Below are 72,089 nucleotides of genomic sequence, written 5' to 3' on the forward strand. Positions count from 1 at the left end.
TGATATCTGAACCTTATACTTCCTGGCTTGTATCTTATCCACTCTCTTACATAACAAGCTTTGGCTACAGCTCATAGTTAGCTTAACCTCGAGCCCAGGTCTAGATGACCTGCAAAGCAGCATGTTGCAGAAATAATAATAAAAAAAGACTTGCAGAGGAGCAAAGTACTGGAGGCAGTATATGTTTGAATACCAGTTGCTGTGCATCACAACTGGGGAAAGTGCTATTGTGATCATGTCCTGTTTTGAGGCTTCCCAAAGGCATCTGACTAACCACTGTGAGAACAGGATGCTGGACTAGATAGGCTTTTGATCTGACCCAGCAGGGCTCTTCCTTTGTTCTTGAGAACATAAGAGCCTGTTGGATCAGGCCAATGGCCCATCTAGTCCAGCATCCTATTCTCACAGTGGCCAATCCAGTGGCCTATGGGACGCCCACAAGCAGGACCTGAGTGCAACAGTATTGTGTGAATATAATTTAGGTGTTATCTTAGATGCTATGCAAAATTAATTTAGGGCTACTGGGACAAAAAAAACAAGAATGTTTGTTTCCCCATTTACAAAAGCCTGCTGTAACATTCTTGGATGTTTGAGCATGTAGTGGACAAATGCCTATGATCTGTAAGAAGAAATCAGAAATAGTTATTGGAAACTGCACACCATTTTTCTTTTCGCTGCTCTAGGAAAATGAGCTACATATACTATAAAATGCAAGCTATGTCTTTCCTGATATTTCTACATTCATTACTGAACCCACAAACAATTCGTTATTGGTAATTAATATTAATTCCATCCATTTAATAGCTGGTATTATCAAGGGTAGGGAGATCGGTTTCCCAGTGTTAAATAATTTTTGCCAATTTGTCTTGCTCGGCTTGCTGCTTCCCTGATTTCCCAGTTGCTTCATATCTTCTCTATCTGCAGTCAATGAGCTTAGGGAATCAGAGCTTCTCCAAATCAATAGATCAGCAGCCAGCACAAGTAGAGAGATGCAGATTTGCTGGATGGTAATGTGAGATGGAGATACAGAAATATGCAAAGCGGAAATAAACTTGACTGGGATTGCTAAGGCCAAACGGCAGGCATCTTGTGCTTCTTTTCTTTCACTTGCCTGTTCAACTTATAGTAAGCCAAGAGTTTCAGATCGCAAGGACCATAGGCCAGTGATAGACCACATGCAAATAGTTCCAGGCTCAGTCCCTGGCATTTCCAGGCAGACTGGTAAATGCCGCTCTCTGAGATGCTGGAGAACCACTGGCAGAGGAAGGGCTGCAACTCAGTGGTGCCACATCCACTTAGCATGTGGAAAGTCCCATGTTCCATTCCTGGCATCTCCAAGTGGGGCTGGGAATGCCCCTTGCCTGAAATCTATCACTTTCAAAAGTGCCACATGACGTTTCTTCCTCTCTTCTGAGAAATCAGACTTTTTAGTATGGCAGCAGCTACTCTCCAGAACCTCACAGCCTATTTATATTAGGCAGGTGCCTTCATTGTACTGTTTTAGATGCCTGCTAAATGTGTTTCTGTTTAGGTAAGCCTTCCCGGACACATAATCCTGCTGTGTATTTTTGTTTTTAGAAGTGTGGACTTCAATATCTATCTTTTGATATTTTCCCCATGTCTACCTTTTTAAAAATATATATATATCTGTTTTTATTGATCTTTTGAATTAATATATTGTTCCATTTTATGTAAGCAGCTTCAAAAAAGAAGTGGTAGATACATTTTGCAAAAATAAAATAAAAATCAATCACTCAGAACTTAATAAAAGAGCCAACTCCACTGGTAGTCCAACTACAGCAGGCATTGATAAATGAGGATATGTTCTGTATCTTCTGAGACATCTCCAGTTTCTTACTGTCACAGAACTGATAGTGCGAGAGACAGTCTACTGTACTGTCATGTTTAACACAGCAGCTCCTTGGCAATTTGTACATCTGTGAGTGGTTCAGTTCTACACCATCATCTCCTTTTTTTTAGTATCATCAAAGACATGAATTAATATTGTCAATTTGGGGCACTCTTAATTTCAAATGCAGCTTTCGGCGGGGGGGGGGGGATCTTGTCATCTTCTGCTTTGGTTACTGTGTTTGCTGTGAGAAGAAGGGATTGTAATTTTAATGCCCAGCATAGACTATAAAGGACTATAAACATTTAATGGACCCATAAACATAGATTTTAACCTTTTAAGTATTCTACATTTTGATTGGCTATGTGGCTGTCTTCTTCCCTACAGGTTATCAAGACTAATAAACAGGAAAGTTGAAAGTGCTGAACAAATCAAAAGGCCAAAAGAGAGAGGGATATATATATATATATATATATATATATATATATATATATATATATATATAATCCTGAAAAGGTCAAAGTAGTACAGCTCACTGTAATCTTCCTCAGAATATATGAAGCATTGCGATTTTAAGGCCCTTACTCCTCAGCTTATAATAATGGCAGAAAAAAGACCTGGCCTTAGTGCAATCCATTTTTCAAGAAGCTGCTGTAAGGATGATGGGAATGATTTATTATTTTATTTCTCTATAGCCCACCTTTCCGCAGTTTGTGATCAAGGCAATTTATGAAGCAAAATTTAAAAACAGATAATCACCATTTCAGAAAGAACATTCCAAGAAGCAAGATGCCAAAAATCATTTAAGCAAAGGTCCCAGGAAAATAAAATGGTCTTTACCTAGTACCTAACTGATGGTGGCATTAGTAGCCAAGAAGAAATTTCTGCAGTGGGTGTTCCAGGGATGTAGGGGGCACCACAAAAATGGCCCTGTTCACCTATAGCTGCCTGCCTACCCCCTGAGGGTGAGGATCCTTCCAAGAGTTCTTAATGACATTCTTGATAGACAAGTAGGTGGGAAGAAGCCTCAAGAGAAACAATTAGGAGGCATTTAATTCTTCTTCATCATCATCATCTTATTTATTTATTTAAACATTATAAATAGAACTAAGAAACGAAATCACTATTCCCCCCACTTTATATATAGGAGAGGAAGGGGGGCAATAAATAAATAAACCTGCTAGATCTAAAATAGCAGAACTTGCAAAGTAGATAAATATTATTTGTACTCCTGAGTGCAGGAGTTCAGCCCCTACATCATTAAGAAAACAAGCTGAAGACAGACTAATGCACTGACTTTGTGTCCTACGCTACTAATGATTATTTTGGAGAACAAGTATTTATTTCTTATACCTTTAAAGAACCCTAAAGCAATGGGGGTAATTATTGAGATTCAACATCCAGCAATTACGGGGGAGTGAAGATGGGAAGTAATAGAGATTGCACGTTACTTTTTTTTTTCATGGCAATCAACTATTTCTGTGCAATTTTCAACCTTCCATCTTTTATAACATTTGATGAGGGATCATACCAAGCCAGGAATGAGTTTAGAAATAAAGAATAGAGCCAAAAGGGTAATTAGAATTTACCAGGAACACCAGCTTATATTTCTGACAGGTCCTAAATACTGAGAAATGTTCCTTCCTTGACTCATCAAGGCAATGGTGACTGGTGCCCTTTGGAATTGGTGTGGCAGAAGACAGAATAAATCAAGGGTAGGTGGAGCCAGAACCAATGACAAGCAGACCCAACTATTGCATGTTCTGTCCCCATCCTCCTCCCTGCCAAGATCTAAAAGGGTGAGACAAAGGATGAGGAAGTCAGCTGTGGCCATGTCCTAGGCTGGTTGCTAGTAAGAAGGCAAGTAGGTTGGGGCTGGTTGAGGGCAGACTGAGGTTGGCAGCCTCCAGTTCATCAAGGATGTTTATCAATTGGCCTGGATCCAGAGAGGGACACCTTCTCTGATACACCATAACTTGAGATCTGATGATGAGGCACAGGTTTCTTCAGGGCAATGGTTTAAAAACTTTTACCCTTCAGAGGTCGCTGAGCTACAGTTCCCATCATTCCTAGTCATTGGCCATGCTTCTTAGGATGGATGGGTGTTGTAGTGCAGCAACATCTTTAGGGCCACAGGTTCCCCATACCTGATACAGGGGATGAAGGGTACTTGATGGGTGCTTACTATGGAATTAGTGCCTCCCTTGGCAACTCATATTCCCACCCCTGTCCCTTTATGGCTGGAACAGGTCAGTCTGCAGAGCCTGAAACTCTTAAGGTCAAGCCCCAAGTTTACACTAAAAGACTTTTGTGGTCCCTTCCAACTCTACAATTCTATGTGTCTATTATTCTGAAGATTATATAGGGGATGTTTAATCTGGAGTACTATGATATCACTTTAAACAGTCATGGCTTCCCCCAAAAGAATTCTGGGAGCTGTTGTTCTTAAGGGTTCTGAGAGTTGCTAGGAGACTCCCGTTGACTTGACAGAGCTACAGTTATAGAGTTCCCCCCTGAACAGGAACTGATTGTTAAACCACCCTGGGAACTGTAGCTCTGCAATTCACAGGGTGGTTTAACAATCAGTCTCTCATCCCAGAAGACTGATAACTGCAGCTTTGTGAGAGGAACAGAGGCCTCCTAACAAGTTTCAGCACCCTTAACTAATGACAGCTCCTAGGATTCTTTGGGGAAGTCATACCTGTGTAAAATGGTCTATTTCTGCTTTAAATGTACAGTGTGGATGTGCCCCACAACTGTTAAAGCAGTTTAAGTCAATGGCATGAAAATGCCCTTTTTCTTTCCTTTTATTTTTATCCTTCCTCCAAAGAGCACAGCATGGCATTACATCAGAGTTGGGGACCTGTGTTTCTCCGGATGTTGCTAGACATCAACTTCCATCAGTCCCAGCCAGCGTGGCCAATGACCAGGGATGATGGGAGTTGTAGTCAGTAGCCTCAAGAGGGACATAGGTTCCCCTCTTGGATGGGCTCCTTGCATTTTCATCCTTGCAACACCCATCAGGGATAGCTTAGGTAGGCTGGGAGAAGGGCTAGCTAACTCAAAACTGCCCAGTGAGCTTTATTGCATGTGCAGAGATTCATTCTCAGATTTCCCAAGTAAATACTACACCACACTTCCTCTCTAATTAGTGCATATTAGCAGCATCCATCCTGGTTTCAGTTTGGTACTTGCCTGCATTCTATTTGTTCTTTGTATCACGCGGGTCTCTGACATTAAGCAATGCATCTCTTCAAGCTGCAGTTCTCCACTCTCAAGACCTTGAGCCAGAAGAAGGAGGTAGTCATTAATTTCCCCCTCTAGAGACGTTGCTTAGGAAACAAATGCCAGAATGGTTGCTCTCATCAATACACAGGTCTATCCTAAAATCTAAGGAGATTTTCAGCAGGGCCGTAGCTAGGGGGTGATGAGGTGGGCCCAGCCAGGGGTGCAGGCGGGGGGGCACAAAATCAGCTTTAAAATATGTCTATAAATAAAAATATTGATTATTGCCTCATAAGAAAAGGTTTTTAATAGAGGGTGAATTGAATGGGTGGAGGGGGGGTTGGAGGAGAGGTGGAAAGAAGAGCTAATTTGTCCATGGCTAGGGGGTGCAATCTGGATGGTTCTGCCAAGGGTGCAAGATCACCTAGCTACAGTTCTGGTTCTCAGCTAAGTGCTTCTTCTAGCATAAAGATCTCTGCAATGGAATAACCCCCCTCCCCCATACTCTTCCTTTGTGCTCCCACACCCTACCCAAATCTGCTCTGGAGGGGTGGGGGAAAACCTGTTGGGTACAAACTACCTTGCCTTCCTTCAGTTAGCAGAGGGTGGAGTTGAGAGTAACAGTCAGTCAGGGAAAACTATACTTTGTGGTTTCTTGCCAAACTCATATGTTCCACTCCTTCCTCTTCCCTGCTCTCCTTTTCTTCTCTCTCCCTTGTATGAGGCAGCCATGAGAACTAGCTCCCACCATGCAAGCTTAGAATCTGAAGCCATCCTTGGAAATAGGAAGAAACCCTTTACCAATAGGACCTCTGCATTTACTTGTTTAAGCAATGCTAGTGTTGTGGGGATCAGACAGAATGGGTGGTGGGACTTGGGTGGCTTCAGCTTCAAAGCATTTCAACTCTGATATATATTACTATTTTTTTTAAAAAAAACAACAACCAGGGGTGGAGGGAGAGGAGAGAGAAAGGGGGGGGGGTTGTTGCACAACCTATCCTTTGGCTAGTAGAAGCAGTTCTCTGGATACCACCCATAGTACTTTAAAGGAGGGATGGGGAAACCTGCAGCTCTCCAGATGATCCTGGACAACAATTCCCACCATCCCTGAATATTGGCCATATTGGCAAGGACTGGTGGGAATTGTAGTCCAGCAACATCTGGGGTGAGGAAAGGTTTGCCATCACTGCTTAAAAGAGAAGACTGAAGACTCAGAAGAATGTCAGTGAAGTGCAGCAGAGGGTCTCGTTCCATTCGCACCATAAAGCACCCATCAAAATCCAACCCACTTGTCATTTTTGGATCAAGTCCTATTTTTAGGCTGAAATCTGTTCTGAGATGTTAACAATGTGCATTAATTCCCTTCTTTTCCATTCATAAGTAGAGCCATGTTGCTTAAGACATGGCTTTATACAGACAGGATTTCGCAACTTGTTTTACATATAATTACTTTTGATATTTAAAAATAAATAAAATTAAAAACAGCTGAGCGACTGTGGTTCTCTCTCTGTGTGTGGTTTTTAAAAATTGGCTGCTGAACGTTCTATATATATATATATATATATATATATATATATATATATATATATATAATTATCCTACAATCACTCATAAGGATCTGCTGTGGCTATCATATGTCCTAAAAGTGCAATTACTGTAGAGACTTTTGGTCTATTGGCTGCAGAATGCTTGTGTAATGACTGTGGAATGGGTGGGTGGGTGAAGGCCCCAGTCCTGCAAAGATTCTAAAGGTTCAATAACATTGCAAGTGCTCTTGGGAGAATAGGTTTAGGCTGCAGCATCCTACACTTCCACACTCAGGTCCAATGCTCAGAAAGAAATGAGAGTATTTTATCAATTTATTTACAGGTAGGTAGCCGTGTTGGTCTGGCGTAGTCGAAACAAAAAAAAAAAATTCCCTCTTCCAGTAGCACCTTAGAGACCAACTAAGTTTGTCATTGGTATGAACTTTCGTGTGCATGCACACTTCTTCAGATGCCACACAGAAGTGTGCATGCACACGAAAGCTCATACCAATGACAAACTTAGTTGGTCTCTAAGGTGCTACTGGAAGAAAAAAAATTTTTAATCAATTTATTATTGTTGTAATCACAGACCCTTCAAGTGTCCCTATTTTCCAGGGACATCCTGAATTTACAGAAGCCAGCCCAGTTTTATATTTCATCCCAGAAGTTCCCACTTTTCCTTGGGACGTCCCTATTTTTATTGGAGAAATGTTGGAGGGTATGGTAGGACATCTCTATTTTCATTGGAGAAATGTTGGAGCGTATGGAGTTATGTGACCCCTGAGCCTTCCACCCTTTGGAAACTTGCACTTGTTCAAATTTTTCAATGAAGTTCTCCTGCCAAATATTGTGTATCAAAAAGAATTACATTTGGGAACATGGCTTTGCAAAAATGTGCGTATTAGGCAAATTGCAAACAAAATGTGTAAATGAGAAGAAATCCGACATTTGTCCGAAGAAAATAGGGACGTCCTATTCCATAATAATGATAATAATAATAATAATAATAATAATAATAATAATAATAATACGCTGGGTGGCTTCCAACACATATAAAAACAGAATAAACCTATATAGGACTGCCTTCAGATGTCTTCTAAAGAATTTCCACATCACTTTCTGAATCTTGTTTAAAGTCGTTATGAACATTCATCAACATTTTAATACAGATTTCTTTAAGGCAAGCTTCCAAAGGGTGTGGTAGTGTTTTGGTTCATGTAGTATTTTGTAATGCATTCAGTTGGTAGGTTTGCTTTTAGATACTAACTGAATTGAATTTGTCCCCCATCTCTGATCTGTTTGCAGCCTGACAGTTTTTTCTGCATTCTGATAGGGCTGCATTGATCACACAGAGCAAGAGAGTAATGGAACTACTTGAAGGGTATTGCACATAACCATTGCTAGGTTCATGCATTTTCTATTTGTTATCCAAAGTCAAAACATTTCCAGGACGAATCCTTGCATGCTACATGAAATGTACTACAGTGGTATAGAATCATAGAGTTGGAAGAGACCACAAGGGCCATCCAGTCCAACCCCCTGCCAAGCAGGAAACACCATCAAAGCATTCCTGACAGATGGCTGTCAAGCCTCTGCTTAAAGACCTCCAAAGACCTCCACCACACTCCTTGGCAGCAAATTCCACTGTCGAACAGCTCTTACTGTCAGGAAGTTCTTGCTAATGTTTAGGTGGAATCTTCTTTCTTGTAGCTTAAATCCATTGCTCCATGTCCGCTTCTCTGGAGCAGCAGAAAACAACCTTTCACCCTCTTCTATATGACATCCTTTGATATATTTGAACATGGCTATCATATCACCCCTTAACCTTCTCTTCTCCAGGCTAAACATACCCAGCTCCTTAAGTCGTTCCTCATAAGGCATTGTTTCCAGGCCTTTGACCATTTTGGTTGCCCTCCTCTGGACACGTTCCAGCTTGTCAGTATCCTTCTTGAACTGTGGTGCCCAGAACTGGACACAGTATTCCAGGTGAGGTCTGACCAGAGCTGAATACAGTGGAACTATTACTTCCCTTGATCTAGATGCTATACTCCTATTGATGCAGCCCAGAATTGCATTGGCTTTTTTTAGATGCTGCATCACACTGTTGACTCATGTCAAGTTTGTGGTCTACCAAGATTCCTAGATCCTTTTCGCATGTACTGCTCTCAAGCCAGGTGTGACCCATCCTGTATTTGTGCCTTTCATTTTCTTTGCCCAAGTGTAGTACTTTACATTTCTCCTTGTTAAAATTCATCTTGTTTGCTTTGGCCCGGTTCTCTAATCTGTTAAGGTCATTTTGAAGTGTGATCCTGTCCTCTGGGGTATTAGCCACCCCTCCCAATTTGTTACCTCAGGTTACATACGCTTCAGGTTACAGACTCCACTAACCCAGAAATACTACCTCGGGTTAAGAACTTTGTTTCAGGATAAGAACAGAACTTGTGCTGCGGCGGTGCGGCGGCAGCGGGAGGCCCCATTAGCTAAAGTGGTGTCTCAGGTTAAGAACAGTTTCGGGTTAAGAACGGACCTCTGGAACAAATTAAGTTCTTAACCCAAGGTACCACTGTATTCCATATAACATGCCTGTTTCATAAAATAGCAGCTGTGGAGGGTGCTAGGGACCCAGGTGGCGCTGTGGTTAAACCACTGAGCCTAGGGCTTGCTGATCAGAAGGTCGGCGGTTCGAATCCCTGTGACGGGGTGAGCTCCCGTTGCTTGGTCCCAGCTCCTGCCAACCTAGCAGTTCGAAAGCATGTCAAAATGCAAGTAGATAAATAGGAACCGCTACAACGGGAAGGTAAACGGTGTTTCCATGTGCTGCTCTGGTTTGCCAGAAGCGGCTTTGTCATGCTGACCACATGACCTGGAAGCTATACGCCGGCTCCCTCGGCCAATAATGCGAGATGAGCGCGCAATCCCAGAGTCGGTCACGACTGGACCTAATGGTCAGGGGTCCCTTTACCTTTACCTTAGGGTGGGTAATCAGGGCCATGGCCATAGCCTGTGGAGTAGGGGTTGACCATTCCACCAAATAGAAATCATTTTGCTCAAGCAGCTTCTTGCTGCTATCGTAGTTCTCCTCTTAAGCTAATATTTCATTTATTACACTTCTTTAGGCAATTCATAAACCACTTAATGGAAAAACTTTCAAAGCAGCATACAAATAACAATGCGGATCAGGCACAGCTAGAAATTAAATTAAAAAGCAAATATACACAAAACCTTAATTCATTAAAACACATATAGAAACAGTAACACTTTAAACAAGTATATGCAATTCAGTTGCAGAGCTGGGTAGTAGTGCTGTCACACTAAAGGATCGACTTTTTGTAAATGTGGAAGAAACATTATGTAGCACTTGTAAAAGTAGAAGCCGAAAAATACAGACAAGATGCTAAATGAGCATTACAAACTATATCAGCTGAAAAAAATTTTTTTAAAAAAGTTTACAAAAAAACCAAATCTGTGAGCCAAGGCCAATGAAATATGCAATTATTAACAGTGGTGTGTGGCTTCACAACAATAAGATGCAAAAATTGTGTGCAATTGCACTACAATGTATTCTAAAATATCTGACTGTGCATACTAAATTTAACTACTCTGCAGCAATGAAATAAAAAGATATTTCCAAAACAAAGGTGTCCTGCTCAGTGATAATTGTGCCAAGCAGATGTTCTCTGGGGGTGGGAAACAAAGTTCCATGGATTGAAAACTGCAAGTTCTGAGAATTGAAAACTGCAAGTTCCATGGATCAAAACAGTTAGATAACCATGTGTGGGACCTGGCAATCTCATCAGTAAAGTGGTCCCAAGCCTATAGAAGCATGGAGAATGCAGTTTGGGAGATTTCTATCAGGACAACAGCACGGGGTGTGTGGTGTGTTTAGCCACCATCACACCCTGCTCCATGGCCCTAACCCTTCTATTTTAATTGCTATTTGTAAAAAGGATAAACGAAACCATACACAAGGAAAAGAGGAAGCATCTGGTGTAAATGAAGAAATAATAATAATAATAAAATATTTATTTATTTATTTATTTATTTATCTATCTATCTATCTATCTATCTATCTATCTATCTATCTATCTATCTATCTATTTATACCTGCAGCCACTCTGGGCGACTTCCAACAAAATATTAAAATACAATGGTCTGTTAAACATTAAAAGGTTCCCTAAACAGGGCTGCCTTCAGATGTCTTCTAATAGTCTGGTAGCTGTTTTTCTCTTTGACATCTGGTGGGAGGGCGTTCCACAGGGTGGGTGCCACTACCAAGAAGGCCCTCTGCCTGGTTCCCTGTAACTTGGCTTCTCGCAGTGAGGAAACCGCCAGAAGGCCCTCGGCGCTGGACCTCAGTGTCCAGGCAGAACGATGGGGGTGGAGACGCTCCTTAGGTGTAGATGATTGTCTCAAATATGTAGAAGGGCATGGGTAGCCCTTGCAGGATACAGAGTCACCCTGTGTCTTGGGCCCTGCAGTTAGGTAATCTCTGGACTGGGTTGTATTATCCCCCCCCACCTTTAAATTGCAATGTGTATTATTTCAGTTTCTTTACAATATGGTTTGCCCTCTCCCACATTCATTCTGCCAAGTGGGACTCTGGACATCTGCCATAAAGCCCAGCCTTGATATTACCACCACTTAAGCCAACCCTATATGCTCCTTTGTACATATTTATTTGCAGAGCCCTCTCAATCAGAAATCTTTCTAAGTGTTGTACATAATAAAATCATCATTAAAACACAGCTGAAATCTAGAAAACTGTTGAAAACCCAAGTATACGTAAAGTAAAGGTAAAGGGACCCCTGACCATTAGGTCCAGTCATGACTGACTCTGGGATTGCGTGCTCATCTCGCATTATTGGCCGAGGGAACCGGCGTATAGCTTCCAGGTCACAAAGCCGCTTCTGGCAAACCAGAGCAGCACATGGAAACACCGTTTACCTTCCCGCTATAGCGGTTCCTATTTATCTACTTGCATTTGTATGTGCTTTCGAACTGCTAGGTTGGCAGGAGCTGGGACCAAGCAACGGGAGCTCACCCCGTCACAGGGATTCAAACTGCCGACCTTCTGATCAGCAAGCCCTAGGCTCAGTGGTTTAGCCCCACAGCGCCACCTGGGTCCCCAATACATAAAGTAGTGGTCTATAAAATACAGATGAAATCAGCAACACTTGTAAATAACACATAACTGAAACATTTAATTGTAATTCTCCTCTCTCTCTTCATCTCACTTGTTCACTATAGGTCTTTATGATGTCCTCACCACTCCAGCTTAAATGGAGTTGTTTGTGGGAATCATGAGAGAAAGTCAGTCAGAGAGAGTCCATCTGCAGCCTGAAAATACATCAGACCACTTATGGATTGCTTGCCTGTGGATCGGCAAAAGAATGAAAAAAGAAAATACTCTTGTTTTGGAAACTGGGCATTGCTTCCCTAATGATGCATGTAAGATAGGCATGTTTTCAAATCAGGCTCTAGTTGAGTCTATGTTGGTAGCTACATTGATATCTATCCTAGTCCTCTGTTGTTATCAAAGTTTTGGGTTGAAACTCCACCTTTCATTGATTCAGAATTTCTTCCTGGTATCCATGAAACATCCTCTTTTTATCAAACATGAATCTGCCCTGTGTGATATAACCCTTGCTGAAAGCATTTTACTGTGAGGTAAACTACTATGTATCATTTATTGAGTCTCTCCCCCCTCCCCCCGCATGTTCTCTTGAGCACAGGGAGTTTTTAATCAAGTTTTGTAGTCCCACACTGCTGTTTTAAAATCAATTGCTTTATGTTCCAAAATGGATTTACTCCTAGATGGAAAGGTCCTTGGAGACTCCCCGAGAGCTCTGAGTTTTTAAAGCTTCTGTTTCTGATCCTCAAGCGAGGGAGCATCAGGCTGAGTTCCAACATAACATCTTCCATTGGCTCATTCCCACATACCTAAACTCTGTTCCTGCAGGAACGTCCCCAAATAAATCAAAGACAATATAACAATGGGCTTCCTGGAACCTGTTGGATGTAGTGTACGGACATGAAAGTGAAGTCTAGACATGGAAGATGGAGCTGAAGTCCCAACTGAGCCCACAAGGCAAATTAGTGGCTCTGATCCAGCTGTTACAGACAAAGGCAACTACTCATGCACAACAGTCAATGGCTCCTATGTGCATAACATCCTATTTGCTTGAAAGAATGCATTTAGAGGGGGGTGAGGTGTCATACATTAAAGAGGACACCCCTCTCTTTGAATGCCTTTCTGGTCAAAGTCTAGTTTAAAAATAAAGAACCATAAAAGGGGAAGAGCAAACAAGGGCCTTGAAAATGCCCATCAGCAGTGAGCAGCTGGACAGCAAACTGAGCAGGCGCACACAGGATTACTGTTTTACTGTTATATTAATAATAATAATAATAATCTGTAGATCTCAGGGTGATTCACAACATAAAAATGACATCTGGCCACTGTCTTTCCTACTATGGTGGGGTGCAATGTATTTCTATTTAAAAAATAGTAATTATTTCTAAATTTACATTTATGCATGTAAATCAGTACATGCAGATTCAATGCTTTGTATGTCTCCTTCTGCCCTCTCGTTTGGTGATACAGTTCCTCTTTCTGGCTTATGCATAAGAGGCCACCCTACTGGTAGACACAGCCAGACAGTTCAACTGTAATGTGTCTTGACATAGGTAATGTACTTTAGAGGCTAGTTACATACATCTCTCTCGCTGGGTCAAATCATTATGATCAAATCAGTGCAAATTATTCTTTTGGTACTCAGTACCAGCACCCTTTCTCCCCCACACTCTTTCAAATCTTGCAATCTATTGGGATGGTGGTCAAGTTTTGTTGGGGAGTAGCAATGCTGGTTTGGGGGCAGTTAGAGAGCCAGGAGGGTGTGGAAAGGAAGAGAGGGAGGGGATTGGAGTCTCAGTTATAAAGCATGGACTCCTTGAAGAAAAAGGTGGGATATAAATGCAATAAATAAACTATTTTGCTTACCTGCTTAAGAAAGCTGGAGGGGCCAGCCAAATGGAGATGTCAGTCGACAAACTTGATAGCCTGGTAACCAGAGATCTCCATGGTCACAATTTCGGGTTGCCATACACCCTCTTTTTCCCAGACATGCCCTCTTTTTCAGACTCAATATTTCTCTCCGGGTGGATTTTCAATATATAGCAAAATGTCTGGGTTTATGCAAATACACATACCACAAAGCTTCCAAAATATAAAGAGATGCTGCTCTGCATCTTTCCTCTTCTACTCTACTCCAGCTCCTTTCACGTGACTGGAGCTGGCCAATAGTTGGTTGTCACATGATTTGGGCAACCTGTTGTTCTTCTCTCCTGTCAAGTGATCTGTAGAGCCTGCGGTTGGGAGCCATAGAGGAATATGACCAGAAGCCATGGTAACTGGGAGTGGGGGGTGCCTGGGGCTTTGCCACCCTCACCCTAGCGAGTGGAGGGAAGCAGGGTTGATTGAAGGCCCCTTTTTCAGACCTCAAGAGCAGCAGTGGCGGCTGGGAGAACCGTTCTGTTTGTTCACTGACTGGTGGCAGGGCCGGTGCTAGGGTTTTTTGTGCCCTAGGCGAGATCACCTTCTAGTGCCCCCCCCCAGCCAATCATATTTCAAACACAGATGTATTTCACATCCAACCTGTTCCTTGTAACCGTGATCTCTGCTACATGTTCCAAAGCAGTGGCAGTCCTGCTACCACAGAATAATAGTGCAGGGTGGGGAGGGAGGGGGAACAGACAGAGAAGGAAGGAAGGAAGGAAGGAAGGAAGGAAGGAAGGAAGGAAGGGAGGGAGGGAGGGAGGGAGGGAGGGAGGGAGGGATGGAAGAGAAAGGGGGTGGGGGGAAGAGACAGAGAAGGGAGGGAGGGAGGGGAAATAGCGAGGGAGGGGGGAGGGAGAGAAGAGAGAGGAAAGGGAGGGAGGGAGGGGTGGGTAAGAGAGAGAGAGAAGGGAGAGAGAGAAAGAAAGGGGGGGAGAAGCCTGCTCTTGCGAGAGGCGGCAGCAGGATGAGTGCCCCGAAAGGATCCTGTTGCCACCTCTTGCAGGGGTGGCCGCGTCTCCCTTCTCCCTGGCCCACTTCAAAGCCGGCTACTTCAAAACCTTGAAGGAAGGCTTCAAAAGAAGCCGCGAGGGAGGGAAACGGAACCCTTCCTCGCAGTTCGCCCCAAAGCAGTGGGGCTGAGCAGGTGGAGGCAGCACAGCCCGGCGGAGCGCGAGTTCGGCGTTCCTGCCCACCACGTCGCGCCCTCCAGCTTCCCGTCACGCTTGGCCTTGTCAGAGGGTGCGATGGGGAGCTGGAGGGAGGGCGCGGCGCGGCGTGGCAGGAGGAACGCCTAGCTCACACTCCATCGGGCTGTGCCGCCTCCGCCTGCTCAGCCGAAGCTAGGCTAGGACAGGACGGCCCTGGGCAGGCTGGCATGCGCCCCCTCCATTTTGGCACCCTAGGCAACTACCTAGTTCACCTAAATGGACGCGCCGGCCCTGACTTGTGGGTAGTTACTTTTGGCTAAAGCAGCCCAGTCAGAGCGGCTTACTCTGCACTTTATGTGGCTTTCATAACAGTAGCAAATACATGAAGCAGGAATGGAAAACATGCACCTTTATATGCTCAGGTCTGCATACATGTATATAACACCAATGCACTCATAGTGAATGTAATTACTGTTACAAGTGTGGAGCTGCTTTCAGTATCTGATGCAATTTGAAAGCAACCAAACACTGTGAATTGGCTGAATATTTATAATATTTGCCTGTTCTGATCCTTATTATTTCTTGGTTTGTGGATTTTATGTGTGGCTTTATTATTATTATTATTATTATCATTAACTGTTATCATAATCTCTTCAAAGTATGGCAACTCTATCACAACTGGACCCCTGCCAGTCTCAATATGTGCCTGGCACCTGGGGAACTATGGTTATAGGAGCAGGGGAGGCTTGGGGTGGGACATGACTTGAGATGTACTTGTTTAGAAAACAGCTGAAACACAGTAAGGAGGGATACGAGGAAGTCAACAATGTTAGGATATATAATAATAATAATAATAATAATAATAATAATAATAATAATAATTTATTATTTATACCCCGCCCATCTGGCCGGGTTCCCCCAGCCACTCTGGGCGGCTTCCAAAAAAAACAGAAATTCTAAAATACAGAAATCCATCAAACATTAAAAGCTTCCCTAAACAGGGCTGCCTTGAGATGCCTTCTAAAGGTCTGGTAATTGTTCTCTTTGACCTCTAGTGGGAGGGCATTCCACAGGGTGGGTGCCACTACCGAGAATGATAAATATGGTTCTTTTTCTCTCTTTTTTTCTTTTTGTATTTTGTCTCGTATTTTCTAGTTTTGTGTTCTATGTGTTTTTTGTATATTTGAGTATTTTTGTGTCTTATGTGTTTTGCATGCTTATAAAATCTATCTATCTATAAAATAGAAAACAGCTGAAACCAAGAGTATAAATAGTTTACACATTGTCCTAAGTGGTCATTTTATGCATACTTTACCCTGGTATATGAATTTTTGTACACATTATTTGGCTTGAGGAGTGCCTTGCAAAATTCAGAGAAGTGCAAATTGCAGAGGTTTTCAAAGCCTGCCTGTATTTCAGTTAAGGTATTGTTTCAGAAAGTGAGATATGATGGATTAATCTTTGAATGCAAACTAAATTGAATTTCTCTCCATCTGTACTAGGAGGAGTGGCTGGGTTTGGGGGCGGGCGGGAATATGCCCTTAGAAACCTCCACCTATTTGCCTCACTTTGTCTTATTGCAAAGGGTGGGCCTGTGTGCCACCATGCTAATCACCTTTAAAAGAATATGAAAGCCTGGACATTGGGCATTTTTGCACCAGACAGTCAAAACATCTAGCTGAGAACGAACATTACTCCACTAGACAGAAAAAAGGTCAGGCATAAAGCTTACTTCACATCTGGGCCACTTCACCATTACGGCCAAGAGCCGTTCAGTCCAGTTAAGGGACATACGGTAGTATCAGAGGCGTCTTACCCATAGAGGCTAGTGGCGTGGGGCGCCAGGGCACCAAGTTCTGGAGGGCGCCAGGGAAGAGATGGAGGCTGGACGTGGTGCCTCCCAGCATCAGCTCGCCACTCTTGCCCGCCTCCGCCATGCCACACCATCTGCTGTAGGGTCTCCATCTGCTGTAGCCACCACGGCATGGAGCAGCCAGCTGAGCCAGGAGGTGCCGCATCCAGTCTCTGTCTCTTCCCTGCCGGAGGAGCCGCCCTCCAGCAGCCACTGTCCGCCTCCTCCAGCCCCACCGGCAGCGCTGTCCTCCCTAAAAAAAAGGTCAACAACTCTGGGGAACGGGGGGGGGGGGCTGCCAGAGGGAGCTTTGCGCCATGGCACTGGATATGCTTAAGATGACCCTGCATAGCCCTGCATAGTAGGTCTTTGGCAGGTGTTCTTAGCCATTCAGAACGGGATTCAGAGGACTGGCACTTATTTGAAAGCAGTCAATCTATATTACATGCCATCGCGGAATTCAGGCTTCCATGAACTTGGAAACTTCATTTGCCTTTTTCCAGATCCATCCCTGATTATATGCATATTGGAGTTTAACTGACTCACTGATTACATTTGCAATTGATTTGCAAAAACAAAATTTCAGAGGGCAATAAGATACTATAGTAATTGTTGTTAATATTACCCTCCCTTCACCAGCAGGTTTGGGTTTTCTTTGTTTTCAGATGCTGCACACCTAGGTGGCAAGAAAGCTGCCTTCTACTGAGTCAAACTATTGTTCCATCCAGCTCAGTATTGTCCAAACAGAACCCTACCTGGAGGGATTGAACCTGGGACAATTTGCATGCAAATCAGGTGTTCTACCGCTGAGCTGTGGTAGGAGCCATAACAGAAGAGGTATTCTTCCTGTGTATGAGGGAAAACAGAACACTTCCTTTAAGGAGCAGTTTCCAAACTGCAGGTTCTTTTTTAAGAATCTAGTTTTAAAGTAATTAAAAACAAATAAAGTATTCCCTAATTAATTGAGGGGGGCACTTCTGTAGCCAGTACTGTATAGCATTTACCCAATTAATCAATATTATTAATAAATTAAATATTGCAGTGTGTGCGTTTGCGTGTGTGCGTGCGTGTGTGCATATGTGTGTAAAAAATATGTTCATTTGATGTATACGGTATGTATAGATGACATAATCTAGTAGAGGGATGGGAGGCATGCAACCCTCCTGATAATGTTGGACCCCAGGTCCCATCAGTCCCAGCTAGCATAACCAGTGGCCAGGATTTATGGAAACCAGAGCCCAGCAGCACCAGGAGGGCCACAAATTCTGCCATTCCTAACATAATTAGGGTTGCCATATTTCAAAAAGTGAGAATCCAGACACAAAGGTTGTTGAGATATCCCATAGCTGCCAAGTCCGGATCGTAAAGATCCGGGATCGGCAGCGCGCGCATAACCGGAAGTTGTGTGACGCAACTTCCGGTGGTGCTTCGCCCTTCTATGGGCACCAGAAAATGGCGGCCCCAGCACCGGAAGTCGCTTCTGCGCATGACCGGAAACACGTAAAAGCGACTTCCGACGCCGGCGCCGCCATTTTCTGATGCCTATAGAAGGGCAAACCGCAATCGGAAGTCGCGTCACGCAACTTTCGGTCATGCGCGGAAGCGACTTCCGATGCCAGCGCCGCCATTTTCTGGTGCCCATAGAAGGGCAAAGCGGCACCAGAAAACTGGCCGCCGGGAAGAAGCAAATTAAAGGGACAATGCCGGGATTTTCTGCCAAACGGGAGACCGCCGGGAAACGGTAAGAAAAAAGGGGTTTTCCCGGCGGATACGGGATACTTGGCAGCTATGGCTATCCAGACCTTTTGGCCATTCACCACCACTCAGGCAAACTTAGTTTGTAGGGTTGCTTTTCGGGATTAATTGAGGAGTTGGAGGGCCATATATGCCACATTGAGCTCCTTGGAGGAAAAAGGTGGGATATAAATGCAGCAAATAAATAAGATAAATCCTGGTTCACAGTTACATGCGGACCAGTTGTTGACATGGTTCTTCAACATTTGATTGTTTCTAAATGAAGATGTGAACCACTTCCATTTTGAAATTAGATATAGTTCACATCAGGTGATATGGATTTTTTTTAACCTGTGCTAATTCATCCATGATCTCATTTACAAATACAAATTATTGATTGGCACTATTACAATCAGTGTGCCATGAACATGTTTGCATACACAAACAGCTGGCCCAGAGAGAGTTACAATAATCTGTACTTAACATTAGGTGGCAGGAAAGATTTTTCTTTTGCTCAGAGATACACTGGCACAAAATAACTTTTATTTCTTGAAATTGATTTCCTTGTAGCTTCATTCTTCTAAAAAAAGTTCTTTGTTTACATCTGCCTTTTATTGTATACATTTTTTCTTTCAGCAATTGAGAGTGGGGGATGAAAACAGAAGAAATCCTTCAGTTGCACAGCAACAAAAGTGACAGAATATCAAATTTACACTAAAAGGAATTGTTATTTGAAAACGACTTGGCTTTCAGAAACAAAGAAAGACAAATAAACATCTATATTTCAATCCTTTGTATGGGTATTTGATAATAAAACCATAGATATAAAACAAATGCCCTTAAATGACACCATCTAGATGGTTTTAATATCACCTCCCATGTGTTCAGTTACAATATTTTAATTACCCTGATAGATTTTTGTGCTATTTAAACTCTCTCTCTCTCTCTCTCTCTCTCTCTCTCTCTCTCTCTCTCTCTCTCTCTCTCTCTCTCTCTCTCTCTCTTAAAGAAGGAATGTGAGGTTGGGGATTGAATTTTTCCCCTCTTTTGGGAAGGAATAGTATTCTCCCCCCCCTTTTAAGCACTAATTCTGCAATATAGAATTTTGTTGTGTGAATCGTGCCAGAAAAACTACCGTACATGTATGAGGTTTGGGTAACTTATAAGCTAAGTACTTTGCAGAGAGAGAATCCTATAAAATTGGACCCTCCTTACTATCTCTCTCTCTCTCTCTCTCTCTCTCTCTCTCTCTCTCTCTCTCTCTCTCTCTCTCACACACACACACACACACACACAGAGAGAGAGAGAGAGAGAGAGAGAGAGAGAGAGAGAGAGAGAGAGAGAGAGAGAGAATCACAACCAGATGATGATGATTTGTATAGTGCCTTTCATCCAAAGATCACAAGGCGGTTCACAACATAAAAATACAAAATGAGAACACAAAACAAAAACAAAGCAATAACCCCCTCCCCCCTCCATATTTAATATCTATTCAGGGGACTTTAAAAAAATCCTGCAGATAATTACACGAGGATGTTTCTTTATTGAAATATATGAGAATAATGCCAGCTTTATAAATGCCAAATTCTAATATTTTGCCAAGTATGAAAAATCAAACACTATCAACAGAGCACTGCCAGAAATCATAAGGGCAGGATAATCATCAGCAAAAGCTCAATTACTTTGTAATATGTAATACTTCAAATTACCTGCATACACCACCCACCTCCATACATAATACCTGTGCGTAGTAGGTCAGGTCTGCACCATGTGAGACTCACCAGTCCAAATACAGTCATGTATGGTACCCCATCAGCACCCCCCCCCAAATCTGTTTTTACTGCCTATTTGGAACTGCTAAAAAATATTCGGGGGGGGGGGGTAAGCATGACTACACTGCCAAACTGCATTCAACTGGGTGGACCAAAAGTTATGCATACCTACATTAGGATCAAGTCCTATTGGAGGATTTAACAATATGTGTTCAGCAAAAAACTCTAAAATTAGACCTGCAGTGAAATCCCAAACTACGAATCTGTGAATACTTAGTCATGACCAGTGCTACTTTCCTAGAAAAAGAGGTGCCAGAACTCACCATGAACACCTTCCTCCTTCTCTTAGAAGTCAATGCACCCACCTGAGAGTTTCAGTGAGTCCAGCCCTGATCATGATGTATTTGAATAAAGTGGGCGGGAAATAGAGTGCATATAATTGGTGAGTGGGGGACCTGTGACTTGTGAGCTAGGGATAGAGCCCAGGAGACAACCTTGCAGATGCTAGTCCATCAGAGTAACTGGGACACTGCCCCAGCAACCTCAATCTGCCTCCGCCCAGCCCTCTCCTGCCTGCCTTCTTATCTTACTTATAACCAATCAAGGGGTGGCTCTGCCTGTCATTGGCTCTAGTGCCAACATCTACTGCTGGTCTCCTGGTCTCCCTGCTTTCCTCCCAACCAGTCCCAATAAGCACTAAACACCACTGGGTGTAGAGGTACTTAGCCTGTACTTTGGCATGAATCACATGTTTACCACCTTGGGTTCCCTCGTGGAAGAAAGGTGAGATGCAAATGTAAGGAGATAAAATAATATGTATATGGTTATGTGCATGCAGAATTGCACCCCTGCCTTGTTCCAGATTAAACAGTTAACCCAGGGCAGTATTGTCTACTTTGACTGGCAGTGGCTCCCCAGAGTCTCAAGGTCTTTTCCATCACCTGCTGCTGGAGATCTTTTAATGGCAGATAACCTGGGACCTTCCACATGCACATTCTTTGTACTTCTAGCACTGGAAACTCTTCTTCATTCACCCCATATACAACTGTGTTCCTTCATGGAACTCATTTGTAAAGACTACAGGTCTGCCTATTGTCCATTGACTGGAGAGATTACAAACAGGTAGAATAACAGTTATGGCAGGGGAGGGGAATGTTTACAACGATATAGTTAAAATACATACATTTAGCCTTCATCCGTTGCCTAAGCCCAGCCTAACTCCATTGTAGCTTAATAAGAAAAGCAAAGTGCTGTACAAAATTAGCAACAAAGCCCTTCCAGAGGAAGATTTAAGGCAGTGACCAGCTCCACTGCAATGGGTGCCAAGCCTAGAGGGCGCCGCAGGGCGTCACAACTAGGACATAGCGAACTGAGCAGAATGGAAGGTGACAGGTGGGGGTTGCAGAATATTGGGCTTGCACAGGGCGCCGCTGAAATTTGAAAGACCAAAGTTCACCCCTAGCCCTGCTTGCCTAGTGGTTTACAATCTCAGTCTCAAGATTGTTGCTTTGTTTTGTTTTCACTTGTAGCCTTATGTGATAGCAAGAAATGACTATTAAAAGAATGGTTTCTTTCACAGAAATCTCTCTGTCATTCATATATGTGTGCGTGTTTATATATATATAATCTAAAAATATGTTTAGGGGTACTCTCATTTTCCTACTCATATCGAAATACTACCCCTCAATGAGGCCAAACTTTGATTCACAAAATGTTTAGGGGTATATGTACCCCAGTGTGCACCCCCCCCCAGAAAAAAAGCCCTAACAAAAATAATCCCAAAACACATTTATCAAGCCTGCTCGTAAAGGAAATTTTCTGTAGGTCTCCCCCCCCCACTCATTCACTCCCCCTTTCCCTCTGCCTGTTCTTTCTGGATTAATTTTTAAAGTGCATGAATGAGTAGTCTGTTTTCAGGTTTTGTTTGTTGCTGCCTAGCCTCCACCACCACCCCACTCCCCACACAACACATGGCTCAAATCAGGTGACTAAGGAAGAGTAGGCAGCCTTGAGAAAGTCCACAGAAAACCTTGCCTCCCCACCATCACTCTCTGGTCATATCTAAAAGGCTTTGGGGGATCTAGAGCCAGGAAAAGGGCACTTATTGATACCAAGACCTTAGAGGTCGTGGGAGATTATATTTCTATGAGGCATTCCAAAGTGATTTACAATCTTTGACCTAAGCATGCAACAAAAGAAGCAGAAACCGCTTTTTCTCTGGCAAGCACCTGAACTGGTCCATCAGTAGCCTCCATTTCTGCATCCTGGCAGGATATGATGTACTTTAAACACAATGGAGTTTTAGGTGATGTAAATTGTAGTGCAGAAGATACTGTCATCAAATTGCTGTAATAATAATAATAATAATAATATAGCAAAACAACAACAACATCCTGCAAGGAGCTCAGTTTGGCACATGTGTTTCTCCTGGTTCCCATTTTATCTTCATAGCAACTTTGTGAGTAGGTTCAGCTAAAAGACAGTGATGGGCCCAAGGTTGACCAGTGAGCTTCATGAATTACCATAAATGTTTGTTGCTCTACCCACATACCCACTGGGAATTCGTGATGGCAAAAGCAAAATGCACTCTGTGCAGCTCTCCTCCCGTCCCAACTGTGTTCAAGTGGTCAAATTTAAAGCAGCATTTTCATACTTATTTTAATAGGTCAGACACCCAGATCTGAAACACATGTCCTTGGAAGCAAATCAATAGGGCATAACTTTAAAGTAAAAGCGGAATCTGATGCAAAGCAACCCAGGCCAAGCTACCAAGCCTTTAAGTTGCCTATCTGTGCAAATTTTATATCGTGATAGCTGAACACAACTGGGTTGCTTTGAGAATAAACAAAATAAAGACTGATCCCCCCAATATTGAAAAGTGCAATATGAATAAAAGATACAATAATAAAAATTGCATGGCTGCCTGATAAATATTAACTTTATATTAATTTACAAAATTAAGTAGGGTTGGGGAAATAATACTGGCTTCATTTTCCTGGATGGCATCTACAATCATCCCTGCTTCAAATTCATAAGGTACAGCCACACACACACATACGAAAACAAACACACACACCAATAAAAACCAACAAACCAATGCCTCTGTCTTCACAAAGACACTTAGCATCCCCTCCCCCTCCCCCTTTTGCAATGTGCTTCTCTGTTTCAAATTATAATATGCAGGCAGCGAATACATTCGTGCATTCAAATTCAAGGCAAAGTTACATTGTGTGTTTCCCAGTTGTCAATTACAAACGGCTGGTCCAAGGAGGAGCTGAATCCTTCTTAAAGTCGCTGCATAGCCAACATCATCTCTGAGGCTGCCTCTTAAACGGGGGAGGAGAGAGAGAGAGAGAGAGAGAGAGAGAGAGAGAGAGAGAGAGAGAGAGAGAGAGAGAGAGAAGAGAGAGAGAGAGAGAGATTGTGCTCAAAGAAACATATGTCGTCCCAATATTTATTTATTTTTTAAACCGAACGAAAGGCAAGGATCGTTTTGCACAATCTCATGTGAAATTGACTGTATTAGCTTATCTAGCCCTGTCTGGGAAAGGGACATTTGCAACCCATGCTTTAAATAAGAAAGGAAGAGAAGAGGCGGAAGAAGAAAAGCAATCAAATAAACCAGGAAGACTCCACTAGGATGACCCCAAGGAAACCGAGCATCTACAACAACCTCTTTAACAGGAAGGCATTGCCCTGTCGAAAAAAGGGTGTGAGACTCTCCTTTCTCTCTCTTCTCCAGCAAAGATGGAAGCCTTAGGAGGGCCTGCCAGCTGACTACAGTATAGATACGAGCGTTTGCTATATATTACCTCAATATTGTTGGAGAGAGGAAATAGACCGATTCCTTAAACAAAACAACAACAATAACAACAAATAATTTCACATAGGATTGAAAGGGCGGCTGGGAATTTGAACGCAAAAAAGCTGGCTCTTCTCTATTAAAGTCGCCTAGGTGTCTAACCCTTTAACCCTAAATAATAATTAACAACATCAAGAAATATTTTTAAAAGAACAAGGCCTAAAACATATTGGAAGGGGGGCCCCCCGAGAAAGTTTATTTTTATTTTTTGTAAAGTTTCCCGGGTTTCTTTCTTTCTTTTTTTGTTTTAACACCACACAAATAACGCAACTTCTTTTAACCTGTAAAAATGTTTTATTCAGACCTTTTGTGTGTGCGCGTCTGTACAACAATAAAATATTGCGTCAATATAAACCCCCCTTGACTAAAAGTGGTTGACAATCAAACATCACAAGCGAATCGTTTTATGTTTACGCCTTCCTTCCCTGGACTGCCACTTCGGGTATATATATATATATATAATTATTTTTCTGAATTTTTTTTTAAAACATAATGAGGAATTTATTGAAAATAAATAATTGTCGGCAACTGCGATAGGCAATTTGGAATAAAATAGTTGAAAAAGCAACCTTTAATGAAAATAGCGTTTATTATACATCAGTTACTAAATGAATAATCTAAATGATCTTTCCCCCCTTTTTAAATTAATAACTTCCCAAAAAACGTTTAGAATATACAAAACTGTACAGGTATTTTCTTTTTCTTTTTTCCTTAATATAAAGTTGGCAGAAACCGGGGTCTTCATTGTTGGGATATTTAGCGCATATTCAGGCTTGCCAGAGATAAAATATGGAAATGAAGATTGTTATGCTTGGAAAGAATTTGGATTGAAAACGGGGGCGGGAAATGGGGGGGATCCGTTTCCATAATTAAACTGGCATTGTTTTTTGCATCATTCCAGAGCTGCAAATTTGCAACCAGGGTTCCTTTCATATTATATCGATAGGTGTGTCAGAGTAGTGATGGATGGGTGGGCACAATACCCTGGATTTTTTTTTACTAGTATAACTATATATATATATATATATATATATATATATATATATATATATATATATATATATATATATATATATACACACACACACACACACACACACACACACACACACACACACACATTGTGGTCCTGCCTAGGTGTCCGTAGACAAACAATGGGCAATGCGTCTGTTTGTACAGCGTGTTTGTGTGTGCCTGCACACCCCTATAATGTGCGCCTTTGTAAACACACACGTCCACAAATGGAGGGGAGCTATTTCCAATGACAGGCATGGAAGGGGAGGGGAGAATCTACAAGCAAAATAGCATTTTATTTGCTTTGGGGAAACTCTTTTTAAAAAATACAACTTAATAACAAAACGCTTTTGACCAGATCTGCAGCATATCAGTAAAAACCACAACCCAATTCCTTACTGCTTCCCCCCACCCACCCAACCACCTTCCATACCCATTATTAATTTCAACCCTTGCTGATTTCCTTTTGACTTTTGATAAGAAACGCAAGCAAACTGATTTATTCTGAAGCTAAGCGTTGGACGGGAAATGTGTTTGGCTACAGACCGTAGCTCCAGGGGCCGATCAGGATGGATCCAGTCGTATCTGTATGTGTGTGTGTGTGTATGTATATATATATATATATATACATACACATTGTCGAAGATATATAAGTTATTCTGGTGATGTTTCCATGTTCGATCTTTGTTTAGACAAGCCAAAATCAGGCACGGGGATGGATGGGGGTGGGTATGGGGGGCGAGTAGGAGGCTTCTTTTAGAGAATTTCCATGTTGACGTTATTTAATTCTGAAAGTTATTTAAATATATCGGAAAGGACGGGACAAGGAAGGGTTGAGAAAATCAGATTTTCTGACTAGTCACCTCTTATTTCTGTCTTTGGGGCATAGAAAAGAGGGGTTCCAGATTCCACCCCCCTCTAATGGGGACTGGGGAAAATAGAATACATTTTCCCCTGTCTCCCCTCCCCCCCCCTTTACAGAAAATCAGTGACCTGCAGGGGGAGAGGGGAGGAGGAGCTGATCTATGGGGTTCCTCCAATTTTAGGTCACAAATGTTACCTACAGGTTGTAGTGTAACACCCCCCAGCCTTCGGAAGGCCGCTATACAGAAAGTCTGGTTTAGGAACGAGCAAAGCCAAGTCCAGCAAAGCTAAAGCGAAAACAAAAAAAATATACCCCAAAACCTGAAATACATCGGATCAGACCAAGGCGCTGAAAGGTTATTCATAGGCACGTTTTGTGTATATATCTATATGGAAAGAGAGAGACAATGCATTTGTTTTGTTGTCTTCCTATCGGAGATTTTTTTTTTTAAAGCCTTGATGTTTACCACAGAAAATCGGCGAGGGGGTGGGGAAGGTTGGAGAGATAGAGAAACAGAAGAAAAACAAAATAAGTATAGACATATAAATAAGTATATGTGCTGCCCGGAATGAGCAGCGGGGTGGGGTAATGACGGGAGGCGAGGAGGTATGTATTATAAACTATTCTTTTCATTTTCTTAATGTCGAGGCCGGGTTGATGTTGTCCTGAAGGGTTGATGAAGGTAAAGTTACCGATAATAATAATAATATAATAATAATTATAATAATTATAATAATAAAATCCTGGTTTGGGCAGGGGCAGGAGAAGAATAAGAAGAAGAACGGAATAAAAAGGAGGGGGGGAATGAATGTCACACCCATAGGATCCGCGCCGCTGCCCAGTTCCCGAGTGGGTCCTTCATAGTCAAAGATCGTGGCAGGAGGTGTCTGTTTTCACGCTGTGAGAGTAAACCTCGTGCGGCTGCGGCGGGTCCCCTGGCGGCGTCATCCTCTTCTCCTTTTGCCGTCTGTTGCAAAACCAAACCCTCACCACCTCCTTCTCCAGCTGTAGGCTGTCCGCCAAAGACGAGATCTCCTGGGCCGCCGGCTTGGGGCACTTCAAGAAATGCGTTTCCAGGACCCCTTTGACACTCACCTCGATGGAGGTCCGCTTCTTCCGCTTCCTGCCCTGAGCCGCGATCTTGTCGATGCTGGTGGGGCTCCCCGTCGAGGAGTCGGCCTCCTCCAGCCACTTGTTCAGCAGAGGTTTAAGCTTGCACATGTTCTTGAAGCTCAGCTGCAGAGCCTCGAACCGGCAGATGGTCGTCTGAGAGAAGACGTTCCCGTACAAAGTGCCCAGCGCCAAACCCACGTCCGCTTGCGTGAAGCCCAGCTTGATCCTCCTTTGTTTGAACTGCTTGGCGAACTGCTCCAGTTCGTCCGACGTCGGTGTCTCCTCGTCCGAATGGTCCTGGCAGTGGTGCGAGCCCAGGTCGCCGTGGTCCGGGGTGTCCCTCAGCACCTGGTGCATGGCCTGCGGCGTGACCGAAGCCGGAGGGGGCGTCAGACCCCCGTGGTCCAACATCCCGCTGACCGTGAAGCCCGCTTGAGAGTAGACGTTCAAGGGAGGAGGCGGAGGCTGCCCGCTCGACGTGAGCGAGGAATTGTGAGCCGGGCTGGCCCCCCAGGCGCTGGGGTGGCTGGTGTGGTGGGGCGAGTGGTGGCTAACGTGAGGCGAGCGGTGGTGGATGATGGCCCCCAGCTGCAAGTCTTCCCGCCCTGGCTTCACGTCGGGCTGGTCCAGAGGGCTGGCGGTCAAGGTGGACGACCAAGGGCCTGCATCGCTCAGGCTGGTCACCCAGTGGTGCCCCAGAGGATGCCCATTGCTGGGGACCCCTTGCAAGTAGTCACTTTGGAGAAGTTTCTGGGGGTTCCGGAATGGGCTTCCTTGCTGCATCCCCGCCGATTCTGCGTGGACCAAAGAGCTGGAAGTGAGGATGCTGTAGGGATTCGACGCCGCAGTAGCCATGCTTGATGCTCAGGATTCCCCCTACTAGTTATAATGTGGCAAAGGGAGATGCGTTCAGCCTTTGACATCTACCCAGCCTAAAGGGAGCCAAATCAGCAACCGCATGCTGACGGGCAGCGCCGGCGGCCAATCCGAGAGCATCTTCCCGCCGGGAAGTGGGCGCCGCAACCAATGAGGGTTCGCCAAAGAGGCTGGCTCTGAGCCCGTCCAAAGGGAGGGGAGTTGGAGAGAGAGAGAGAGAAAGGGAGATCAAGAAGCTTGCAGGCGGAGAAGGGTTAAAACGAGGGAGTCTGGAAGCAGGAAGTGAATCAATCTTTAGGTTCCATTGGCTGCCGCAAGCGGGCTGCCCACGATTCAGTTGGTTAACCCTTTCGCCGCTGCAGGACAATATCATTTATTTCAGCCCACCCACCCCATCTGCCCCTCTGCCGCCGCTACTTCATTTTTTAGATCTTATTAGGAGAAGAAGAAAGGGAAAGAGGTGGGAGGAAGGGAAAGGAGGAGGCAAGGGAATACGAGGGCATGGTTTAAATTTGTATTGATTAATTCCAGGTATAGACCCCTTTCCTGGAAAACTTGGGAGGGGGCAGGTGAAAGGAGGTTAAATACCCACCTTCAAGACGGACAGCTTCTCCTTAACACAATCTATAGACGTCTCCCCACAATACCACACCACCACCAAATCCCTCTTAGCATTTTGGAGTCAGTCTGAAAGCAACTGGGAGATTAAGGGGTTGGGGTAGCGGGGGACAACAACAAAATAGACAAAACTGTCTCGAGTCAATCTCCCCGGCGGCGCCTCAAAAGTTACACCTTGCCTAGGAAACTTCGTGTGTGTGTGAGAGAGAATATCAGACGAACACTTATCCGGGACACATATTGCATACATGACACTGTTGTCATACTTTTGGGTATGTTGCATACTCATACACACAGAGAAACAGAAATGAAACACTTCTCTCCCCCCCCTCTCTGTCTCTGTCTCTCTCTCTGTGTGTGAGTGTGTGTGTGTGTGTGTGTGTGTGTGTGTGAGAGAGAGAGAGAGAGAGAGAGAGAGAGAGAGAGAGAGAGAGAGAGAGAGAGAGAGAGAGAGAATCTAGTTTTCAGAGATTCATTTGTTTCCTTTCCACTGAGCTGTTTGGTAAATCAGCAGTTAACCCGTTGCCTGATTGAAATGCAAATCCTGCCTGCCGTTCGCCTTAATTTGGGTGGTGCAAAGTTTGCTTCCACAGTCGCCCTGGTCATCCCGACGCTTGGGCTGCCTCCTCTCCACCCCCACCCCTCCCCAGCACTTGGGAAACCGCGCGCTCCCTAACAACAAGCTCTGCAACTTTCCAAGCCTCTCGGAGCCTGTGACAGAAAAGCACACAACTTGTGGTGACGCGACAGGAGGAGAGACGCACGTCTTGCAGCCCCGGGTGCCAAGAAAACCCCTCTCCTCCTTCCTAGATACACTCAGGAGGTTATAGTGGCTTCGTTTCTCCACGTCTTTCCAAAATACAGAACACACACACGCAAAATCTGGCAAACGGTTTGAATAAATTAGAAATGTTTTCTGCTAACCCTAACCTTCCCTTACCTTAGACATAAAGCTGTAAGGTATTGCTGTATGTTTTATAAGCTTATTCCTGAAAACGTGGCTTTAGGTAATAAGGAGGAATGTCAAAGCATAAGTAGGGGAAACAATGAGAAATATAGGGGGTGGAAGGTTGCTGCTCTTTCTCCCCTTAATGTTCCTTTTCAGCCTATTATGTCAATAATAACAATGATAACAACAACAATAGCAACAATCCAGTCTGTTGTGTGTTCCTCTTGCAAATGTTTTATCTGGAGAGCAGAAATCGAAGCGTTTAGATTTTGTTGCAGTACTCCAGCTGAGAAAATTAAACCCTAATACATTCGAAAAGAAAAGAACAAGGATCTCCGAAGTTTTTTTTAATGACCTTTCCGTGCATAATTTCGGAGGTAACCTAGCTGCATAATTATATTTGCACTTACAGAACGCTGCATCACAGTTCCCTTATTGGTTTGAAATTCCATTAAATATATTGCAGGAGCTCCTAGGTTAAGCTTGATTTAAATTTGCATACATTTTCATATATTTAGCAGAAATAAAAGAAGGGCTTGCAGCTACCCGAAAGTCATTAAGGCATTAAGTTCTCCAGGAAGACAGATCTGGAGAAAAATTCAAGAAAATGAAAATATCGCCCTAAACAAGGTGAGCTTTTTTTTTTCCTTCCACATCTCTGTCTCTGTATCCTATCCTTCTCTCTCTCCCTCCCCCTCTCTCATTTGAGCTGCACCTTTTCCTTTTTTAAAATATGGGATAAAACAGTTACTGGTAATTTTTCAGCAGTTTCCAAGTTTAGATCAATGAATAGGAAATCCGAATGCAAGATTTGTTCGCTTTCATACTTTTTTGGTTAAAGTTTGAAATAAAAGTTGCATAGGTTTATATATATTGAGGAAGTTGGGAAACTTAAACTTCCTTTATTTTTTATTTTTAAATGTTTCCTGATTGCTGGGAGGGGGTACTGGGAGACGATACTGTGGTGAAGAGGCTCTGCCGTTTTGGTTTCCACAGTATTTTCTTCTTATTCTTCTTCGTCTTTGAAGTGTGGAATCAATTTTTGGGGAAAGTACAGTTACTGGCAATTGAGGGTCCATTTATTTCCTCGCGTGGTAGATTGTGGTCCTTGCTGGATCCGTAAAATAATCTGTAAGAAATGGTGTGTGTGTGTGTGTGTGTGTCTGTAGAAGCAAGACTATTCTCCCCACTGGGGTGGGAGAATAATCTGAAAAGACAGAAAGGGCCAGATTTTTTTGCGCTCGCGGGGATTGGGGTGGGGTGAGAATCTGTAGAAAGGCAGGAATGAACCAGCCAGCCTAATACTGTACCATATTGAAAATCGGATCCGCTCTATTTCTGATGGTCTATTTAGAAAGCTAAATAAGTGAAACTGGAACCTATCCTAACCAAACACAAAACAACCTTCGCCCTCTCTTTTGTACGATTTTAAAACCAAACTTTCATCGTATCAGGGTGCCTTTACAAGAAGAGGAGGGAATCGTAAAGCAGTTAGCTATTAGCAACACCGATCCCCAACACAGTTAAGCAGCACTGTTGCAAACCGAGGATGATGTCCACTGCAATACTAAGGGAGTAAATGTAACCGAACACAATAGAGGGGACGGAGAGAGAGAGACACTGAGACTGCATGTGATTGTTCTGTTAGGCTGCAAGCTTGCTTGGGAGGAAAAGCAGTATTGAACACCGCAGGGATTTACTTCTGAGTAAGCGCGCCTAGGGTAGACTAGTTTCTCTTCTACCACCACCCATACCAATTGACTTGGAAGGTCAATCATTTGACAGCAGGCGCGCGGGGGTAGGGGGGCCCCTGCTCTTTACTACCAAACCAATTCATTTTAAGGATGCTTGAGAGGTCTAAGCGAGGCAACCAGGAAACCCACTAGAAGCCTTTACAACCTTGACATGTTTGGGGATCGCCGGGGGGGGGGGAGAGGAGGGATCGATTATCATTTTCTTCTCTCCCCACACTCGAACTTCCAAATGAACTTGGGTAGGAGCGTACTTTCTGACCAAGCTTCAAAAGTGGGGAAAGAAAATCTCCCAGAAACAGGCCTGGTGAAATCAAGCTCAGAAAATTGCTTTGTTTTAGACCAATATAATAAATAATGTTAAAAAATCAAAATGTGCAGGCATAATACATATCATGTTCTGCCTCAGATTAATAGGAAGATATCCTTGGTTTCTCTCTCTCTCCCCCCCCCCACACCCCCTCCGCCTCCACACTTTCTCTTTCTGGAGTGTTTTTTATCCGCTTGGAGTTGCACCCCTCCCATCCCCTTTCGCTTTCGCCTCCTAATCTGCTTGAGAGGGTTTCTTTAGCGCTTTCCTGTCAGTCTAACTTCCCGAGTGTAACAGATGCTGCTCTCAGGCGCTCCTTTCTGCTGCTCGGCTCTATTCAGCTCCGCATATTTCTCCCCATGATCCAGGTTTCCATAGAGAGAAGCATAAAGGGGAGAGCGGAGCCGCAAATCCATCGCCCCATGCAGAATAAAAGGACCTCATTCAATAGACCCGACCCCGTCTGAACATGAGAGAGTTTTACTTTTTAAGGACACGCAGAGTAACTGTTGCAAGAATTTGTCACTTATTTTTCCCCTCCCCCCCCATAGACTCCAGGGAGAGAGACCTTTTTTAAAAAGGAGGAATGAAAAGGAATCAAATCTGTGTTGTTGTTATTATTGCCATCATAATTGTTAATGCGAATGTTTTCTTCTTTTTAAAGCCCGTTGGGCTTCTTGGACTCTTCCCCCCCCCCCGCGGCCCACCGCCAACCAGAAATAACTTTATTTTCATATCTAATCCCCCTCCCCCTCCCAACCCCGCTTCGGTCACTTCATGGCAGGGATAAAGCCCGAGTAAGAATAGCTCTGGGAAAGAAGAAGAAAGAAATATCCCATCTTGTTGTGAGGCAAAAGAGAAGTTGCTATAGAAAGAGAGCGAACCAGAGAGAGAGAGAGAGAGAGAGAGAGAGAGAGAGAGAGAGAGAGAGACGGTTTCTATTTGTTTATATGATTATTTGTTTGTTTGTGTTGAAAGTGAAGAGGTGTCTGTAAAATAAAGTCCTTTTCTGGCTCCCTCTCGCTCGCCCCAAACACACACACTTGACAGTCCAAGTTAAACAAACAAACAAACAAATTCTCAGCTCGCGCTGTTGCTGGGACCCACCCCCCCTCCTTAAGCACACACTTCCGTGTTGCTTTTTAAAGGTGCGTAATATTCTTGCGTGGGGAAAGGAGTACTGTATATCGGATTGGAAGACAAGTTGCCAGCGAGAGAGACGGTCACGAAGCTTGATCGCGCAATTCCACTGAATTCAGCGGGCCTCACTCCCCAGGTTAAGTGTCTTTAGGATTGCTGCGTAAAACTTGCAGTCCTGAGCATGCTTACTTCTCAGACTTACTTCTGAGTAAACCCGAATAGGCTGGAACTGAGGTTTCCATTCTTTCCCGTCCCCCACCTCTCCTGGAGGCGTGTATGGCTTTTAGAACGCGATCCTATGCACTTTCACTTGAAAGGAGCAGTCTAAAGAGATCTTTATCATATTATAGATGCGTGCCCAGGGATGGAGGTTTCACATGCGGTCCAGCACAACGGATTTTTATCAGATAGGAAATCCCTTCTTGCTACTACCGGTACTGTGAGCGAGTGTCTGCGGGGGGTGTCTGCGTGCGCGTGTGCGAGTTATATATTTTCTACAAATCACTGGAGGCGGTTCATAATGCAAAAAAAAACCAATTCCTCGCAATCTTAAGGCTGCAATCCTCTGCGTCTTTACTCCAGAGTAAGCCCTGCTGTGTTACACACTCTTACCCGGAGTGTGTTCAGGATTGCAGCCGTTGAACTTGTGTGATCGATGACCCCAGAGGCGCGCTCTCTCATGCTGTGTTTTTCTCTCCTGCGGAAGAGAGACAGATATTGAGAGTAACAGATTGCAATATAATTATAAGCCACACAATTGTGGGAGATATCATCTTTCTCGAGTCGCTCGAACCTCTCTCCCTCTCTCTTCCTAAGGTGGTGGGACGCACGCACAGACGACCCTCGCCGCCTCTTTCTCTCCCCATACACACATAGCTGCCAAGTTTTCCCTTTTCTCGCGAGGAAGCCTATTCAGCATAAGGGAAAATCCCTTAAAAAAAGGGATAACTTGGCAGCTATGCATATACACCTTCCTTGCAAGTTGCAAATGCTGAGATTTTGGTGGTGGTATTTAGTTGCAACTTTTCCAGATACTACTCAAGAGCGGAGGCGCGGGATGTTGTTGAGGGCGGAGGGGAAGGGGGTTTCTCTACCCCCCCCACTTCCAAGGATGCAGTTTTGACTGTGCTTAATACAGCATGAAGCTGCGAGCGGTAGGCAGCGAGGCGAGGTCGCGACCTCTATAAAGAAAATTTCACCTTTTCGCCCAAGTTCGCTTTAGAGGCAAGGCTGCCAGGCTGGGACTTGTGAAGGGACGCTTGGTGGGAAACGAGTGTGTGTGTGTGTGTGTGTGTGTGAATGTGAGTGTGTTTGAGAGAGAAAACCCACCGGGAAAATAAAGAGCATGGAAAAGGGACAGCCAAAAGGAGGCTGGGGAAGGAGGCTGCGAAAAAGAGTGAGAGTGTTTAACTGTTTATTAAACAGGGGAGAGAGGTTTGTTTTTGTTTTCTTGTTGTCCCGCACTTTCCACAGGGCTAGAAAGGTTAGCCACGCTCCAATCCCGGTACTCTCCCTGCAACAAGCAAAAGCAAGGTTTTAAAACGAAACCAGAGTTTGTTTGGGGGGGGGGGAGAGAAAGAAAGAGAGAAGAGAGAGAAAAGGAGAAGAATTGGAGGAGCATTGGAGAAAGAGATTAGCCAATTAGCAAAAAATTGCTTTCTCCCCCACTTTCTTTATTTCTTCTCTCTCCCCCCCCAAATCTTTTTTAGTCTCTGCTGGGTTTTTTTTGGGGGGGGAGGCACCTTGCATTTTGCTTCTCTAGACTCAGCGGAATAAGGGCAGGGGGCGGCGGAGAAAGGAAGGTGGAGTGTGGGGCAACGCGTTCAAAGATTAACCCCTTCCGGGAATCTTTGGCAATATCCCTCCCCCTCCCCCCACTTCCCACTGGCGACAGAAGAGGCAAAGTATATTTCTGGGTGGACGAGTTTTGTCACAGGTGTAAAGAGCTCCGAAGGAAAAATAGCAGTGGATGTTAATTATATAAGTCCAACAATGTGGTGGGGTGAGCAAGCGTGTGTGTGTGTGGGGGGGGTCAAGCTTCTTGTTTGGGGGGCACTTCTCTCTTCCCCCCCCCAATCACTTCTAACCTCGATGGCGTTTGATTGTATGCCCAGACTTGAGCTGATTCTGCGTTCGGGATACTGGAAGAGGGAGTGATCATTTTTATATTATTATTGTTGCTATATGGCTGTTGTTGCATCTCCTCACCTTGGCAGAAGAAATTGCAAGGTAAATGAGATAGAATCTAATCTGCTCACCGCCCTCCCTCAAATTCCTCGCTCAACCCGCCAGTTTATTTCTGCCCCATTTTACTGCGCGCGCGCGCGCACACACACACGCAAGTACTGCAAAACCAGTTTGCTTCCACTTCGTTCATCTCCCGTGTGTACCTATCTGTGTTCCCACCTGAAAAGTTTGGGTGTTCCTGTGTACTTTAGCAGAGGCGCTGAGGTTGTGATTTGTTTTCAAATAGGACCGGCTCTAGCGGATTTAATTCGTTGGCTGGAGGTTATTTATTTATTTCACCCTGAAAATAGGGATGCGCGCGTGTGTAGTCCGAAGGATCATTCTCGTGTATGAGCGAATTGGAGAGAGGGGTGGCTTCCACAAACAGTTCGATTTGGTCGCTCATTAAATCGGATGCTGTTAATTTCATCGCTTGGCCAGCTTTAGAAACCCGAGTTCGTTCGTTCTTTCTTCAACACATTTTACCAGCCCCTTCAGTGCATAAATAAATAATATTTTTTTAAAAAAATAAAATAAAATAAAAAGGAGGGAGGATGGGGGAAAGCTACTTTATAAGGTCGTAGATGAATTCCAACAATCGACCAGCATTAGTCCTGGTTTCTTCCTTAACATCCAAGTTCAGAAGCATCTGGTCGTGGGAACTGAACAACCGTCTGAAGCATTCCAGGGGTCCACAGCTGAGCCCTTGGACGGTAAATTGTGCTTAGAAGAATTCAACTCCCGTCCCCCGTATCCATCCCTAGGTATTACTAAAATTTTACTGAACTACAGCTTATATCTAGTGCAATTTGCTTTCTAATATGCACACGGAGTAAGTTGCATTTGTAAAAGCGCTCAGGAAGTGACTACTGTAGTCAGAGCTGGCTCTTCAGTGTAGCCTTGCCTGGATTTTTTTTTAAAGAGGCAAAAAATAATTCCCCTCTCCCCGAAATGGATGACTTCGGGGCCCATCGTCTTCAGCTGGGTCGCACTCAAGTCCGCAGTACCCTTCGTCATGTTCAGAATTATGGACTTAGTCCTGAATAAGGGTACAAAGGCTGCAGAACATTAGTAGACCCCGGATTTATATCCATAAAGGGACTCGTTTACCAACATGATTTCTAAAAATCTCCCCTTTGGGTACCTTAACAAATTAGCAACGACGACGACGACGACGACAACAACAGTATGCGTAAAATAGAGGAAGAAGTGTGTCTGTCATGCATACGAATTATACCTCCCAAATATTTAGTCTCAGAAAATAGTGATATATTGGTTCCAATGAAAGTAGCTTCTATGTAAATGACTAATTTCTAAAGAGTAGTTTTACGTCTATTCGGATGTAAATCTCGCAGTATTCTGTAGGGTGTGTGCTCTCAAGAACTGTGTTTAGGATTGGAGCCTTGTTGAGCTAACACAATCTCCTCTTTACTTAAGGGAAATGTTTAAGCTTTTCTCCCCGCCCCTGTGTTGAGTTTTAAAAATAAATAATCCTACAATTGCATTGCAATAGGGAGAGACTGTGTGTATGAACCGAAAGGGGAGGAGAAGCGGGGCGCGCGCGCGGGGGGGGGGGGATTTTCTCGAGCACAAATCAAGACAATGGATCTTCTGCGCTGGAAGAGGCGGCAGATCTCAAACAAAAGCTTGATGAACGGAACAGACAAAAACGCGACGTTTCATTCAGGGCTCCCCTTTTGCCGTGTTGTCTCACAGTTTGGAAGATAGCAGCTCTCCAAATTAACAGTCCTCTTTAAATGGGCGGGGCCTGAGCGTTCCACCGATTTAGGCCTCCTGCCTGGAGGTGATATGGCTCCACCTTCCTCAAGGTGGTTCTACTTTTAAATATTTTCCACCCTGTCATCATGAGGACTAGCAACTTCTTTTCGTAAAATATAAAATCACTGACTGTTCCTTGTTCGCGCGAGGCTGTGTGTTTTAATTCGAAAAGGGTGTTCCGTATACATTTGTGCGGGCTGTAAAAAAGGGGGGGCTGTATCCGTTTGTCAGTGGCAATTGGATGGCATCCGTCTGGCTTGGGAGACAACGGAAGAGTGCGCCTTCGTGGGTGAAGTCAGATCGTTGGAGAGTTACACCAGATTCAGTAGCAGTCATTCTCATTAGCAGATGGTGGCGAGGTGGGACGACTGTCTCCTTCACATTGAAGTTGTTGGCTTCCTGGAGGCGTCTGGCTGGTCCCGGACCCTGAGCAGGATGGTCACTACATGATCCGATCGAGCAGGGCTTCATAGTTCACCACCACCACTAGCATTCAGTATACAACGCACATCGCGAGAGTTTTCACTTAAGTTCGTCTCACTGGTGGGGCTTGCAAGTCTGGATGGAATTGTGGCCCCAAAGCACCCACCAGTCCATTTAAGTTCAACCTATTATTTTATTTTATTGAAAGAGGGCATCAGCGAAGCCACTAAAGAGAAAGCGAAGTTTTTCCCACGGGTGGGCAAAAGAACTTTCTTTGCTTGCCTCAAAATCGACTAGCCACTTTACCTAGGCTGGGACAACATGATGGGCATTTTTTCCTTGAGAGACATGACCGACACCTAACCATCTGCCCAAGCTCGTCACCTTCCGCACTCTCTACTAAACCCTTCCTTCCCTCCAGGGACATGACTTGCTTCTTTCTTTACTTGCTGTGGAGCTGCTCCATTCTTTCTGCAGGTGTTTTTCTAGATACAAGGGAAATTCAAACTCCCCTCAAAATCTAGAACCTCGTGTCATTTTCCAGTCTGCTCCCACCCCACCCCTCCCCTCCCCAAGTGACGGTGTGCTCTTTTCACACCCACCGAAAAGCAAAATGGGGGGGGCAAGAAAGAAAGAGGTGGATGTAGTTTGTAAGCTTCACCTCTCGGTCTCACTTACCTGGTGTCCTGGACCGGGCGCTCACTATTCTCTCTTCCCTTCCCCCCAAACACACTTTCTTTCGCCGTTGACTGTTGCCCTCGTGATTTGTAGTAAACTCCTGTAACGAAGCCAGTTTGCGCCCTAAGCGGTTATGGTAGCCCGCTACACCTGCGGAGATCTTACTAGTCTGCCTCTTTGCCATCAAATATCTGTTGTCTTATACTCTCGCGTGTGTGTGTGTGTGTGTAAAAAGAAGACTCGAGGAGTATCTATCTATCATCCATTTTCGAACCTCATGTCATTGTACGCATAATTTAACAATACAACTATCCTTGCATGCTTATCGAACCGCATCTAGAAGCCTGAACGTGTTCCATATTCTTATACAGGTTGTGTTTTTTTGGGGGGGGGGGGAGAGAGAGATGGCATTCCTGGATTGCACGGACAGGCAGCCCTAGAGAAAGGTGGAAATATTTCAGATTAAAAAGGGTGTTAGAGGAAACTAATGGTTAAGGGGAAGGCATGACGCACCTCCCACCCTTTACAAGAATACACACTTAAAGAGCGATCCTAAACATGCTCGCTCAGAATGAAGGGTCTCTAAATTCACGGGGTTGCCCGTCCTGATAGGGCTTTCCTAAACAATGTATAGGATACTTCACCTACTCATATACTGTAATATATCTAAGAAGTGACTCCTGCTGATTTCATTGGCATTTTCTCCCAGCTGGGCGTTTATAGGATTGTAGCCCAAGGTGCCTAAGTGAATTTTAGATGCAATCTTACACCCACTTACTTGGCTGTCAACCTCAGTGGGATTCAGCGCGCATAAGAATGTAGCCTAAGAGGTGTAAGTCAGTTTTAAATGCAATCCTATATCCACTTACCTGGACGTAAGCCCCATTGGATTTCCTTATGAGCAGACATAAACAGGATTGCCTTATGAGTGTATTTAGGATTGGAAGATCTATGCATATTCACCTGGATGATGCGATGCTTTTTTGATATTAAAATAGGTCTTTTTCTATTCAAAAGGACTTTCTTTCAAGTAAGGCCGGCATCCTATGCGCAGTTTTACCTGGAAGTAAAGCCTTGCTTCCGAATCAACATGGGTTTAGGGCGTTTAGGGTTGCAATCTTTTAGTTTGTGATGTGCTGGGTATCTTTTTAAACCCACCCCCGTTCACTGGGATTCAGTGGAACTCTGAAAGAGCGTCGCTATATCCTCATTCGTACTTAATAGTAACTCCATTGAACTCAGCGGGACTTCTTCGCGAGTAAACACGCGAGAGTGTTGGGCGGCTGCACAGGCAATTACTTTGAATGTGAGCTGGGTGGTTGATCTGTCAGACACATTTTGATCGAATTATCCAATTTTAAAGGAGTAAATTAGCTTCTCCTAGTTGTTCCAGTCTCACACCTCCAGTCCTTTCCTTGCCTTGCGAAGTAGGGACCTAAACTATGCTCTTAGTAGGGTCTGAGAACAGCAAGTTTGTTTGTTTTTGTTTTAGGAGCGGGTTAGGTGTATCCCCTTCAGTTGTGGAAGGAGATTATAAAGCTTTTGTTTTTGTTTTGCATTTTTATAAAGGTTAAGGGGGGAAATGCTTTCTTTCTTTCCCCTGCTTTCTCCTCCGTTTAGGATTTTACTTTTACTTGGGTGGGAAGAGGAATCGAGATAACAGACGTAAATGTTATTGTTATGTTATATCAATGTATGCGGCGCTTTAAAGGACGTCTATCCCTAGGAGCTTACAATCTCATTGAGACACGAGAGGGGGGTGGGACACAGTGGAAAGCCAGTGAAACTTGAAATTCTTGGTTTTTTTAAACCGATGGTCGAGCCATTCGAAACACCTTAGGAATTTCCAATACAATTCCACTGCAAATTCTACCGAAGCCTATTGCTACGTTACGCGCGCACACCCACAGCCAAAATCGGCTTTGCTGGAAGGAATTTCTTTTTACCGGTTTTAAGATTAGTCCTTCTAGTGATAGGCAGTAGGCACCTTTCAGGGAAATGGGTGCATGATCCAGGGTGTTGTGCAAGGAATCTTAAGTACGCTTCACTTAACCTGCAAATGAAAACAAGTAGGGTTTTCAAGGCTTGGGGTGTTCGCTGGGAGACAGAGGTTGCATTTCGTGCCCCAAAAAGGAGTTTAGGAGCTGGGTAAGGTAAAGGTAAAGGGACCCCTGACCATTAGGTCCAGTCATGACTGACTCTGGGATTGTGGCGCTCATCTCGCATTATTGGCCGAGGGAGCCGGCATACAGCTTCCAGGTCATGTGGCCAGCATGACAAAGCCGCTTCTGGCGAACCAGAGCAGCACACGGAAACGCCGTTTACCTTCCCGCTGTAGCGGTACCTATTTATCTACTTGCACTTTGACGTGTTTTTGACCTGCTAGGTTGGAGCTGGGTACTGTACTGTAAATCGGCATTCTCCTCTTCATAGCCAGGTAGACCAGCGCGTGGGCCAGCTTTTTAGGAAAGAGACCGATAGGATATCTGCTCATTTTGGATCTCTTCTATGTACTTCTTGCTCTTGGACGCTTCCTTTTGTTATTTCTTCCAGGGATTAATTAGAGGTAGGAGGACTTATGAGCCAGACAGAGTGAGTGTCGTTGGCAGAGCTGCCTTTCCAATGAATGAATGAATAAAATTACTTTTCCGCCAGAGAGTTCAAGGCATTTGATCCTCAAGCAAGCCAATGAAGTAGGTTAGGCTGAAGAGACAGTGACTGGCCCAAGGTCACCCAGTGGACTTCAGGCCTGAGACGTGACAAAGTTTAGTACCATCACAGGTGACCCAAAAACCCTTTATCTCTGCACCCACAGATTTAAGGGCAGGGGTTGATCACAGAACTGTGAGAAAAAGAGAGATAATATGGACTCCACATATTTTACCCAAACATTCACAGATGGCTATCCATGTGCGTTCCATGTATATACACACCTATGTTTATGAGGGCATATACATAACTTGAGGGTGTGAAATGGATCAGTTAAAACAAAGCTTTGTTTTTGAAGAAATGTAATCTTTTATGAAGTTCAATCAGATTGCTCATTCCCACACGCAACCCACTATTTTAACCCTGTAGTACTGAAGGGGCAACAAGCACACATGTAAGCTTGATCTTGGTGCCTGACAGCTGAATGTGAGAACTGAAGTCACATCCAAAATAAACATCTGCCACACATTTAAGGCACTTAGTTTCCCCCCCAAAGATCCCGGGAACGGTAGTTTATCATTCACAGATAATACTCAGCATCCAGTTCCCAGGATCCTTTGGGGGAAGCCATGTCCTTTAAATATATCTTGCGGATGTGACCTGAATCCATATTGAAAAAACAAGCCAGCAAGTAGCATTTCATCTGAAGCCAATAATAATAATAATAATAATAATAATAATAATAATAATAATAATAATAATAATAATAATATGCCCCACTCTGGGTGGCTCCTAACAAAATATTAAAAACATAATACTGTAAAACACCAACCATTAAAAACTTCCCTGTACAGGCTACCTTCAAAGGTCTTCTGAAAGTCATATAGTTGTTTATCTTCTTGACATCTGACAGGATAGCATTCCACAGGGTGGGCACCACTACCAAGAAAGCCCTCTGCTTGGTTCCCTGAACAATGTGAAAATCCTTTCTATAATGTTATATATTGATGTGACTCATTCATACATGCAAGTCATTGGGCAAGGAACGCATGTGCTTGTGAACCAGGACTGTGTGGCAAGGTCCTATATGTGCAAATTGGTATCTGTGAGCTCTGTGTGATTCTCTCTCTCTTTTATAAAGGCCCCATCTACACTGTATGTTCAAAGTATGATAATCAGTCATGGCTTCCCTCAAAGAATAATTTGAGGGAATTTGTAATTTGTTAAGGGTTCTGAGCATTGATAGGAGGCCCCTATTCCCCTCACAGAGCTACAAATTACTAGAGTGGTTTAACAACCAATCCCCCTTCCCAAGGACTCCGGGGAATAGAATTGTCTCCTAACAATTCTCAGAACTCTTAACAAACTTTAGTTCCCAGGATTCTTTGGATGGGAAAAGCCATGGCTGCTTAAAGTGGTTTGATATTGCTTTAAGTATATGGTGCAGATGAGGCCAGAACAAAGAGACAAGCCTGTGTTGCATGTGGAAATAGGACTGGTCTCTGCTGTGCTTACAATATTCCTAGTTTTCTAAAGTTGTCTCTTTCAAAAGGCCAACTTTCTTTTATCACCATTATTACATGTCATGTCCTGTGGCCGATATTGCAAACAGGCACGGGAACTAAGCAATGAGCAACCACAGCTAGAACATCATACACAGGGCTTCTTCTAATTCTTCTTTTTAAAGAGAGCAGTTACAGAGGGACAAAAAGGCAGTTGAATAAGAACATTTGGGCAGTTCAAAAATTTGAGCCATGCAAAAGTTGTCTTATGTTAGGTGATGTTAAAAGAGATTGAAAAGTCCATCCTTTTGTAGAACCCCAAACCCTGTCAAAGACGCTTCGGACAGCTACAACTACAGTTCCATGGAACAGTCACCCTTTTCTCTCTCTTTCTAATGGGAAGGAAAGACACACTCTTTTACACTAGTGTTGCCTAATTCCAAGTTCTGAGGATTTTCACCTATTATATGCAGGCTTCTAAACATCGCAGCATGTGACTCAAAGCAAGAGAGCATGTATGCACTCACACAGAAAATTCACTGGTGTGTTGCAGTGGTGCACGTTTTGGAGGCAAATTATAATCACATACCGCTGGGCAGTTCTAAATTTCCCTTTTAAGAAAAGCCCAGCTCATAGGTACGGTATGTGGATCTAAGGCCACCAGGTCCAAAATAATGATTTCTAGGTGTGTGCCCCTGTAAGGAATCAAAGTCCCAGCCCCCTCCTCCATTGCCCGCCTGCTTCTCCAAACTGTTTAGGGTGAAAATAAGGCTAGTAGCAGCTAAGTAATTTGCAAGCCAACCTAGTGAATTAGGATGCTCCTCTCTCCATTTAATTTATGTTTTATAGTTGGTTTAGCCTTCTGATTTGATTGCCTTAGTAATGCCGGTTGCCTCCAGCTGCTGATGATACAGCTTTAATTCTGTTTTAAAGGTCATGTAAACATGTGCCTGTAGCAGAAGGAATGCAAATTCAATTCCTCTTCTCCCCCCACACCTCACCAGCCCCTCCTTTATAATGGTGCCTCCCTATTTGCTTGACAGCTTTTGCTTCACAAAATTAAAGGAGTGTGTGTGTGTGCGCGCGCATGCATGCACATGCACTCAGTGAAAATCCCCCCTCTGTGTAATATCCATGTATAGAGATATATGTCTGTCACATACAAATTGGTGGGCATCCTCTTTGTGAATGTGATATATTATAGTCTCATAAAATACACACAAATCAGTGAGCATCCTCTGTAATGTCTCTATACAGGGATATAGCTCATGCAAACACAACAAACAAACATCCTCTGTGTGTATGCATGTGTAATACATATTCCCTGCCACTAAATAAAAGGAACCCCCTCTTTAGGAAAAAAGAGAGAGGTAAAACCAGCCCTGCTTCCCAGGGCCAACCCAAGACTTGTGAGGGGAATGTCAAAATAATGCCCACCACTGCCAGGGGAAAAGGGGTAAGTGAAGACCTACATCAGAAACAAGAGGAGAATCAAGATTTACATAAGGATCTACCGCATCTGTGCATTCTGCCGCCTGAGGGGGTTGCCTCTGCTTGTCTTATGGGTGGGCCCTTCCCCTTTCCCACCATAAACATCTCTCTCTCTCTTTAATTTTAAGAACTCCTTTATTTCCCAGTTTCCAAAAATACATATAACAAACAGTCCCCATATACCTTCCCCAAGAAACATCCCATGCATATATAATGTAAATAATACAGTCAAGCATTAGGCAAAGTGGTAAATAGTTTAGAATGAATTACATCAGTTAGGTGTCTTCCACTCTCCATCTTAACAGATTGTCCAACATACTGGATAAACAGGCACCATACAGTTTCAAAATCATTTCTGGTTTTTGTGTTCCCTAAGATGCCTCTTAACCTTTCTGAAACAGCATGATCCCACATACCTAGGAGAACACATAGTTTGGTGGAGATCATTATGGCTGCTCAGAAGGATTCATCACCTTTTGCCTGTGACCCAGCTCCTGTCGTTTTTAAAAGCAACAGGAAAATGGACAAGCAAGTACGTGGAGAGGCAGTGCTGTGTGGAGAGGCACACCTGGGGAAAACCCTGGTCCCAGTCTCCACTCATCCATGAAGTTCTCTGTGTGTGGCATTGAGGGGGTTATTAGTCCCCTCTGCCTCACAGGGTTGCTGTGAAGATAAAATGGGGAGGCAACCTTGCACTCCCTAGGAGGACAGGTGGGACAGAACTGTAATAAAATGAAATGAAATGCACAGAGGATAAATCTACCCATGAAGACGTCATGCTGGAAGTGTACTATCTCCAAGATGACCTCTGAATACCAGTCACAAGGCAACAATGGTGGGGGACAGCTATCGTGCTCATGCCCTCACTTGTGGGTTTTCCATAGGCATCTGGTTGCCGAGTGTGTGGGAGACAGGATGCTGCACTAAATGGGGCTGATCCAGCACCTTATTTATCCTTGTTTGTCGAATTGGAACATTTATATCCTGCTAGCTGACCAAAGTTCTTTAGGCAGCTTGCAACGTATTTAAAATAAAATAAAATAGCCAATAGTACTGAAATTGGGCAAAGTTCCCCACCACCTGCCATGTTTTGTAATGTTCTGAAACCACATCCACACCATACATTTTAAGTTCTATGACATTGCTTTGAACAGCCGTGGCTTTCTCCAAAGAATTCTGGGAGCTGTGTTTGTTAAGGGGGCTGAGACCTGTTACGAAACGCCCTCCCTGCAATTCCCCTCACAGAGCTAGTATGAATTTCAATGGGTAGCTGTGTTCTGGTTCATGCATTTGTTCACGAAGTGCAAATTAAGCAATTTCTCACTAAAATGCAAGGCCAGTTTTTTCTTCTCCATCTCTGCTTCTGAGTAGACATTCACAGGATTGCATTGTCACAGAACCAGCCATGGGCATGTTTACTCAGGACATAGCGTTTCAGTTGGGTTTGCTCCCAGGTGTGCATTCAGAGCATTGCAATCTAAATTTGGGATTGCAGCCTGATTCTGGCCCTATTTACTTAGCCTTTAGGTTGCAATCCTATGTACCTTTTTGTGGGATAAATTTCACTGTACATAAGAGGACTTACTTCTGAGTAAACATGTATAGGAATGCAGTTCAAGCCCTTCTGCCCTCATGTGGAGTTTCTCGTTTTCCTGTAAGTGAGCATTGGTTTTGCAGAAAACCCTCCTGCTTAGAAAAGTAGAGCTTAGGGACACAGGGAGCTTGCCTTATACTGTGCCAGACAGTAGGTCAGATTTCAGAAAGGTGCCTCTCCCAGCCCTGCTTGAAGTTGCCAGGGAATGAACCTGGGGCTTCTACATGCAGCGATGCTAAGTGGCCCATGAAGCTAGTAGAGTGGAATGCAAGTCCTTATTAAGACTAAAAGTACAATACATACTAATTTGGGTTGAACTTGCATGGGACTTTGTTTCAAGTAAGCAGACATAGGCTCAGGCTGTAGGTTGCAGAAGGATAATCCCCAAACTCTGCCATTCCAGAAGGCTGAGATTTGTAAACAATGGGGACTAGAGTGGTGTAGTGGGTGGAGTGCCACACCATAACTGAAAAGACCCCCACTCACCTATGAAGCTCATTGGATGACCATGGACTGATCGGTCTCTTGCGACGTAACCTTCCTCACAGAGTTGTTTTGAGGATAAAATTGGGTATGTGTGTGTGTATTGTATGGAGCTCCTTAGAGGAAGGGCTGAACAAGAATGTAATAAATATATAAATAAAATAAAACCATATAAGCTGGTTCCAGCGTTGGATGCACCTATACATTTCCCCATCCTTTCTATTTTCTTGTGTGCTCAAGGGCAGATCCAATTTAGACCTGGCTGGGGGTTGTCATTGGTAGCCTATAGTGTGAGTTGGCGTCTTGCCAATCTACAGTTAAGCCTGTGACCGCTTGTCCATCATTAACCCTATTTTAGGGGGTTATAAACTCAGCCATGCAGAATTTGCTCCAGGCGTTAAAAAAAGAGAGAGAAAAAGCTTTTTGCTACAGCTCAGTTCCAGCCCCCCCCTTTCCCCACCAGGGTAGACTTCATGAAAAAACCCAGCCTGATTGGCTTTGTCCAGGTTTTTTAACCCTTGATGGAGAAACCAGGCAGAAGAAACCTGGGAGCTATTATTGATTTGGAACTCTTTCTTCTCTGTTTTACTTACTTGACTAAATAAATGGAGGTGGGAAGGGGGATTATTGCCTCCCAAAAGTAGTATGTTATCTGGCATTATGAATTCCAAAATGCAGCAAGCAACAATACTGCTTTCTCCTCCTCCACAGACCTGATAGGTACAGGGCCAGTTGTAACATTATCCAAAGTGAGGCGATCATCTCAGGTGGAAGATACTGGAGGGAGGGAGAGAGGCAGCAACCTCTTGGCTCTTTCCTCCTTGACCATTCTCTTTTCTTGGGTGACAGCATTGTGTATGCTACATGGCCCTTGCCTCCCTCTACCAACAAAGCTAGTTTACTGCCTCAGGTGTGAGGGAGATGCTATCCCACTGCCAATATGGAAGTAAGTTTCCACTGTCAGACCAAATGGAGAGGAATCCCCTTATCTTGTCCTTCAGGTCAGGCGGCAAAATATATTGGGCCAGCCCTGGTTAGGTTAGGCTGTAAGGGGGGAATTTTCTTTCAGAAGGAGAGTATTATGAGCAGGGAAAGGTTCATATAAAGCAGCCTTAGGCAGGACATCTAGTCAAATATTGCTGATCAATCTGACAAGCAGCCGTTGCTCTCCAAGGTCTCAGGTATGGGTGAATCTGACATTCTCAGTTTTACTTCATTTTGCATTATATTTCAGTCTTAAATTTTATTCCCCTCATTTCCCCACCTGTTTGTTTTTTAATATTTAAATAAATCTTCAAAAAAGTTCACCAGCATTTTCATTTGTATTTCTAATATTTGCATGCAATTTTGCCTAAAACACATATTTTTGCAAAGCAGTTTCCCCCGATACAAGGCACTTTTGTATGATATTTACATCAATAAATGCCTTTTTATGCACACATTTCTGTAGCATGTGCATTTTGGAGTACACTATTTGGCTGGAGAAATGCATTGCATAATTCAGAGTGGTGCCAATTTCAAAGAATAGTTGCGCTCCGATTTGTGTTTTGTTTTAGAAAGTGCAGGTTCGTTAGGTTCATCTTTAAATGTGAACTGGATAGAATTTCTGCCCCATCTCTAGTCTCAGGCTGAGGATCTTTCTCAGCAGCTGGAGATGCCAAAAATCCATGTAAACTTCTAAATGTAAAGCCTGGTGCTTGACTCCCAATTTCTGGAGAACCTGTCCATTGAGGAGTCTGTCCAAGGACCACTAATTATTAACATATCTGCTGGAGAACCAACACAGCCAGGAAGCAAACAACCACTCTATTTATTCCTGTGAATAAATTAGAATTAGAGGGAGGAGCAGTGAAGGCCTGGACCCTTTGTGGAAGACTTCTGGATGAGGCAATAATTTATCTTAAAGTGGAGAGGTTTAATTTCATGTTCACTTCATTTTCAGCACCAGTGCTGCAGGGAGTAAATATGCTTTACAATTAATATATATTTGTTCATTTAAAAGTATATATCCCACCTTCCAACCACTGGGTCTTCAAGACAGCTTGCAGCCACGGCATGAAGCAATCAAACATCATGTTATTTCAAATAAGATTAAATCACTGATGGTTGAACATGTGAATTATGTGCAAGAGGCCTATTGAAATTCTCCACCCTATTTGTGAGCTGAGAAACTGGAAAAGCCACTGGAAAAACCACTCCCTAGTTAGCTCAGTGAGTAGGGCATGAGACTCTTAATCTCAGGGTTGTGGGTTTGAGCCCCATATTGGGCAAAAGTTTCATTCGTTGTAGGTGGTTGGACTAGAACTAGAGGGCTCTTGGGTTCCCTTCCAACTCTCAATTCTATGATTCTCTGAAGGTAAGAGGAATCACATTTCTTCAGCAGAAGGTGAAACTGCTGAACTGTTTCTTATGGAGTAGGGCTCACTGTAAGCAGCAGCATGGTAACCCCTTGCCCACTTAGCAGGGTTTAGTGGCAGTGGAGGCAACATTGTTGGTAGCCTGGCTACCATTTTGCACACACCTTATGATGTTCCAGTACAATGTTCCAAAAGCTGTTGACTCACCACTGTAGGACTCAGGTTGCTAGAGGAGGTGGGACTTTGATCTGCTGTGTCTAGGCTCTTCATATATTCTTCAGTCAATAAGTTGGAGGCGGCAATGTTTATAAATACCAGTTGCTGGTATTCATGAGGGGAGAGTGCTCTTGTGCTCACCTCCTGCTTGCTGGTTTCCCAGAGGCAACTGGTCAGCTACTGTGAGAACACGTTACTGGTGTAGATGGGCTATTGGTCTGATCCAGCAGGCTCTTCTAATGTTCTTAATAAACAGTAGTGGTGAATGAGAACTGGGATGGTCAGGTTGTGAGTTATGGAGCATTTCCTGTGTGCTTGTACAGGAGTACTGCCATGAGCTTTGTAAGTATAAGCATATTTGAAGTATTTTTAGAATGCAATAGAGATAAAGGCAATACATTTAAGGCAATAATTTTAAGGCCATTTATCTTAATGGCAGTAGGTCATAAGGGTTTCAGGCAAGGGTCATTACTGGCCCTACCTGGACATGATGGGGATTGAACCTGGGGCATTCTGTATGACAAGCAGATGCTCTGCCCCTGATCTGCAATGGGCAGCTCCAAGACTCCTACTGCCCCTTCCTAAGACTTTTTGTCTTTGAACGAGACTAGATCTGAAAAACATCTCAAGACTAGGAGGTCTCAAGAAAAAAAAAGGACCATGAAAACATAGCCATCCTAATTTATGCCATGCCCACCCATTCCACATAATCCACATTGCCAGCCATGCACAAGGGCTAATGGGGCACACTCCACATCTGAGTCCCAGCTAGCTCAAGTAAGCTAGTGGTGCCTGACAATACTCAACCAAATGTTTGCTCTTGCACTCACTTCAGATGGAGTGGGGGAGAAAGTGGCTTGAATTTGGGAGTGATTACAAGTGTGCCTGCAATGTTTTGAGAAGTTTTTTTGGGGGTGTTTGCCATTTGGAGGTAGTTTCTGAACATATATTTGTTTTGTTTTGTTTGAATGATTGTGTCGTCATCAGGGCAGATTGCAGAGGTGGTGGAGGCCCTTGCAGTATTTGCCTCCCAGGAGCTACCCTGTACCCCCTTCCAAATGGCCAAGGTTGATGCAACATTATTATATAGTACAGCTTTCACCAACCTAGTGCCCCCTAGTAGTGGACTACAACTCTCATAAGTCACAGCTAGGACAAATTGCAAGTCAGCTGAAGGACTGATCTCTCTCTCTCTCTCTCTCTCTCTCTCTCTCTCTCTCTCTCTCTCTCTCACACACACACACACACACACACACACACACACACACACACAAAACTTGCATGGATCCCCTTAAACAGCTGCAGTGTGTGTGGGGGTATGTGTGGACCTAATATAACAAACGCCCTTGACAGAGTGGGCTTACTGCCCCCTTAGTCATTTTGGGGAATTCACTGTCCTATTTCTGCCTGTCCAAGTTAATGCAAGGATCCCTAAATGGTTTTGCGGGTGAGACACCCGCCTGCTGCTTAAATAACCCTTGGAATAACAGGCCATGCTGGCTGGAGCTGATGAGCATTGGAGTCCAAAAACATCTGGAGGGCAACAGGTTCCCCTTTCCTAATCTACAACAACTACAACCATGCACACAAATTATCTATCCATCACCAACAAGGGAGGAAGACTTATCAATTTATTGCCCTGTTTGTAGGCTTGCTGAGAGCATCTGATTAGCCACTGTGGAAAACTGCATGCTGAACTGGGTCCACCCTGGGAGGTCATCTAACGTGTTTCATCTCTACTTTTACCTATTTTTCCAGTAAAATAATGGATTTGATTGATTTAATTCAAGGAATGCATGCAATTCAGCAAAGGGTACTAAAAAGTGCTTTCCCTAGTAGTGCTTAATTTATGATTGCTAGCTACCCCTTCATATTTTTATAGACCCATTGCATTTTGTGAGCTCACTCCATAAGAACTAGAATTTCCCTAAAGGATGCATGTAGATAGAAACATGTCAGTTGAAAACTAAGCATGCTCAGTGGACATAGAATTGTTGCTGACTATTAGAGGAAGGAAATGGAAACTGAGGGAGTGGGAACTGAGTACAATGATAGGCCCTAGAAAAAGGTGGGCCTGGCTGGTTGGCTGGAATCCTGAACAGGTGAGTTCCACACTGCAACATTTTGTCGCAGGTCCCACATGTATTGAGTGTGGATGTAGTACTACTAGAGGACTACCTTTGATGAAAAACATCTTATCTGAAAGATGCAAAGTCAATGTTGGAGATGAGATCAGTCAAGTCTGTTCGGAATACGCTAGAGAAATGCAGTGCAGAATACTCTATTGGTGTTTGTGCATTTGTGTGTGTGTGGGAGAGATGCATCTCAGGCAAACACACCATCAGGGCCAGGTAAATGTTTGAGAAACATTCAAAAGGAATATTCTTGTCTCTTTTCCATTTGGGGATTGCTGAAGATCACATCTACTTCCTACTGGCAAATCTGTGTTATTTTTTTTCCTTTTTAAAAAAGCTTTTCTATTTTTCTTTCTGTTCATCTTTCATTAAACTCTCTGCCATTTCTCACTGGCAATTGTATATTTACATTAAGCATCTATGCAGAAAACCTTTACATATTTTGTCTTTATTTTCCCCAATCCTTTCTCTTCCACTTCATTATCACACTTCCCCAGATTGCTAGGTTTTTAGGAAGCATTTTCAGGTGGTAATTCTGCGTCTCTGGAGTCATTAAGCACACCCCCAACGGAGATGTATCTCATGTTTTAGGCTGCAATCCTAACTCTACTTACCTGGGATAAACCTCACTGAACCCAACAGAACTTGCTTCTGGTTTCTGGTTTGACATGATTAGGAAGTAAGCCACATTGGCAAAATGGAACTCACTTCCTAGTTAACAGCTCTGAGGTTGTGCTGTTAATGAAATTAGGACCAAGTCGAAATTTCTCAGATACAATTCTTTTCAAGCTCCTTCTGAACTACTGGAATATTTTTTTTTGTCCTGGCTTAGAGAATATTTGGCAAAATGGCATTCCCGTATTTACCAATCATGAATTGTGGATCCATTTTTAATACTGTTTAATATTATGACGATATTACCCTTTTTTCTTAGCCAATTTGTTTCCTTCACCTACCAGTATGAGCCCACTGCAAAATTTCATGCAACACTCAAGTTGACACTCTATACACTCCTGCCTATTGAATTCAGAGAGGCATATTTCAGAGTAGACCTACATATGATTGCATTGTAAATGAGCTAAAATGTCATAGAAGAGGGTTTGGGTGTTGTTGTTGTTGTTTTTAAAAAACTGTTGGATAATTTCACTTTCCCCAGGAATATCCAGGAAACCCCCCCCCCCCAATTTCACTGCCCACAAATGGATAATTTTTGGAGGCTGTTTTTAAACATCCCTGAATGGAAGTAAAGTTGGTTTGCTAACTTTCAACATGGTAAAATAGGGGTGACACCCAGCAATCTATACTGTCAGGGTCATGGGGGGAAATGGGTTTTCTGTGATTCACAGCAGGCCCTTTCTACCCTTAAATGCCTAGGCAGAGGGGAGATGAAGACAATGTTTGTGGGGAGCACATAGTGTGATTTGCCTTGAACCCCACATGCTCCCCCTTGAAAATTGCAACTTTCCGTTTTTTAAAATCTCTTCCCATTTTAAGAAAAAGTTTGTCACATGGTACGATGAGTGTGTGTGCTGTCTGAGAAACACAAACAGCAGTCATTTGGGTGCGTGGAACAGAATTGTGCAGCTCTTTTGATCCAGGCCAAAGTTTTGAAAACTTGTACCAGCACAACTGATTCAAATTTCCCTGGGTCAAAATTTCTGCCTTTGCAGAAAGCAAGCAAAAAATTCATTGCATGATACACTTCTAGCTATTATGGTGAGAATTAAAAACAAGAGAATAAAGCCCATAAAAATTGTGAATGAGTGGCTTTCCTAAAAACAAAAAAGTGTTTGGGAAAGCACACTTCATATTTTAAATTATTGGATTATATCAAATCAAATATTTCCTTTCACTGGAAAAAAAATGTACATTAAAAAGTTTCATTTATCACTTTTATACACACAGTTCTTCTGATTAAGGATTTTTGTACTGCAATGGCTATATTACTTGCTGATATTAAAAAGGGTCAAATGTGTGTGTGTGTGTTCAAGGAAGATATTTCATACACTACATTTCAATAACTTGGAGGATAACTTCCTATGCTGCCACATGCTTTACACATGAGCTTGTTATGTGGGGCATATGCTCCTCTCATGTGTGAATCGTGTGTGCATGGTGCGCCTTCATTCTTCCTTATCTTTTTCTGTATCTGAAGTTCTCCTCTGGCTTCTCTTCCCCCCCCCATCCATCTATCACTCGCTCCCCCTGAACACACACACACACACACACACACACACACACACACACACACACCCCTAAGCATTTGATCATTTCTTCAAGTCCCTTGGCTGAACCAATCTCTTTTCATGCACAGGATAAAAAGAGAAGGACTTCAAAGTAGGTTCAGGTAATTAACAGCTGAGGGGAACATAATCTAAACCATAGGCTCTGCTTTGCACCCAGGTCTGCTTTCCCGAGCCAGCCGGCAAGGGAGCGCCCTATTCCCTGTAGCATCCAGATCGGCTTCCTCCGAACAGCTTTTGCCAAGCCTCCAGTCATCACATCTGCATTTCAAACACCGTGGCTCTGGCATTAATTATTAATTAGCCTACAGTCACCCCAGAGGATTTAAGTTCCAGCCTGCATATACTTATTCATTGACCTCTATCTTAGTTTTTGTTGGGGGGGGAGGAGGGGGGAGCCACTAGATGTTTAATAATTTCCTTTCTCTTGGAACCTTCTGTTCTAGTTTGACGGAAAAGGGAAACAGTATATTTTCAGTGTGTGTGTGTGTGTAGAGGGGGGAATGGGAAGGTTGTCTAGCTATTTGTTTACTGGAAAATGAATTGAGGAGAGCTTGTGTCAATCCTTCTATGTTTTTACAGCTGACAAATCTTCCTTTCCTTTCCTTTCCCTTTCCTTTTCTTCCCACATTATATGGCTTCCCAGCATCATATGGCTCAGTTTTAGTTAATATCAGGGCTGAGTAGGGATAGGCAATCTTTTTTCCTTTCTCTAGTTTTAAATTTAGTTCTCCACATTAGTTTGCAATTTTTTTAAAAAAAAGAAGTCCTCATGAAAATTCACCAGCATTCTAGTGCAAATTTGCCCCCAAATACACATTATTATTTTTTTTGCAAACAGTTCCCTTGGATAATGCATTTTTGTATGCTATTTTCATTATTAATATGCATTTATATGCACACTTTGCCCTAGTATATGCATTTTTGTGCAACTTACTTGGGAGAGATGCATTGGAAATTTCAGAGAGGTGTGAATTCTGAAGAACGGATGTGTTTCAGTTCGCATATTGCTTTGGAAACTGCGAATCAGACAACCTTGTCGTTAAATGTGAATTGTATTGCATTTCTCACCCATCCCTATGGCTGAGATGAAATGTCTCAGACAATTCTTTAAACATTCTCTCTCCATCCTTCTCAAACTCCTTCTGAACTGCCAAATATGTTTGGTTCTCCCCTGGAGAATATTTGGGAAAACGGTATTCCCAGTTTTGTCACCCCTGAGTTTTTGAAGATACTGCAGATTCAGTATTAATATTGTTCAGTATTATTATTACTCTTGAAGGAAGCAAGTGGTCTTGCCTCCTGCTCCCTCCGGTCTCCATTCTACATTTCCCTTCATCTATCAGTATGAACTAATGATGGTGCTTCATTCAACTTTAATTTAGGATATAGCTCTTAGCTCACTTACCTGGGAGTAAGCTCTCTCAAACTTATTTCATAGGACTTACTTCTGAGTAGACATGTTTAGGATTGTGCTTTGAACTGAACTTTCTCAGAAGAGAATTTAACTTTTCCCATCTCAGATCATTAAACAAAATGTTCCCACTGCAAATTTCACACATATATTGCTAAGCCTTTTGTTAAAATATCAGACTATGGCACTTAAAAATACATTCCGTAGATTCCATTTTTGTATACGATATTCAAAGGTTTTTCTCTCTTCTCCCCACCCCCACCACAACTCTGTGTGTATGTGTAAGGCAACATTGTTTTCTTCTGTACTCTGCTACCACAAAATGTGTTTCCTTTGGTAAAATTATCAATGAAACAAGTTTTGTTTGCAATTGTTCCAATAATTCTTGAGAATCAGGAAGGTTTCTTCCAAGGCTGTTACCCAATGGGCTTTCTTATCCTTTGAAAATCATTAATATTCACTACCCAGATTTAATATTCAGTTGCCTTCTACTGATGTAAAAATAAACAAACCAGAAATGACAAGCAGTGGTGATAGGAAATTCACTAGTCATTTGCATGTCTTCTTCTTCCCATTCTTGTAATATAGAGAATTTAGTAAAGGAATTTACTAAGCCTTAGATGTAATCTCTTCAGCCACTGTAGAAAAAACATTTTCACATTGCTCCTAATTTTAAAATTGTTAGTGAAAAGTGAAGTGATTGTTTACTTCAACTAATTCCTAAAGGAATGATGATAGTGCAATTAGAAGGTCAGACCGGTTAACTTGTTTGACATTCCAGCATTGATTTTGTTAAGGAATTTAAATCTATGATAGTACCCTTTAGAATATTTTAGTGGGAGATGTAGGATTTGGACACACACACACACACACACACACACACACACACACACACACACACACAATTCTCCAGTCAAAGTTACCGGTAAGCACTTATGCAACACAATTCAATGCATGTTTAGTCAGTAGGGATTATTTGCTATTATTTATGCACATAGCCTTAGTCACATTGAATTCAATGATGAAGTAAAACTTGTGCTTATCCACTGTGTCTAAAAAGAGCATAGCATTGGCTGGCTCATATCTATCCAAACAAACAGTATGTAGGATGCAATGTTTGGCTGGTCAATCAGGGAACTTAACTAGTTAAAACAGTTCAATTAGTAGAAAATGTGTCCTTGATTAATGGTTCAGCTGACTTATCCACCCCACCCCACCCCAATATTTAGTACTTATACAGCACTGAATATGGAAGAAATGTCTGTGTATATGTGATGCTTCTTTTAAGCCAAGGCCTGCTGTGTGATATATATCCACATCTTCTTAAAAACAAACCTTCGTTTCTTGTTCTTTTGCTCACATGCAAATGTGTGCAGATTTAATCAATTTATTGATTAATAAACTAAAACTCAAGTGAAGTAAAAGCTGCTGCTAGAGTGGGGAACACGTGGCCTTCCAGATGCTGTTGGACTCCAGTTTCCAGTATCCTCAGCCAGCGTGGCTCATGGTCAGGGATGCTGGGAGTTGTAGTTCAACAACATCTGGAAGGCCACAGGATCCTGTCCTATCCAATGTTACTTGCTCCCTAGCAAGCCTACTTAGGAATGCAGTCTAATTTGGTTTAAATCACAGACATCCTTTGTTATTATCATGGCACTTTACATAAACCAAAACCAACCCAACCCAACCAAGAAGACAGAATCCTGCCCTAGTGCACTTTCAGTCTAAATCAATAGTGTTGTGAACAGGATACACAGAGAGAAGACAGCAGGGAGAAGGGATGGCAACAAATACGAGCAAATATGTACGTCAAACTTTGTTCCAGTTGGGGTATGGATGGTGCCAATGAATAGGCAGAGTTTGAGGAGGGGAGCACAAACACCAAGTAGATTAGAACTTCATTCCTTGTGCAGTATACCTCTGTAAAGAAATGTGTGGGTGAGCTGTTTTTTGGGTTCATGCCAGTGCTTTTCTTCTAGAAAAACAAGGTGCTCATATTGCATACCCTTGAGTAGTCCTAGAAAGAAGCACTGGTTAACACCATCCCTTCTCTCATTTTGGGTGCACTTGGAGACACTACAGATAAAATCCAAATGCAATGCCAAAAATGTGCAGAAGTGCACTTTGGGCCATTAACCAATGTTTTTCAAAATAACTTGAGAAAACAGTAATTTCCCCTACGTAAGCACTTTAAAACTTACGAAACAAAGCCCTTTATACTGAGTCACATAATATAACGGTGGGAGCTAAAACTTTTATTGCACAGCACAAGGAAGGAGAAAGGATAAATTAAGGGAAACAAGCCAATAGCAAGACAGCATGTCATACTTTTAGCAACACTATAGGCTTACGGAATTAATGCTACCTAGCACCAGAAAACTTAATCAGATTGAAAACTGAGGTACATAGGAACAATGGAACACCAGAAGCTGAATTATACTGTGTTTGTCCATTGGTCCACCTGGCTGAATGTTGTGTACACTAGCTTTTCCCAACTCTTGAGTCCAGCTGTTGTTGGACTAGAATTCCCACCATCCCTGACCACTGGCCCTGCTGCCCAGGGATGTGGGAGTTGAAGTTCAACAACATCTGGGGATCCAAGGTTAGGAAAGGTTGGTCTACACTGACTGGCAGTGACTTGCCAGGGTTTCAGGGAAGAGAATCTCTATCCAACTTAGAGATGCTGGGGGCTGAAACTGGGATTTTCTATATGCAAAGCAGGTGCTCTAGTACCAATCTACAGTACATTATTTCCATGCAAAAGATTATCCCCCAATTGCCTCTTGGTCTCCCTCTTTGCAACTTTGTACAGACTGAATCCTGATTACAATTATACTACCTATGCATTTAAGGTTAAGCTGTACTTTAAGATCACCACACTTAGGTGCTGATTTTATGACAAGTAAAAAAATACTGCAAGTTTTAATACTAGGGCTGCTCCAAATACCCATAAATTATGATTTGGTGCTGGAGCTAGCAATTTTCTTTGGGTAGTATGTCACACAACAGCAGCACCACTGCAATTGTGTGAATATTCACATTTTAAACATATAGTTCAGTGTCATTGTTTCCCTGGCTGCTGCTGCTGCTGCTTCCCTGTTCTTCAGTGAATCACATGGATGATTCTACCCAATCAGGAATCACATAAAGAATGATATTACATTGCAATGCTACATCTGAGTGACAACAGCAGACATATGTAAATAAGACCATGTGCATGGACTCAACCAGTCAGACTCGACTGCATGGTGATGCCACTGAAGGAAACAAAAGGAAGGTGAGAGAGGGAGAGAGAAAGCATGCACAATTTAAACAAATCAGATATTTATTGTTATAGGCAATGACTAGTGCCATCATTTTAAACAAGCCAAGGAACATTTCTTTTATATATTTTTGGAAGGGGGAATCAGCAAAAAATGGGAAGCACTTTTTGGTTCTACTGAAAATACCTATTAAAGAACCAGCAGGCTGATGCTTGACTGTATCTCAAAGCATTTGTTTGCATTCTGATTAAAATTTATCCTCTAATTAATTGATAGGACTGACATCAAGCAATGAATCTAGGATGAAGGGCTCTGTTGTGCCATCCGGAAATCATACCAGGAACCAGGGCACCTCTGGTTCTAGAAATACAGCAGTTCCTTACATAATGCTCTTGTAAGGATTTGTACTCAGACAACTGATTCAAATGTTCAGGAATGGCAAAAGGAGCAAACCCTCATGAGATTGCACCTGCCAGGTCCGGCCACAGTCAAAATGCTGCCCCAGGCAAACAGTGTCTCTGACACCCCTTTTGTTTGCTCAGATTCTGAATACTTTATTTCTAATTGCTATTTCAACCCAATCCATGACTTTGATTTGCATGCATGTTTCACTCTTGCAATGTAAGATGTTAAGTTTGCATGGGCGGATCTCATCACAACCACTCTTTTGCACACTGAATGGACATTGACACTGTAATCACCCAGCCACCCCCCACCCCCGAATGAAGACGGTTTTGGAATGTGAGACAGCATTGATCATGCAGATTAGTACTGCCTTTTACTACTAAAAATGAACCAGTTGTACTATTTATTTCAACAATTAAGTAGATGGGGCAGGTGGCCTTTGACAAGCAGTACCCAAGCTCAGCACCCGTAATGGTCTCCAGGGGGAGGGTCACATCTCCCTAAATTTGGCACTGGTACCACCTCAGTACACATGCTGAAACTGGCATATTCGAATATGTTGGAACCGCGTCCCAGCCTCTTGTTGCTTCCAGGTGATCTGCTTTATTAAGCATTCATCCTGATTACAAGGAGATAAGATGGCATTGACTTTTTAAAGAGCATTTCTTCTGCTTTGTTGGTGGGGAGTTAGATGATCAAGTGCCAGCCCACACTTCCTAGTGCATTTCTCTCTCACTTTCCCCTTACCTTAAAAAAGTCCAATCCATTGGGCAAAATTGGTTTGATGTGCAATACCACCTAATCATCCAACTCACATTTGCCAGAATATGATTGAATCCCACCCCCAAATAGCAGTTGTCTGGAAGCACCCTCCCTGCCACACACAGAAAATGATCACGTGGAGACTTTTAACTTAGCTTTGACACGATGGTTGGTTTTGAAGAGAGTCAGCAACAGCGGAAATTTCTTAGGTGCTTTCCAAGGTGTTCCAGGTGAAAAGGTCCTACTGCATCCTATGTGCTCTTCTGGATTAGTCTTCAGCTGATTTTTTTTTAAAGCACACCTATCTATTTCCATCTTACAAATGCTGTGGGGCATGCTGCTCTAATGTTGTAAAAGTTTAGTGGTTGACAAGGGCATTTTAGCTTTATATAAGGTTTTTCTTTTGCCTTCTAAAATTAAGCTCCTTTAGAGATTTGGTTTTGAAAATGTCTGTTGTCTCCAAGGCTTCTCTATGATTATCACGCCATTCCCATCATCACCCCATCACCCCCATTTGGCTATAAAACCCAGACTCTCTTTATTGCTGGCAAAGCTGCATTAGTGTTGATCTGGCGTCTTTTTGGCAGCCACCCAACCTACTGCCTCCCTGCTAGCAAAAGGAATAATCTACATGTGTGGTTCCATAATTGCTGGTGCCAGGAAGTGTATCTGTGCAAGCATATGGACCATGCCTCTTGACCTCTAGGCCCCGCCTTTTGAAAGCCCTTTCACAGCCCCTGTTGTGATCAGCCTATAGAACCTGATTGTGGAAACTGGGAATGGCTGCTCTCCCCCACACTCCCTTTGCGTCTGCCAACAAGCTTTGCTGGCAAGTTCCTGTGCATAAACAACAGCCAAATTTGGCTTATTATATGAGGAGCTGTGTAAAGTCCTCCTGGCCTTTTTACTTGCTTTTCATATGCACAGATATGGCATTACAGGGATACAATGTTTCCTTAGTGTTTGGATATGTTGCACAGTAGACACTTTGGGTCCTCTGGTCCTCTTGTGGGAATTCACAGACGCTTTGTTCCAATTAGGGATGCTTTAGAATTATTCTTCCTCTGCATATTTTCCCTGTATTTTGTAGTTCCCCTGAATTGCCTAGTTATGCTTCCAAAGTGGAAATTGGCCATTGTGTTTTTTTTATATACAGTGGTACCTTGGTTTACAAACACAATTGGTTCCGGAAGTCTGTACTTAACATGAAGCGTACTTAACCTGAAGTGAACTTTCCCATTGAAAGTAATGGAAAGTGGATTAATCCGTTCCAGACGGGTCTGCAGAGTACTTAAACTGAAAATACCGTCCCATCCCTCCCCCCGCCCCAACACTCAAAGAGTGGCAAAATAAATTGTTAGATATGGTAGATTTGGCTCAACTAACAGATAATTTAAGGGGAATCACAAAACAGACATTTGCAAAAAAAAAAGGGGGGGGGTGTGTTTAGGAGATACATGCAAGAGAGTAATAGTTATAACGTAATCTCCATGGCAGCCTTAGAATGGCTTATAATGTAATATTAGAGCGTACAAGAGTTGTTGGTATGATTGGATTTATTGACGTACAAAAGAGATTATAAGAAGATGAAGAGGAAAGTATGTATTTTGCAAAAAAAGATGAGTAGCACTACGGGAGGTGACGGGAAGTCAACAGTACAATAATAATATAAATTAATTTGTTATTTTTGTTTGATGATTAACCTTTATTTGAGTTATTTGATTTTGGATTTATTGTTCTATTAGTTTGAAATATTCGTTTTGTTTGTCTAGTTTTAAATCCCAATAAAGTTTATTAAAAAATTAAAAATAAACTGAAAATACTCAAACCGAGGCGTACTTAAACCGAGGTATGACTGTATATAAAACAACAACAAAACCTAAAGCACAACAGTTTTATAAACAGCTATGCACATGATGCATTCTTTGCATCTTTCCCTTCCTCAGAATTATCAACATGCAGCTGCAGTTTTTCACTAACATCCTAAGTGCAGATTCACCTCCTCTTCCCCACATCAGGTGGAGCCTCTCTGCATGCGTATGCTGGTGATAAGCTCACTAAAATTTGCTTTTCTCTTACAGCAGATGTTGGAAAGCTTTTGCAGCTCAAGTGCTGCCTTCCATTTGAGGCAGCTTTCTAGGAGACACATGCCAGTGTTGGGCAGGGCCAGAGGCAAAAGTGGGTGGAGCAATGAATGCAAATATTGACTTTGAACAATAGGCCAGTTTCATCACACACCCCATCTCTTTACTCCCTCCAGGCATGTGGAAATGATAAGTGTTGATGTGAATGTAGAAATTATTACTATTGTTTGAAGAGAAACACAATACATCTCACCCTAGTGGGAAAAGGCTGTGCCCAGGGGAAGTTTGTGCCTGCTCAAGTCTGCTGTCTAGGTGCTGACTGTTAATTGGCAACATCAAGCTAAATTCCTTCCTATGATTCATTATCTTTAATCTAGACTTGGACAAGGCAGCCCAGGCAGGACTTCTCTATTTGAAGTGTTTTTGGTCCAAGTCCATAAGAAGCTGCTTGAAGCTGCTCATCAGCAAAATTGGGGAGCAAACTCCATGGTTTGTTCTGCTCCTCTTGAATTTTGGTTCAGTTGGGAGATTTATTATGATGATTAGTTCTGGAATCAAAGTTTGCTTGTTTTGCTACAACTTCAGTTCCTTTGTAGCTCTTCCTCCCAGAACTTACGTCCCTACTATATGGATGCAAATGTGTGCAGCAATTGTAGTTAGTGCCCATTGGGACTAGTAGAGAAGAAGGTAGAGAGCCCAACAGTAGGTGGGGCCAGAGTCATTGACAGGTGCAGCTAGAGCAAACAACAAGCAGAGCCAACAAATTCTAGTTTTGCCCCCATCTTCTGGTCCTACAAGGGCAACATAGAGGCCAAGGAGGAGGAAGCTGGCAGTGCTGCCAGCCCCTGGCCTGATTACAAGTAAGAAGGTAAGCATTTGGATGTTGACTGGTAGCAGACTGGGGTCAATGAGGCAGTGCCCCATTTGCCCTCATGGACCAGCCTCCACTGCATTGACAAAACACCACTAGAAATAAATATTGATGCAGTGGTATCTCTTTTGTGCATTATTTTATTCAGGTAATGACTGCAGACTTCCCACATGCATCTGGTTGGCCACTGTGAGAACAGAATGCTAGACCAGATGGGCCTTTGGCCTCATCTAGCAGGGGCCCTTATTTCCTCCATTATTTTGACACAGGTCTCTGCATCCTGTAGTTAATCAAGCATTTCTGGAAAGTTCTCCAGAACACTTGGTCTCATGCTTAAAGTACTCAGTTGATAGTAAAGGATGAAGGTCCCAGTGTTCCAAAGCATTGCAGATCTATTAAGCATGACAGAGATCACAGATCTATAGTACGGGTCTTTCGAAAGACTCTGTATACTTATTTTCAACCCTTTTTAGATGAAGGGCCATATTCTTACCCAGGCAATCTTCCAGGGGTCAGATGCCAGTTCTGGATGGGGTCAGAGGCAAAAGTTGGCAAAACAACCAATGTATTGTTTCCCTTTGCACAGGAGGATAGTTTCTACACATCCATTCTACAAATGGATCAGTGTCAAGGGCAAGTTTGTCCCTCTTTGCTTGTATTTTGCAGAAAATTATTTCTCAGCTCTGAGGATAGTCCATTGTTTGCCTGCCTTGTATTAGGCCTCTCTATTCTCCATTCAAACAACCAAGAGGCAGTATCAGAACTAAATGGCAGGTAAAAACACCAAGGGAGTTATGAAGTACAGCTGGTGAGGGGTGTGGCCTGTGGAGAGTCTTGGGAGCTAAACTGAGAGGTCTGGAGAGACACATTTAGTCTCTGGGTCTGACATTCCTAACCTCTCCTGTAAACCAACTCTATACTGAGACCACATTTCCACAAGCTGGGAATGACACTCAGTAAAATGAGTGTCCTGTTGTGTCAAAATGTTTCTGAAGTGCTGAGTGTTTCATTTTCAGGTAGAACTCTGAATGATTCATAGTTTATCTTCACTTTCATTCCTTCCCCACTCCTAAGCAGGAGGCCCAGACTCTTAACTTCCTATTAAAAAAGAAAGTAATTCAATTCAATATTTAGCAAGAAACTTGAAAAGCAAAATGTGGAGGCAACATTCAATGACTAATTAGGTAGATTCAGATTCACTGCTATTGCTAAAGATGCTTAATCACTATCAGAAGTAAAGAATGAGGGAATATCCTGTGTCTTTGCTTGCAGTGAGAAGTACATGTACAGGAGCAAGACGAATGGTGCCTTGTGCCTTTAACAGCAGTGTGGCTGGCACAAATTAAACAGAGGAAGTCTTGCCTAGTATGAAAATGCAATTATGGGGAAAGTGTCACCAGCTGATCTGTCAAACCTTTTATTACTTGTGCGTAGCCCCAATTTACTTTTGGACTCTATACTTCACCAAAGCAACTTGTAACATTCTGAAAGCTGGAGGATGAACTTTTTAATGAACTAAACAGTTCATTTGGATGAACTTGAACAGAAGTAATTCATGGGGGGGGGGGAGAGAATCAAACTTGAATTGGAATTAGTTCCTTTTTAAAATGATTTTTTCAAGCACTGGGTTTGATGCTTATAAAACAGGGACTCTGAAACATTCCACCCCCAGGGCCTACTTGAAAGGACTAAAAATGCCTTAAGGTCCACCAGTCACAAGATATCAGTGCAAGGCAGGAAACAGTAACAAAATCAGGGCAGCGCCTGGCATAATTAGCTGCCAGCTACTGAGATCATTTTCTATTGCTATAAAACCCTTATCTGGAAATTGCTAAATTCATTGCCACAGTGCCTTGTGGCGGGGAATACTACAGTGCAACTTGTCGAAGACTATCTGTTAGAGCTGTGGAGTCAGGTGAAGTCTTTTTGAAGAGATTGTCTGAGAAAGAAGTTGGAGAATTGCCAAACTTTGGATCACAAAGGACCCTATCAGCCACTGGCGGAGGAAGAGGAGTGTGGAGGGAGTGCACTGCCCCTGGCAGCGCGATCCCGGCAGGGTGACATTGCCCCCACAGGCAATGCGCCCTGCCCGCAAGATGCGCTCCCTACCCCTGCGGGCTGCACGCCCCGCCCCCAGGATGTGTGCCAGCCCTGCTCCCACCTACTCTCCGCCCCCCGGTACCAGAGTATGAAGCTCCAACACTGCTATCAGCTGCAGGAGTTTGAAAGTGACTGGGCTTAGTTATAAAACTATTTGTAACACCAGTAAATAGTGTTTGTATGCATATAGAGGTTGACGTTGGCCTAGTAAAGACAGCTCTTTTCTGTGGTGAGCTTAACTACTTGACTGAGCTTCTTCAGCTCATACACAAAACAACTCCAACAAGAGGAAATAGGGACTCCCACCTGCCATAAGATTTCCATGTGATTCCTTCATGCACCAAGCCTTAGTCATACCACTATTTATACAATTTTAAATGTTTATTTGTTAAATTTGTTAGTCAATTTATTTTGCTGAAGGCATCTCAAAGTGGCTTACAACCAACCAACTAGCCCCCCCCTAGATACAATAAAACTGGGGTGGGGGGTGTTACATTGAAAACATCCCACACACTTCTTAAAGGCCACATATAGTTAAATGCCAAAGATCTGGTTACATGGGAAACTTTTTGTCTGCTGCGTAAAGATATATAATGATGGCACCAGGCGAGCCTCCCTGGAACATTTCATAAATGGGGAGCCACTGCAGAATAGGTCCATTCTCACGTTGCCACCCTCTCATGGAAGGGGCACTCAAAGAAGGGCCTCAGATGGTGATCAAAGGGTCCAGGTTGGTTCATATGGTGAGAGGTGGTCCTTGAAGTATTATGGTCCTGAGCTATTTAAGGCTTTATAGGTGAGAACCATAATTTTGAATGGGGCCTGGAAACTAATGGTAGCCAGTGATATTATATGCTCAAACTGTCTTGCCCCTGGCTGCTGAATTCTGCACCAGCTGAAGTTTCTGAACAGTCTTCAGAGGCAGCCCTACATATAATGCATGTATACTATTTCATGGAATTCTAGGCAGGTTCAGGATGTGTGATAAAGCTCTCTGAACTGCGGGACAGCAGTCTGGGCTCTATAGAGGATGCATACAGACAACTGGGTTACTTCAGGCTGAGGTGTTTTTCTTTCTCACTCCAGTGTAGTCTGATTGTCTGTATCACCCTGCCAGGTTGCAGGCAGAATTTTACCATGCATGAGGTGCAAAAGGGTCTTAAAAATGTGTGGTAAATATGTTCACTTATACTAAGGATGGGGGAGAAATGTGATACAGTTCACATTTAAAGGTATATCTACCTAATTCTCAGTTGTCAAAACAATATGCAGACTGAAACACAGTCATCCTTTGAAATGCACACTTTCCTGAATTTTGCAACGCAGTTTTTCAACTGAATAATGTGTAAAAAAAGAAAGGCCTTTGTCCTAGGGGAAAGTGTGCATAAATGCATATTGTCATGGAAGTAACAGGCAAAGCTGCATTATATTGCTTGCAAAATATGAACTTTTGGCAAAATCACATTTAAAAATGTGTGCATTAAGAGAAACCCACACACTGATGGATTTTCACGAGGATATATCTGCATATCAAACTGCTGTAGCTAGGTGGAGAACTCATCTTAATCCTGGAAAAATGAGAAACTGGACAGATTTGCCCAACCCTAGCTATCACTGCCAGACTCTTGGTTTGGCAATGTGGATAAGTGTGGTAAGCTGCTACTTGGGTAAATGGTTATCTGTGTTCACTTCCCGAAGAAAGTGCAGCATGAGAGAGATTCCCTGGGACTGTGAGTGTGTGGCAAAATCAGCTGGCTCAAACATTAGTACTGTATGTGCAATTCCTTTTGAAAACAAAAACACGCCCAACACTCCCCCCCCTCCAAATTAGCTGACCCTCATAAAACATCTTGGTGGTTTTTTTTTTGGTTGTTGTTCCACCCTCTCCGCTGTTCTCACAATGCTTCATTCCAACCTCCTCCCCTGGCAGCCATTGCCACACGCAGCTTGCTGTATGGGGACTCCATTAATCCTACATTTCCTAGATGGTATCTAAGTCACAGTGGGTTTCCACAGAAATTAATTTGTCCTGACAATAGGCCTAAAGATTGGAGTCCGGGGATCGCTTGGCATATTCCCTTTTAAACTGAGGACAATAATAAACAGAAGGCTGATAAGGACAGTTCTTAAAGACCACACAGAGAAGCAGCCTTGAACAGACTTTACTCATTGGGTATCGGTAGATCTGCCTGATAATTGCCACGCCAAAAGCTCTGTGTTTGAAAGGAGAACAAGCAGCCTGGATTCATGTGTGGTTTCAGTACAACAGTAGCAGGTTGAACAAACAGTACCTCGGAATGTAAATTTCTTGCTATTTTAAGGTGTAAAATAATTTTTAAAACTTATATTGGAAGCCTGAAGAGAAGAGCTTATTCTCTTTTCCTTGTGGGGGCTGTATTTTTTAATTTTTCAAATGCCTTGCAGTTTACATGCTTTTCAATATTTATCAGAACATTGGTCTAGATAATTTTCCCTGAGGCAGCCAAATCGCACAAAATATGGAATTAAGAAATTCCACAGGTCCTGGGCCCAACATGCGGAGATTTACGCAAATACTATTTATTTGAGTCATTCCTGTTTTTAAAAAAATTATTTTATTTTTTACTGTATCTGATCCTGGAAGATCTAATAGTGTGTGTGTGTGTGTGTGTGTGTGTGGTTGTTGTATTGCAGAGGCCTAATTATTTTATTTTTCCACTTTTACCTCAGTTGTGAGGGAAAGGACCCTCAGGGTATCTTACTACAATAATGAAACAACCATTGTAAACAATATGGTCATTAAAGACAGAATAACTCTGGAATTGAACTACTCTGTATCATAATGACATCCTTTTAAGCATATGGCTGCTTCAGGAATGTGTAGACATGTTTTTCATTCTTTGGTATATGGTTGAGACGCACACATGCATACATTTCTGCATTCCATATATAACTTTGCTGGGTAAATAACACTTTTCATCCCTGTGCTTAATTTTATGCAAGATGTTAATTGGGCAGATAACTCAGAATGTTTTTAATGTGCTTCTGTTTATCAATAAGGAATCTTGGCACTGTGAAGAATTGTGATTTATGAGGTTGTCAATAAAATCCATTTCAACAGATTTATGAAAACACCATCATAATATTGTGAACAGGTTACCATATGAAGTAGAAGGAATGTTGCTCAACTTTTTCACCAGTAAGGCATAGAGGATATAACCAAGAAAATGCAAAGAAGCAAATTGAGATGGAAGCTACTGAAAAAATGGCAGAGGGTGTCTGAAAGATTCTCCCACCATCACATCATCATCATTATTGTTATTATTTTGCTAAAGTGAACATTGATTTTGCTTTTAATGAAATGACAGCTTCTCCGTATTGAGAGAGAAATAAATAACTACCTTAAAGGCAAGGTGTTAATACATTTGACAGGGAATGCTTTATCTACACCTAAATTGCATTAATTGAATATTACTTTAATACACCTGATGGTGCCTTCTTCCTTGGTGAAAATTTAGCTGCATACTTTTTAAAACGATGATAGTCTCCAACTAAAAAAAGATACATCAGAGCATGGTAGATCGCATCACCAGCCTGCAATACAACACACACACACACATTTACAATATCTATCAGATATCTAAGTCAGATAAGAAGTAACATTAAAGCTGTGACTCCGTAGTGCCAAGGAAAGGGGAGGGAAGAAGGTAAATGATCCAAAGTGTTTGCATGGATCACTTGGAATGAATGGTCCTAATTTATTTATTTTTAATGGGTGGCTGAGAGTCACTCTGTGAGGTGTGAGAGTATCTGCAGCTGCAATCATATCCCCCCCCCCCCCAAAAGGGAAAGCAAAATCATCAAGAGGATTTAGCAACTCCTCTAGGAGGAATGGTTACATTTGGAGCTTTTCAGTTTAGAGAAAAGGCAATTAAGAGACAACATGGTAAATATATATAAAATGTGCAGCTTTGAGAACGTGAACAGAGTTTCTCTCTCTTACACACAGCGCAAGATCTCAGGGGCACCCAATGAAACTGAATGTTGGAAGACTCAGGACAAACAAAATAAAGTATTTTTTTCCACACAGTGCAAAAGCTAAATAATGGGATTTGCTCCCAAAAAGGCAGTGACAGCCACCAACCCTGATAGCTGATTAGACAAATCCATGGAGGATAAGACTAACAGTGGCTGCCAACCCTTATGGCTATCTTCTCCTTCCACTGTTGGAGGCACTATGTCTCTGGATGCCAGTTGCTGGGAATCACAAGTAGAGAGAGGGCTGTTTCACACAGGTCCTGCTTGTGGGCTTCCCGGTGGCCACTGTGAGAAAAGGATGCTGGACTAGATGGACCATTGGCCTGATCTAGCAGGGCCCTTCTTAGCCCCCCCCCGCCATTTAGTTCCACTGTATTCTGTCATGCTTACTCCCGGGTAAGTGTACATACATAGGTTGTATATTGCGGGTTTTAAGCTGCTAACACATGCAAAGCTTTTTGCAACATGGTGACCACAGCCTGTATTTTTCTAACAGTAGGAGCAATCCACACAAAAATGCTGATGAATTTTTACGAGGAATTTTAAGGATAAAATACCATTTGGAAACTGACATGGAAATGTGAAGAACTGAACTTAAGATAGCAAAAATGAGAAACAGAGGGAAATTGAAATCAACAGATTGACTGACCCATCTCTAAAATAGAGTCAGACGATTGGTACATCTAGATCAATATTATCTACTCTACACACTGATGGAGGTAGCAGCTCTCCAGTATTTCCCAGGCCTACTTGGAGATGTTAAGGATTGAGTCTGGGAAATCATATGTTATGCCACTGTGGTATGCCCTTCCCCTACATAGCCCAGTGCAAACCCTATTTTCGGAGCATGTATGTTACTGGTCCACAATACATGCTTTCATTTTCCTGTTGCCATCATTCACACAGGAAAATGTTACCCAGGCTCTTTTTCTTGGAGAAGAATCTTTCAGAAAAATCTACTTTCCTGCCTCTTCCCATAGAATGTGTTAAATGTATATGACACCTGCTCAAGAAGCACATCCAGTAGAGTAGACATTTCAGAAACCAAATGCAAATTCAGCCAATAGGGCCACAGAATAAATAGCATTTTGAAATAACCCACAATGCACAAAAAACATGCAAAACATGTTGTTGTTGTTTAGTCGTTTAGTTGTGTCCGACTCTTCGTGACCCCATGGACCATAGCATGCCAGGCACTCCTGTCTTCCACTGCCTCCCACAGTTTGGTCAAACTCACGTTTGTAGCTTCAAGAACACTGTCCAACCATCTCGTCCTCTGTAAAAATCCTTGTGTAAAACATAACATTATTCAAATAGAAGCAACTGTGATGCACACAATGGTACACACACACACACCATTTGAATGGCAATGCCCATCAACTTTGGGGGCCCCTGCCCCCTCAAATTTTTTATTGGGGGGCCCAAAGGGACCTCAGCCTCTAGGAGTTGACTCCTATGTAGGCCCGTATTAGCTTTGGGAATTGCCCCATGGTCTACTTGGCATTTTGCTAATCCACTATTGGTGATCTCCATTAGTGCCTCAGGTGTGTATTGCTTTAATTTTGTACAGAAGTGTTCCTTTTTTTTTAGACTATCCACTAATGGTACCAAATTGAGTCCTGCTGGTGACTCAGGTGCATTTGCAGCTGGAGCACAACAACCACCTGCCTGCAAAAAGTCTCATATTTATTATATCAAAAACCTTTAAGAAGAAGAAGAAGTAAATAACTCCTTTCCCACAATTGGGTTTAAAATTAGTTTTTATGCTAAATATTAATCAATTATAGCTGCCATGCTTTTAAAATTAAATTGTGAATGGCTGCATTTTTTTTATTTGTCACACTTAAAGAACTCCATTAATTGTGCCAAAGTAGAGAAGGTTGAAAGGTGGGTGAACCACTGAATTAAAAACAAATATCCTTCATTGCTCCCTTTTCTGATTTTTGATATTGGACCAAAGTGCTGTTCATGGTGCTGTGGCTGAAGTATGCTATCATATCATTCCATGCATTTCAGTGGATCAAGATGAGCCCTCTGTAAAATAGAGTAAATGGCCATCCTACTCTTGTATATTTCAAACACCCCCATTCTCACACAAAGACTCATTGCTTAATTCCCTGTGCACACTATTACACACTGATGCAAACGTCCCTTTAACATTTGTTGGGTGATAGTATTCCCATTGGGATGCAGGTGGCGCTGTGGGTTAAACCACTGAGCCTAGGGCTTGCTGATCAGAAGGTCGGCGGTTTGAATCCCTGTGACGGGATGAGCTCCCATTGCTCGGTCCCTGCTCCTGCCAACCTAGCAGTTCGAAAGCATGTCAAAGTGCAAGTAGATAAATAGGAACTGCTACAGCGGGAAGGTAAATGGCGTTTCCGTGCGTTGCTCTGGTTCGCCAGAAGCGACTTTGTCATGCTAACCACATGACCTGGAAGCTGTATGCCAGCTCCCTCAGCCAATAATACAAGATGAGCGCTGCAACCCCAGAGTCGGTCACGACTGGACCTAATGGTCAGGGGTCCCTTTAGTATTCCCATTGTTTGCAATAGCCTGTCCTGTTCCAGATTCTCTGAAGCTGGTGGGTTATGTAAGGTCTCCACAAAGACCTCCTAGTTGTTTGCTTAGTTTACATTCCAGTGCATACCCTAACCCTTTTGGCTCCATGCAAGTCAGGTGGAGAGTTAAAAATTCAATACGTGTTTCCTAGAATGCTCAATCTCCCCATGGATCTGGGGGCCTAGCTCATAGAGCAGCTGCCCCTCAAACACATTTAGCAATATATTATTATCTGGCTAGGAAGGTGGGCTATTGATGTTTAAACAAACAAACAAACAAGCAAATGTGGGGCAGTGATTAATGGAGGGCTGATACCCTCAGAACAGCTCTGTCTCCAGTCAATAGGGGGAAGCTTTGACCACCGAAGGGAGTGGAGAGCAGCACAGTGCTATTGTCATAGGGCTCATACTAACCCCTCATTCATTTCAGTGGAGCTCATGTGGGAGACTTTCACAGTGGATGATATGGAACCTCCCCCCCCAAAAAAAGCTATTAAGTGTTTCTGCATTAGGGCCAAATCAGGCATTGTTTCCCCTCATTTTTATCCTTCCTTTCCTCTTTAGCGAACCTTTCTCTAACATGCTTTATCTATTTGACGCGTTTTATATATTTGATTAGAGTGACTTTGTATTATTTGATGCTCTGATGAGATAAACAGTCAACTTTTTGAATATGCTTCCCCCCCCCTCCATTAGAATACAAACCCGTGGATGTTTCACCCTGTCTGCTTCTTCCAGTTTGATTTCCCCGGGGACTCATTATCATGCTGCTCACTCCATCCGTCACCTACACTGTTGAACTTGCTATCAAATAACCTTCAAAACATTCCTAGTTATTATGTGTCATAGGCCAGATTTATGATAAACTAACTTTGAAACAAGCGTGAATCTTTTGGACTTTTTATTATTGTTATTATTTGGGTTTCTCGTTAATGTTCCTTTGCGATTTCCTTGAGATTTAATTTTTAAATTGGTTAGCTTTAGTCTGCCCCTCTTTTTATGCTGGCTTTCAGAAGAGAGGAAACCCCCCCCCCAACATTCTTCCCTTGCTCAAATAACTCTCCTTCTTCGATACAATTTCATGATGATATTTAAGCTCCATGTTTTTATTACGGAATGCAAAGTGAAGTGCCTTGGCCCATTTTGCTCTCCAGAGCTTGTTAGGAGGCTCAAAAGCCTTCCTTTATGGTTAAACTTTGTGGCGAAACGAAAGCAATGCAATTGTTTCTGTCACTGCCATAGACCAACTGGCATGTCAAAGGGTAGGAAAGATCCTCAGTAAGCATTTTAGGCATAAGTGAATGGGACTGTCCTTCATGTGGTAATTGAGAAACTTGGGACTGATATATCCCAATTGAGTACTTCTACACAGCAACTTGGGAGGGGGACACTTAATATAAAAAACACAAAAAAACTTTTCTGGGTCCTCCCAAATAACTCAAGAAATCATTACTGCATGAAGACCTCAGAGATGTATTTTGTTAGAGAGCACCAGGGCTATTTCCCACAGAGTTCTCTAGTAGGCAGTCCAAGGCCCAGGCAGGGGGTGGGAGTCAAATGGGGTGCTCCATGCAGGCTGATGGTAGGCAGATAAGCATACAAAATGACAATTCTAAAATGTGCTGCAGGTTGGGTTTTTTGCAGAGTGGTGGAGTGGGAAAAGCTAAGAGTCTGTTGAGCCCCTTATCTCACAAAGTTGCTCAATCTCAGGCAGTGCAGCTACACCAAGGAGAGTTTTAATAGAAGACCAGCAGGACCCTTATTTGTGTGCTCACCTTACAGTTTAAAGTCAAGGGCCAGCCCAACCATGTGATGTGGCACCACTGTCATAGCGAGATCAAATGCAGGAGAAGGCGTGCAATTTTTTCTGCCCTTCCTTCTCACCTCATCTTCTCTCCAGATGCTTTGAGTACTTGGCTCATGCAAAATGTAGTCATTTCTAATGTAGGTATTGCAGTAAAGTGATACCCCAATATACCTCCTTGCCAAGGGCACAAGGAACCCTAGATGTTCCTCTGTCCCAGATTGATGAGATCCTCAACACATAAATTCCCCATAATCCAGACAGCCAGGCCATAAGCAAAGAGCAGGAATGAGCAATATCCCACTATGAATCCAAAGCACTTTGGAACAAATGTACTGCATATATTGCAGCTTCCCCCCTGCCACCCTCTGCTCCTA

At 43.0% G+C, this 72,089-nt stretch overlaps 1 protein-coding gene across 1 annotated transcript; it reads right to left on the reverse strand.

The window, feature by feature from the left end:
* Positions 1 to 25,124: 25,124 nt before the first annotated feature.
* Positions 25,125 to 27,909, reverse strand: POU3F4 (POU class 3 homeobox 4). The gene has a single exon (XM_035113872.3). It carries the CDS (start codon positions 27,867 to 27,869, stop codon positions 26,766 to 26,768), a length of 1,104 nt encoding a protein of 367 aa, XP_034969763.1. The 5' UTR covers positions 27,870 to 27,909; the 3' UTR covers positions 25,125 to 26,765.
* Between the last annotated feature and the right edge of the window lie 44,180 nt (positions 27,910 to 72,089).

This window comes from Zootoca vivipara, chromosome Z2, assembly GCF_965207765.1.
Source record: "Zootoca vivipara chromosome Z2, rZooViv2.hap1.1, whole genome shotgun sequence".
Taxonomy (NCBI): Eukaryota; Metazoa; Chordata; class Lepidosauria; order Squamata; family Lacertidae; genus Zootoca; species Zootoca vivipara.

Bases quoted from the DNA above. Each gene is read 5' to 3' on its own strand.
- POU3F4 (XM_035113872.3), bottom strand. From the start codon at position 27,869: ATGGCTACTGCGGCGTCGAATCCCTACAGCATCCTCACTTCCAGCTCT.